The 61,709-nt window shown below is 35.2% G+C and overlaps 1 protein-coding gene across 5 annotated transcripts; it reads right to left on the minus strand.

Annotated features, from left to right (window-relative positions):
- Positions 1-32,116: 32,116 nt before the first annotated feature.
- LOC142335441 (uncharacterized) lies at positions 32,117-49,491 on the minus strand. 5 transcript variants are annotated; one of them, XM_075383930.1, is made up of 8 exons: positions 49,350-49,491; positions 48,716-49,068; positions 44,982-45,508; positions 39,899-40,024; positions 38,322-38,501; positions 34,915-35,126; positions 33,276-33,646; positions 32,117-32,404 (listed from the first exon to the last, which is right to left on the minus strand). In XM_075383930.1, exons 2-8 carry the CDS (start codon positions 49,052-49,054, stop codon positions 32,249-32,251), a joined length of 1,911 nt encoding a protein of 636 aa, XP_075240045.1. In that variant the 5' UTR covers positions 49,055-49,068; positions 49,350-49,491; the 3' UTR covers positions 32,117-32,248. The 5 variants fall into 5 exon arrangements, with proteins under 5 accessions (XP_075240045.1, XP_075240047.1, XP_075240046.1 ...); XM_075383932.1 differs by having other exon boundaries at positions 48,716-49,071; positions 49,350-49,489; XM_075383931.1 differs by having other exon boundaries at positions 48,716-49,080; positions 49,350-49,489.
- Positions 49,492-61,709: the final 12,218 nt, after the last annotated feature.

The following is a 61,709-nucleotide window of genomic DNA, read 5'->3' on the forward strand; positions in this document are numbered from 1 at the left end:
AACCAAACATCACATGCGCAATATAAATACAAAAAAGTCCACATAGTTTTGAGTTTTGATTTTGAACTGGCTTAAGTTTGAGTACTTGAGTTACTTCATTGTAAAACTGTATCAGACGGAAATACAATATTTGGTAGTTTTGTATCGGGATTCCAAGCGGGTCAGCCATATAAACTTTGTTTTCGTGAAACAAACCATCCAATGACTTCCTTCATATTGCGCTGGTGAAGCATTAACAATAATAAAACCTTCTCTTGTTAGCTTTGGGAAATTGTCCGCTGCAAAAACTCCGTAAAAACAATATTTCAAATGAACACATTTTCCCAACAAATAGCGTATTTCATCACTATCCATCGGCGGGGTAGGTGATAATTGAGTTTTTTGTCACCTTTAGTTCCGAATTAACATAAAACGTTGAGCTTCTTTCACCCAGAAAAAAAATTTCTACGTTGGCCGCCAATGCTCCGTCAAATGTAAGTTGAACCGAAATTGAGCAATTTGTAATTTCTGGATGAATGAAATCATGAGAAGCCTCTTGCGTTGAAGTTAAATCAAAAACTAGAATAAAGTGATTGGGATAATTTTCCAGAGTTATGCCATGCCCATCTTTGTCAAGAAAATCCAGGGCTTCCAGAGTATTGAAGTAAATGCGGTGGTTAGAAGTTGTTTAGACTGGAGTTCCAACAATAGGTTGACCATTTTACAAACAACAATTTGGCTCAAATTGAATTTCTGTAAGTGAAAAAGATTAGTGCGATTAGTTCCAAGGTATGCTTGATTTGTTGCCATCGCAATTATCATACGTCGTACAGGTTGTTTCGAGAAAATATCCTCATGGCTTCAACTTCTTTTTCCAGTTGTAGCTAAAAATGTTCGTGGTAATACTTCTGTATAGCGATACACGGCAGGGGTTTTTAGTAGAGTTTTCTCAATTGCCGTCAAAACATGATCCGCTATTGTCATTTTTCTAACATACAGATTAGCTTCAATTATTCTAACTTTGTAATGTTTGTTTGACTTTGAAATTACAGCAAAATCATTTGTAGATCTTCTAAATGAAATTCGCAGAGTAACACCACTAAATAAGTGTTTATCACAAATATCACTCGCCCGCTTTCCAATGAAATAGTTTTCCTGGGAATTAGCAACAAGGGCTTTTCTGGCCGCCACGTCGTCCGCGCGGCCGTCAGTGCCATCAATTTTAGCTGGCTCATCCTCGTAATAATATCCCTGACAAACTAGCCATGTGTTTTTTGCAGTTTTTCCTGAAGAAAGTTCCGTTTCAATGAATGCTTTGTGCGCATAGTTTCCGTTTGTGTTGGATATTTTAACACCGTTAGCAGATACAGTGCTTTCTGAAAATAAAGAATGTAATGCGTTGTTGCTAAAGTATGGCGCGTCTGTATTTGTAGCATCAGTTCCTGTCCTTAAATCACCGTCATTGTTTCGGGAGATTTTGCATTTGATTTCAAGGAGAAGTTTTTGTAAATCTATGAAATTGTTTCTATCGCCCAAAACTTCAAACTCAAGCATTGGACCGTCCGGGGAATATGATGGTCCGACTTTTTGAGTAAAAGCTTTGTCAAAAGTAATAAGTAGAGGCTGTTTTTCAAACAAATCAAGTGTGGTGTGTGTTGCCTCTGCGGGCAGTAAATTAGTAATCATTTTGAACTTTAGAAAAGAAATTTGACCGACTTCTCGTCAGAAGTTTCTTCTTACAAATGCCTTGTTTTGAGTTTTCACCGCTAGTTTTTAATTTACGCGTTCTTCCTGTTTTTTATCCGCCCACTTGTTTTCTTAGTTTTTTGCACAATCGATTTTATTGCTTGTTTTGGACACTTTTTCTTTGTAACAACCTCTGCCAGCTCGGGAGCAGCCTGAACAATTAATTCACGTCCAATCTTTTTGGGTACAGGCCAAAGAAACTTTCTTGCAATCGGCAAGGCAGCTCTGCCAATACCTGCTGCTAAAGTCCCAAAACCACTTCCTCGTTGGCGATAGTGTCCAGAAAAGTATGGTGATACCGATTACTGTTGATCGGCTTCCATTTAGTCGAATTTTTTAAAATTTAATGTCAAAATAACTTTTCTTGTTCCAGCGAATGGAACTAATTGTCCGGTTTCTGACCGCAATTGAATTTCAATTGACTGAAAATTTTTTGATAGTATTTTTTTGTATTCCAAGTTGCTGAAAACAATTCTGTGTGTTGGCTCAATTTCGCATGGGCTACCGTTCTTCAGGCGTTGTTCTGAATCAATTACTCGAATAAGCGGAGCTTTAGTATCACCTACGTATTGATACTCAATTATGTTAATATAAACAAAAATCAATTTCTTCCCTGCAGACAAATCAAAAGGATAATCACCAACAAAAGTTTTTTCCTCATCATCTGCCATGGCCAGATTTTCAACAGTTTTCAACATCTTGTATCCAATATGATAACCAGACCCATCATGAATACCGTTGAAACCTAGGATACTTGGAATTTCGTTATCCGGAAAAGTAATTCCTTCGTTTTTACCGAAAAAGTATCGATCGTATATCTCTTTCCCCAAATGCTGATTTTTTCTCGCTGAAAGTTTTATAAACTTCAATTTCATTTTTCTGACAAAGAGTGCTGAAGGAGCCCTTAAATTCTGTACCAGCATCTACCCACACTTTTTTTGGTCGCTTGCTCTTTATCATTTTCTCAAACGCATCTGCTGTTGTTGTGGCGTATTTTGATTTTAAGGGCTTGACTCGTAGATAACGTGAGAGACAGTCCACCGCAACCAATAAATATTTTACATCTTTGTTCTCTTTTGCTAATTTATCCACATAAGCCAAGTCTAGCGACCAAATCTCATTTATGTCGTAAGCAATAACTTTCAGTGTTGGAAATCTTTTTCTATATTTCTTATGCTTTGTGTGGGCATTTTTACCCTCTAGAAACAACTTCACTTTACTTGGTTTCAATTTTGTGCTTTTTTGTAGATTTTTTATGCTTCCGTATGCTGCGGGACCTTTCGTATATCTTAACTCAAGCAATTTTTTTCTCATTCGTCGAAAGACTCCCAGTCATTCTCTTGTTGAGTTCTGTCTTCCTTTGAGGTTTCGAAACCACTTCCGGCGTCTGAGGATTCCTCTGTATGTAATTGGCTGGTTTCTTTGAGCTTGATTCTTTTTGGCGCAAAAGTTTTCTTTTTGTTTTTTTGTTTGGTAACACTTTGAGTTCTTTTCCGGATCGCAATTTTAGCATTACTGGTGATCACCAAGTCTTCTTTTATGTTTAAAGCCTCTAGAATCTTTAAATAATCTGGATTATTTGTTTTTTAGTTGGTTGCTGCAAATCATAGAGAAAAATGGGAACATTTATTCCTGTCGCTGTTCCGTCAACAATGAAATTCTCCTTTTTGTCTATAACAACGTTTTTTGACTCTTTAATTAGATTAACTATTTTTTCCGTCCTGGTAAATTTCGGTGGCGCTAGCATGTTGAGAGTTTGAAGAATTTTGTCTTCATGTTTTTCTGACAACTCAGTAGGATCAGTCGTTTCCCTTGTATCCAAAATTTCTTGGTTCTCTTTGTCGTTACTTTCATATGGTCGCATACGGTTCAAAAACGAAAATTGAGCACCTCTATGCTGAACTCTGGGATCATTTAGAATTTGTGAGGAATATGGTTGCTCCTTCATAAACTGATTTTTGGGAATCAAAATAAACTCTTCTACAGTTTTCATTGCTTAACTCAATTGGATGAAACAAAATTTAATAATGAGTTGAATCAGTTTGAAACCGGTTTTTGTTAGTAAATGTGCTCGCCGTTTATCCATTGATGACTTTTTCATGAGAACGCCTTCAAATATGTGTCTGTAATTTTCTAAGTCTCTTACTTTCACTCTAACATGACCCAGTAAAACATTGTGAAGACATTCACACAAAACAAGTATAGCATCTCTATCACAACTACGCAAATATTTCCTTAACTGTTTTGGCTGCAAATGCACCATTTGCTTCATTATAGATAATTTTTTCTCTTTCATTGTTTAGAGGAGTTGTTTCTGCTTTATCAGATGGAAGATAGAAAACTGAAGGACCTGGCTCAGTAATATTTGAACAGTATTGTAAACAATCAGAAGTCTTTGGATCAAGATCGATAAGCAAATGCCCAAACGGTTCTTTCGTTGCCAATTGATAGCAATGTTTTAAAAATTTAACAAGGTTCAACTGTTTACCTAAAAACTAAAAATTCGACTTGTTGAATATCACGGGCTGATTTGAACAAAATGATGTGTGTCGTGTTCAGGTCTATTTTACGAGACCACTTGCTCTGTTGATAAAGGTTGTGCTTTATATAAATAATATTAATGTTTTTGTGACACCCTGCAGTGGCCAATTTAACACATTCTTTGTCATTGTAAATTTCTTCGAACGAGTCGTCTATTATCAGAAGACAGTTTGCAAGGCTATTCAAAAATTCTAAATTGGCATACTTTTTAAACGTAATACCAAGTGTTTTCTCCATTTTGATGTATATTTGTTGCATTTCTCTGTATAAAAAAATGATGTTGTTAACTTTTGGGTAAAATGTGTTTGCAATCAACTTTTTAAAAATTAAATCTGTTTTGCCACAACCTGAAGGCCCTACAACGGCCATAAAGACTCTATCTTGCGTAGATATAATCTTATTCATAGTCTTGGATTTGGTAAAATGTATCCCACTAAACTTGACAGTATTGATATCCAAACTGAAATTTCTTCACAATTTGGTTTTAAAAAGGTTAATTTAACAATACAAAGTGATATCAGCAGTAAAATAACAAACATTTGAACGAAAAATACAACTTCTGACCGTGGCAACGTTGTTTGATTACAAAATTTCCATGAAGATTTGCTGCTACTTTCTTTTCCAAAAAAACTTTCTTCTACAACAGCGTCAACTTGATCAACTGTTACTCCCTCCATCTCGAGACAAAATAAATTTTCTTAAAAAAATGTATTGAGAAAAAAGTCACTCTATATAAAACAATTCATAGCAATTGAACTCAGTTAGAAAGTCTTTCAAATGAACCATAAAGCACTCCAGAAGTCGCTCAGTTTTGTCAAAATGAACAATTTTGTGTACTCTTTCCTCCTTCACCAAGTGCTGAACCTCCTTTGGCAGTGAAGGATCGTTCTTGTCAATTTCACCAACCGGGTGTTTCGACATCAGTAAGACTCTCGGAGGGAAGACTCTGTGTTGAGTTTTTGACATTCTGCTTTCTCCACTGAAGAAAAGGTTCAATATAATATACTAAATGAGTAATGGAGCGAAATTCGTCCTCAGTCAGCAAAAATTTAACTTTTCTCTGTAAAAATTGGTTTCCGGTTTTTATTGTTTCGTCTTTGGAAATTGAAAGACTCAGATTCCCGTCCCCCGTAATCAAGGCGCAAATTGTTGAACTCTGTGACAAGGGTGCTTCCACCTTCGTCAATTCCTAGCTCATTTGTTAACCAGTTGAAATAGAATATGGCTTTTTCTTCTTTTGCACAATGTTTGTTGAAATTGTTTTTGCCCTTTGAATGATTTTGACAGTTTTGTGTAAAATAGAAGAAAAGTTCTGTCCACTGAAGAAAAGGTTCAATATAATATACTAAATGAGTAATGGAGCGAAATTCGTCCTCAGTCAGCAAAAATTTAACTTTTCTCTGTAAAAATTGGTTTCCGGTTTTTATTGTTTCGTCTTTGGAAATTGAAAGACTCAGATTCCCGTCCCCCGTAATCAAGGCGCAAATTGTTGAACTCTGTGACAAGGGTGCTTCCACCTTCGTCAATTCCTAGCTCATTTGTTAACCAGTTGAAATAGAATATGGCTTTTTCTTCTTTTGCACAATGTTTGTTGAAATTGTTTTTGCCCTTTGAATGATTTTGACAGTTTTGTGTAAAATAGTTCACAGACATCGAAGGACACGCTAGTGAATTCAAATCAATGATAGAGCACTCAAGCAAATATGACAAAAATTTTACTTTTTCCTCTCCCTTAGCGTAGAATATTGCACCCGGATTCCTCAAGTGAACGCTTTGAATTATTTGTGTAAGATAAATATAAGGAGAGTTTCCTGTGTCCCACTCAATACCGAGCAAATTTCTAGTCAACCAACCGAAAGATTGCTTTTGTTGAGTTGTTAACTCACTATAACTTGTTGGAGGTAAAAATGACACGCAGTCAAGATATTCGTCGGTGCAAACACCAAGTTCTTTAACAATAAATTTTTCTTTTCTGTGACGAAACCCTTCAACGTCTAACACAACTGTTTTGCTAATCAGCATTCCAATAACTGAAGAATTGACGGATGAAAAACTTTTAAATATAAGCAAAAAAATATTCCCGACAAATGTCCGCTAAAACAGTTGCTGCTTTTCCACGGAAGCATGTAAGAGTAACCAGGTCTTTGTTTGTATCTTTCGTATATGAAACCACCTGCGTCGTGTAAAATAGCGTGCAAACGTAAAACTTTTGAGATTTTCAAGTATTTATCTACTGAAGAATTATCTATGCCGATAATACCACCGTAGGGCCTCAATTTTAGCGCTATATCAAAATCAAATCCTTCAATTTCACTAAAATATGCACTTGTAGCCAGAAAATAATTTAACCTTACACTGTTGTTTGGGTAGAGTGATGAAACCAATAAACAATTTTCGTGGATCTTGTTCAAACAGTTTCTGCGTACAATTGGTTTTTCAAGACGCATACCTTCTTTTCGCTAGCCTGGCTGCGCAACAAAATGATTGGGAATATAAGAAAATGGATTATTGACCATTGAGTAGCGAAAACAATTTATTAACAACAGACAAAATGGGATTTGATTTATTAAGCACATACTTTACCTTGATCATATGAAAGCAAATTCCTTTGAAACTGTTTCAAGATAAGAAAGCAGTAAAATAATTTTCCTAGCATATGCTGGTCTTAGTGTGTATGTATCCTCATAAATAATTTACACAAGACGCTAGTAACCACACAAACACACACACACAAAATGCATACAAAAGTGTTAACGTTATACTTTTGATGACCATTGATCAGAAAGTATTAAATACGTTCGAGTGCTATGCAGACACGAAAGGTAGCGTAAAAGCGTTCCAAAACTTAATAAACCCGCGAGTGTAACAAAACACTATTGCGAGAACACATGTTAAGTCCCAGTCATAAACAAACCTTAAAGCCTTTTATATCTTTTGATCTACATGGCATTCCTCAGATCAACGCTGTTTGGTATTTGAACAACATACTGCTTTAATTAATTGCTCTAGATAAAAAAGTATTGAAATTGGGTGTGTGCAGCTAGCACGAAAAGATTGGAAACGATAAAAAGAATAGTATACTAAGGTTCACTTAAAATACAAGGATTTGAGTGTAATGAACTTATGTGTAATAGCTACTTGAGTGACCTTTTACAACAAAAACGGAAGGAACTGATTGAACACGCCTTAGTTTAGAATTATAGCTGAACTCTTCATTTCCTAATTTTCGCTTCAACTTTCATTTGCTTAATTCCAAATTTTATTTAGCAGAATTGTTCCTGGATTTTGACAACAGATTCCTATTGTTCTATTTGATTACCAAAATTCTGCTATAATCAAAGAAATAATTCTAATGTCTCCTCTAGCCATCATTCTAAAGGCGGAATCGACGCCTGACAGCCGAACATTTGCTTATGAGACTTACAGAAAACAGACTCTTATCATTGTACAGCAGGACTATCAGTTAGATGAGTGAGTTACAGTAAATCACATGGCTGTGCCTATTGTGATTTTTGATTTTATTCAGTCATTTGGATTTGCGAAAGGCCTTATGAAAAGAGCTCAATACTTGCTGGATTTTGTAACTTCTTATTTCAGAGAGTTTGTATTCGACCCAGACATATTAGACGAGGGAGTACGAAAAATTTTTTACAATTATGACGTGAAAGAAATCCCGCTGCATGAAAATCAAGAGGGCTACTGGAGAGATCTTGAACTAGTTGAAATCATTTGGAAAACGAAACCAGATATTGAGAGCCCAGAAAATTTTAGCGAACCACCAACACCTGCCATGGTTCATGATACAATTGTCTGTACACCTGAAAACAAAACTGAAAACAAACCAGATGATGTTTCGAGCAGTGGAAGCTTTGCGACTCCACCTGTTTTGCACCAAAGAAACGAAGAATCGATCTCAATTATGATAACTAAATCAAACTTATTCCTTTGTTGATATTGTTTGTTGGTTGAGTGACATTCTTTTGTGAAGCTGACTTTATGAATTTTGGCTATATTTTAATTGAATTCTCAGATCATTCAGCTTATTTCAAGTATCAAATTTTAGCAAAAAAAGCACTTCATATTATTCGTGGAAAAAGTCAATATTATCGTGAAAGGAAAATTTTCAGTCATAACTTTGTTTCTGTTGTGGACAAGAAATACACTCCTAATGGTATTAACACGCTGTTAGAGGAATTTAAATAATGCGGCTTGCTTTGACTTGAATCGCAAAGAAAATGCTATACTAATAAAACTATTTAAGACCAATTTCCTCAGTTTGGCTTTACATGGCCGATTGCACAGATAAGCTAAAAATAGAACTCAAACTCAAACTCAGCCTAGTTGCCACACCCAATTTTTGTCTAACATGTAGCGAAGTCATACATGAACACTTCAAAGAAGTCTTCATAGATACATAACTGTGATAATCTCCGGCAAAATTGTCCAAATCATGCCTTTTTGTTCTTAATCTGTCACAATTTTTTATCCACAATTTCAACACAAATATTTGAAATGACCTTGTACACTGAATACTGTACAATTGGACGTCAGCTATTTTAGCCTACTGTTCTTTTAGAACATTTGGTTCGCAAAATAGTGATTGTTTTTAATAAAAACATAAAAAATAACAAAAAGAAACAAATAATCAGCACCCAGTTAATCACTAGTATTTGTTTCGCCAAGTTGTTAAAATGACAAAATTCCATTGCAAATTGCATTTCAGCTAAGAAACATTACTTTATTATACATTCTACGGCAAAGAAACATCAATTCTTTCACTTTTTTGTCAAAAAATGCCGAAAAACAACAGCATTTTAATAAAAAGTAACATGCAAACAACACCCAATAACTCATTATTAAATGTTCGAGCAAACTTTCACATTATAAAACTTTGTTGCCCACTCCCTTTTAACTAGCATAGAACATTTTATTCTACATTCTTACCTCAAAATTTAAAAATTTGTGCTCATTTTTGGCCTTCTTTCATAAAAAAACAAAAAATGTAGTCACAAGTTATCACTAAATAATATTTAATATAAACCCGATTCCTTGACAGTATTTCTCGTACCATTTTTTAACATTTTTTTAATTGTATAAAAATGCTTATTGGCGGCGAAAAACAATTTTTTTTAACTTTTACTACCAGAACACAGCAATTTTTGCACTTTTTTTTCAAAGTTTTGTCTGTTTTTGACGCAAAATGGCTTTAAAAATACACCTTAAGCGCTCCATTCAAACTATTGTCAACCAGTAATTTCAAGAAACATCAATTGACCCCCATATCAAGCATTTCCCGACACAGTAAAAAAGCGATAAAATCACTTTTTAAACCAATTTTCAGACAAATTTTAAACCCCAATTTCTTCAATTTTTCAGTCAATTTTCACGATGTTTTGTCCCCCATTCATTCTCATGCGCTATTTTCAGTTCGAAACTGTACTTGAAACTTCTCTCCAGGCATGAAATTCAACAAACTTCCAATTTCAATACTTCGCACTTGCTTGTTAATTCAAACATATGGGCAATAAAACCCATAAAATTAATACCACTTGTGCGGTCTCAGACTCGCAAAACTATTACATTGGAACAGAAATTTATCAATTTTAAATTATCTTTTTTCTTCCCTCACCTCACTCATTCACCCCACCAAATTTTTTTTTCTAAAAATTTTACAAGTTCCACCACTCTCACAACACCAAACTCTCAAAAAAATTTCAAGTCTTTGCCAACCTCGAGAAACAAAAATTTCGAGAAATTTTACAAGTTTTCGAAAAGGATACCTAAAAAAGGCCATGCCTGTTTTGTAACGGGGGGGGGACAGGTCCCCCCCCCGTTACAAACCAGGCATTTTCACTACTACTAATACCTATGCAAGCTTTTAGGCTAGAAAATGAAAATGATTATAAATAAAACGAATTTAACCCCTTCACAAAACGATATGCACCCTCCCCCGTTACAGAGCACGTGACATTATGCCTAATTACTCAATTGCTCATAATGTAAAACTTCAGCATGCACTGTTGGCTGAAAAACTCGATGAAAACGTTGCCTCGATTTGTTCAACCAGGCTTATGGAAAAAAAACGTTGATATTGATGTGGGTGGGCTGTGAGTGGGGTTTTGGGGGTGTTGGCGGGTAACAAGTTTTCAAATTTACATATAAAATGTTTGTCTGCTTAGTTCTAGCTAAAATTTGTTCTGAACCGCTTATAAAGACTCACTTGACTTTTGAGAATTTGATGCCCTGCTGAGATTTTGAACAAAGCGGCTGTAGATTAAATACAGTATTGATGAATGGTGGGAGGTAATTGTGTTGAGGTTGCTCCGTGTGGTATAAAAGTGTCGCAAGGGTGAAACGGAGAAAACACTATATGGCAGAGAGCAAAGAGCATAATTGTAGTCAGTAACAAAGACTCAAATCCTTCAGATGAAAAGGCAGATGTTCCAAATCTGAAACAGATCCGACTGTTCTTAGATTAAAGGGAACAAAAGGAGTGCGAGAGAGGGAGAAATGGGGATAAAACAATCAATTTGTCCTTGCTTTTTGGTCACAATGCTTCACCTGACTTAAACCTATCGACGGACAGCTCAGCTTAAAAATACGTAAACCACGTTTCAAGACCTCATCAAGAGTACTAACCACCGTTTGGTTGATAAATATTAGCTTGAAAACTACTTTGTATGCAGGGATTACTATTTCAAAGAAGACAAAGATGAGTGGAAACGAAACTCGTCACTGGAAGCAAGGCGGCACAAATTCTTTTTGTTTTTTTTTTCAAATCAACTATCAACACAAGTAGATTGGAGTTCTCTTTTGAGCAATCACTTTCTCAGCAACTACCGATAATTAAGGAAGAAGTCAGCCCGGATGAGAGAAGAGCAGGGAAACGCCAACAGAAAATACTGCCAGTATTTTCTGTTGGCGTTTCCCTCCTCTTGGAATTTCTAAAAATTTCTTTTTTTAAAAAAATCAACTTGAGATCAACTTCCGCCAGCCCCTCAACTATTTAATAATTGAAATGATTTAAATTTTATTTCAGATTTAATTGTTTTCGGATAACCTATCTGGCCAATAACCAAATTTCGGTCTGTGCGGTCAGGCAAATACCCACATTTTGAACAGTTCTTCTGCTTAATACTCTCAATCTTACCAAAAATGCCACACTGAAATGTCTCTTAGTTATACGAAAAGAACGGAAAGTGGGTATCGGTCAGTCAGAGTACTGACCAGACCCAACAAACTAAAGGAATGGTATTGGCGACAACAAACAGACCAAATTTTGGGTATTGGCCAGACCTAACAGACCAAAATGTGGGTATTAGCAAGAACGAACAGACCAAATTATGGTTATTGGCCGGACTGAAGAGACCAAAATGTGGGTTTTGACTTGACCAAGCAGACCCAATTGTGACTATTAGCAGGCAGGACGGAACAAACCAAAAATTAGGTATTGGCAAGACTGAACAGACCGAACATGTGGGTGTTGGATAGACCGAACTGACCAAAAAATGAGCTTTGGCCCGACCGAACAGACCAAAAAATGGGTATTTGCCTCACCGAAAAGACTGAAATAAGAGAGTTGGCCAGACCAAACAAACCAGAAAATGCTGTTGGCCAGACGCAAGGCGTGACCAAAATAATTTCCAGGCCATTGACATAGGTCAAACTGCAGCCACTGTCTGCAACCAAAGTCTGTCAGATCAATACCTGCATTGGATTGCAGACCTCATCCTGGGTTTTCCAATCGCTAAATAGCAATTACCATTTTTTCGACTAACCGTAGCATGGCACACAAGAGGAATTATGTCTCTCAATTGGTTCTCAAGAAATTGTTACATGAATTTGAGTTTGAATTTGACTTTAACTTTGAATTAATTCCTTGTGATTTATTAACAAATCAACATGATATTTTACATCCGATAAGCGTAAAGAAAATCACAAGAGGACTTCAGTTGAGATGTTCAAGCTCTCATGATGAAGCCCTAAGATTACACAACCTAACCAGATGGAATTGGAGCTCTTAATATGTACATTTCTCAAAGAAATTTATCATAAACAACCCTGTTATCTTTTAAGTAAACTTCAGTAAACCTTTTGAAAAACAAAATTAAAAAAAACGGCAATCAGTTTATTTTTCGAAATGAAGTTGTAAGCTTTCATTAATTTAAACGTGATTGAGCTTTGTCTTGCTAATGTCCTGCAAAAAATAAATTTAGTGAGCATGCATCTTGATCTTGTCTTTTGATAGCGATTGTTATGAAGATTCAAATCCATTGGTGACCTTTTCCTGATTTGTTGAAAAACGTCTTGGAAGAGTTTGTTCAGTAAAAAGTTTGTACCAGGAGGATATCATTTTTTGACGTCAGGAATCTTATCACATTTTTCTCGAAAACAAATTGTGTGAAATATTTGTTTTCCATCGTTCCAGTTCTTTTCAGATAAATTTTTTTCGTTTTTACCAAATCTAAGCAAAAAAATATTCTGTCACCGGTCTAGCATACACTTTGTAATTGCTAATTAAATGTTTTTTTTTGAGAAACAATGTTTTGCTTGCTACATGATACCATTGAACTGCACAAGAATTTGTTGAAAATGATCAATGTGTGGACGAATTGTTTGCTTATTGTCTTTTCTAATCAGGAGATTTTTCACGAAAATCAAACTGTTTAGTACAGTGCCAGATAAAGATATTGCGTCCGTTGTAGATGCCCTACCGAAAGGAAATGTTTCAAGCTTTTTAAGGTTGAGATTGATTCTATTTGTTCTACTCCAATCATTGTCTTCTGGCAAGTCATCCTCTAACGCTTTTTTACTCTGAGCAGAGCTATCTTTGCCTTAAATTGCTGTATTATCCGCATATGAGATGATTTTATGATCAATTTTTTTGAAAATAATGTCATTGATGAAAACTAAAAAAAGCAATGGTCCCATAACAGATTTTTCAGGAACTCCTGTTTCAGTTTTCCCTTTCATTGATGACGCGCCATAGTGAGTGAAGTACTTACATCTGTCAGTTTGATAAGATTCTGTATATTTATTCATTATCCCCTGAATTCATAGCATTCCAATTTGTTCAGAGGGATCCTATGGTCTACTGAATCGAACGCTTTCTGAAACGCAAGAAAGCACAAAAATCCATAACTTTTTCGGTCCATGGCGTTAGCAATAAATTGATTCTTCTTGAAACCGATTTGATGGTGTGAGATTAAGTTATTTTTATAAAGGGACTTGATGATACGTTTTGCCATTAGTTTTTCAAAAACTTTGCTGAGAGTGGGAAGGATTCTGATGGTTCTATAAATGCTTGGATTGTTCAAATTACCCTTTTTATGCTCAGGAATAACTTTAGGTATTTTAAGGCATTTCTGAAATTCAGATTTTAAATTACTATAATTAAGGCAATGTGCTACATATTTGCTGACATCTGGTGCAATGTATTTTTATATTTTCATACAAACACGATCAAGACCAACTGAAATTTTATTTTTCATTCAGGATATCATATGTTGAACTTCTACAGCTTATCGGTGGGATGCACAACAAGAGAAATGACAGATTTGCTAGACTGTTTAATAAACTCTTCATCCTTCCATTTAGATTTCATTTAGTCGCAAAAAATCTATAAAATTATCGACGTCAATATCTGGATTTTTCTTCCGTATGCGTCCACAATTACTATTGAACACGTTAAAAAATGTTGTTGTATCAATGATCCTTGATATTTTTTTGTCAAAAAATCTTTGCCTCGCTGCTTGAATTTTCTTTGTTACTATGTATCTTAATTTCCTAAATTTTTCACCTTTTTCTGTCGATGCGTTTTCTTTGTATTCGTGTGATGTTTCATCACCTCTTTTAATATATTTCTTGATGCGGTTGGTAAACCAGCTATTTGGTTTGTGATATTTATCCTGATCAATAGTCTGTACTGGGGTTATGTGATCGAAGCACTCAAGAATTGCTGAGTTGAGTCTCCTATTGAAAATGAATCATTAGCTTTTAAATTTTGATAAAGAATGAACAAAAGATTCAGAATAGATTGCGCGTTGTTGATTTTTTCCTGAATTGAATAATGTAGGTCTCATCTGCCGATATCGGACCAGTGGTTCTGAGCAAATCTCAAAGTATGGCGTAGTATTCACTGAAGGCGCATTGAATTTTGCCAACACTTGAGTCAAAACCAATTCCCTTAACAGGTTCCATAAACAAAATTTATGCTAATTGAAGAGTTTGGTGAAGAAATTGATGCTCAAAATTGTTAAATTAACCCGTTAATGAGTAAAGGAATCAAAACGTTTTTGCCACTGTTGTACCCAGATGACGTATCTATTTATTATGTCAAAAACAGTGTAGAAATTATTATAATTAAATTACTATAATTAAAGCAATGTGCTACATATTTGCTGACATCTGGTGCAATGTATTTTTATATTTTCATACAAACACGATCGAGACCAACTGAAATTTTATTTTTGATTCAGGATATCATATGTTGAACTTCTACAGCTTATCGGTGGGATGCACAACAAGAGAAATGACAGATTTGCTAGACTGTTTAATAAATTCTTCGTCTTTCCATTTAGATTTCATTTAGTCGCAAAAAATCTATTAAAACTATCGACGTCAATATTCGGATTTTTCTTCTATATGCGTCCACAATTACTATTGAACATGTCAAAAGATGTTGTTGTATCAATACTCCTTGATATTTTTCTGTCAAAAAATCTTCGCCTCGCTGCTTGAATTTTCTTTGTTACTATGTATCTTAATTTCCTAACTTTTGCACCTTTTTCTGTCGATGGGTTTTCTTTGTATTCGCGTGATGTTTCATCACCTCTTTTGATATATTTTTTGATGCGGTTGGTAAACCAGCTATTTGGTTTGTGATATTTATTCTGATCAATAGTCTGTACTGGTGTTATGTGATCGAAGCACTCAAGAATTGCTGAGTTGAGTCTCCTATTGAAAATGAATCATTAGGTTTTAAATTTTGATATAGAATGAACAAAAGATTCAGAATAGATTGTGCGTTGTTGATTTTTTCCTGAATTGAATAATGTAGGTCTCATCTGCCGATATCGCACCAGTGGTTCTGAGCAAATCTCAAAGTATGGAGTAGTAATCACTGAAGGCGCATTGAATTGTGCCAACACTTGAGTCAAAAACAATTCCATTAACAAGTTCCATAAACAAAATTTATGCTAATTGAAGAGTTTGGTGAAGAAATTGATGCTCAAAATTGTTAAATTAACCCGTTAATGAGTAAAGGAATCAAAACGTTTTTGCCACTGTTGTACCCAGATGACGTATCTATTTATTATGTCAAAAACAGTGTATAAAAATGAGAGTGTCTGACGGGTTTTGTCATTCTCTTCCACCAAAGGCCTAAAAAACCTCCAAATTACAAAATAAGTTTTTTGAAACGCAGTGTCTATTCTTGTAATTTGGGTCAAAGAAAGCACATACATTTTAGCCAAGAACACCAATTGCTCAAACCACTAATTCGATATTCTGATCATATATATTCGAAAATATTTATTGCTTCGTAAAAATGAAAGAAAGAAAACATTTTGACGAAACATTAGAAGTCTGTTTTGACTGTAAAATTTTATCTAGTTTTTCTATCTAGCTAGTTTGCAAAGAGATTTGCAATGTTATAGAAACAGAGGTTTGCTTTCATTTAAAACAAAAGGGGTTAAGTAGTTATACAGTTATAGTCTGGGAATGCTGGTAAATTCAATTTTTTGGCATTGGGTGTTTGATAGCGGGCAACAGTGACATAGAATAATAGTAACTGACTAGGTCTTTTTCAATATTCTATGTGAAAAACCCCTAAACGTTATAAAAACAAACTGGATTATTCGCACTGTTACGATTGATCAAATGGTCGCTAAGTCTAAGCAAAATTAGTTTCATTTACAAGGTGATTGAAACACAGCCACAAGAAAGATCTATTAACTCTGAAATGTTTGATGTTTGTTTTTTTTTCATGCCAATACTATCAAAAACACTTCAGGCAATGTAACCAATAATCAATTTTTTTTGCCAGTGGCTGGCATCAAACACAGTTTTCTTTTTCCAGCTTATGTTTTATTTAGTTTTTGAGAAAAAGATAGAAAAGTTTCATATTTTTAAAAAATTTGGCCAACATCAAAGACGTTGCGGCTAAAAATGACACACATATGACACTTTAAATTTGGACTGGTGACGCAAACTTTTGTGTATGTAATCAGAGGGCAATAAAATTTAATAAATTGCATGTCTACTGCTATCTCTTCAGGTGCAAAAAAATAACTTTGATTTGTGTGCCTGTTCAAAAAATATTTTTTCCTCTTAAATAAAAGAACGTTTATAGGTATACACTGGTTTCCGAGATTACAATAACCTATTACAGAGAGACATATTCTTTTTCGAACGGACCACAAACTGATTCAAGGGACTCAGATTATTGTTGTCGTTTTGCCTAAATTAAAAAAATTGAATTTGGAAGAAAAAATATGATTTTTACAAATCTTATAAAGTTTAAACATGACGGCTAGGCAAAAGCTTCATATATGTAATCTTTGGTTTCTTAGCAGGGTAATACTAAGAAGTAAAGCATGGATAGCATGAAACACAAAATCAAATATAATTTTGCATGAAAACAAAAAAACTTCAACCCGGTTCTACATTGAACTACAGAAACACTTGGGGTCACAGTTGCAGCTCAACAAATCAAATTGTTACCTAATTTAAAAATTAAGGTGCATCTTGATACTATTTTTTATCTAATTATGCTCCCTTTTTCAATACAGTAGTAACAAACTATGCGTTGCCTGGAATAATATTGAAATTGTCCTGGAACTGAAATGAGTACAAAACGCAGGGAGTCCTGTTTTTAAGTCTAATTGCTTCCAGTTTTTTGGTTTTGACGTTAAAGCTCGTAGATATCCTACTATATTATCGTTCATTATTTTCAGAAATTGGAGCTTTGATGAAACGAAAGCTTCATTGATCTGCTAACAAGCTGCCGACTCATAATTTCTAAATAAATTTCTTTTCCCATCAATTTTGTTAAGAGCCAATGCTTTGAACGTATCTTCAACAAACATGTTGAAACTACTATTGAAATATTCTTGAATCATAGTGACAGATTAATAGATTTTCTTTTGCCCTTTTTCGGTTAGAAAAAGTTGAAGAGTAAAAGACTCAACCATGTTATCAATACAGTCCTCACTTCAGTTACTTTTGCGACCCGTAAACTCTTGGCACAAAAAATCTTAACACAAATTGAGCTCCTGCAGTACTCAGAACTATCTAACAAAACTAAGCGCCTTTTTTTTTATAAATCAGCAATAAAAAAGAATGTCATTTTTAACATAGAACAATTTGTATTCGAATGAGAGCATATAGCGATTTTTTGCAATAAACCACTAAAGCACAATTTAAAAAACAGAAGGTTTCAGATTTAGCTTAATTGCTGCATGTGTTTGAAAACTACATTTGATTTAAAGCAAAAAAAATAGTTGCTGAGGTCTATTGAAAATAGTACGTTATGTCTCAAAAAAGCGCTATTGTTTTCATCCAAAGCTGTTTGTTATACTTAAACCAAAGAAACTGAAAAAAAAAATAAATGAAAAGCAAATTCTAATCCTGAATTTGCAATTCTCCTTTTTTTATAGCTCCCTGACGATGCACACGATCAACAAACTTGAAACATTAAGACGCCAAAAGTGCTCCTCTACCAAACTCGAAAAACTTGAAAACGATGTGAAAATCTTCATTGAGTTGGATAAAATGAATTTTATTGAATCCACAAGTAATCTACGACAATTGATGCTTTTAAAATGTCAAAATTTTTGGGTGGCCGAAATTCACTACCAAATAAAATGACTTACCTTGAAAGTTCTGCTATGTCAGATTTAGAGAAAGCTAATCTTTTTAATATCTTTTTTCATTCTGTTTACCAAAAATGTTCTACACCTACTTCTGCTCCAAATGAAATCAAGAGCCCAGATACTCAGCTGTCTGATTTACTCGTGACACCTGCACAGGTCGGCTTTTTACTTCAAAACGTCCCTCCAAGCACTATCGCTGTTGCAGACGGTATTCCCCCATTCGTTCTCAAGAACTGCGCTGTTACATTAGCTCCTCTAGTTCATTTAGTGTTCAGTAACATCCTATTTCACCGCAAGTGGCCAACAATGTGGAAGTGTTCCGTCATAACCCCAATCCACAAGAAGGAGTAAAAAACAGAGTTGAGAATTATAAACCCATTTCCATATTACCTCGATTATCTTTAATATTGGAGAAAATTCTATTTGACTTCCTTTGCTCTAAATTCCACTATAAATTGAGCAGTAGGCAGCACGGTTTCAGAAAAGGACACTCAACAATTACTCAATTGCTTGTTTTTCTTGACGAAATTTACACAAACTATGACAAGAACGTCGAACAGGTTATCATTTACTTGGACTTTGCGAAAGCTTTTGACAATGTAGACCATGCAATCTTGCTTAAAAAGATATCGTTGTACGGTCTTGACAATGATTTTTTGCAGCTTGTGTTCTCTTACTTAACCGGAAGAAAACAGCGTGTTAACATCAATGGAATATTGTCAGATGAAGTTACGATTACCAGTGGCGTTCCTCAAGGTCGTGTTCTTGGACCTCTGGTATTTTTTATTTACATCGATGATATGTCATCACTACCGAAAGTTCCAGCTGTTTTTGTTTTGCAGATGATACGAAGTTGTCATGTGCCACCTCTGACTTTTTATTACTGACTGTCAGAGAGATCTCAATAAACTTGTAGACTGGTCTTCAGAAAATTCTTTGAATCTTAACGCAGAGAAATGTGTTTATATTCATATCTCAGAAGCACACAAATGCGATTTGAAGATACACCAGATTTCTTTACAGAAAGTGCACAATACAAGCGATTTAGGTGTTGAAACATGTAGCAATTTAAAGTGGAGTAGGCATATACGTAATAAGCTAACGAAAGCTCAAAGAAGTTTCAATTGTCTCAGACACAATGTGCCATTTAGCCTACCAAACAAAGTCAAGCAAATTTTGTACACATCCTGTGTCTCATCTATTTTCCTATACGCCTCTGTAGCGTGGTTTCCCGATATTGGTCACTTGAGATTATTAGAAAAATTCTACTGGAAAGGATTGTGCTGGTGTTATGGAAAACGCAATTACATTTCAGCCCTACAGTATTCAGACAACATACCCATCTGCTATCAGCTTATTGAGCGAGATCTTCGATTTTTTATTTCCATTATATTAGGGAAAACTTGTATTAAGTTTGAGGATTTTTTCACGCTCAAGATCAATTCTAGGATTTTAAGAAGCGAACACTCTAATCAACTTGTCATCAACCCAACAATAAAGCAACTAACATCGAAGTCCTATTTCAAAAGGGTACAGGTTTATGTAAATGATTTTAACAAGACGGTACCTTTGAATATTTTAAAACTACCAGCGGACCACAAACCTCTCCTGAGAGAGCTCTTCGTAAACCTTCGTGACTCTCAGTTTGATTTAAACTACACATGCACTTGGTCCATTAGATGCCGATGTATTTTCTGCCGATCTTAATTTTGTAAAATATATTTTTTTGTATCAATACCACATTCATAGAATTTCTTCAAACGATTTGTTGAAACCCCTTATATTGGTAAATTGAAGTCTTTTACTACTACTACTACTACTACTACTACTACTACTACTACTACTACTACTACTACTACTACTACTACTACTACTACTACTACTACTACTACTACTACTACTACTACTACTACTACTACTACTACTACTACTACTACTACTACTACTACTACTACTACTACTACTACTACTACTACTACTACTACTACTACTACTACTACTACTACTACTACTACTACTACTACTACTACTACTACTACTACTACTACTACTACTACTACTACTACTACTACTACTACTACTACTACTACTACTACTACTACTACTACTACTACTACTACTACTACTACTACTACTACTACTACTACTACTACTACTACTACTACTACTACTACTAATAATACTACTACTACTACTACTACTACTACTACTACTACTACTACTACTACTACTACTACTACAACTACTACTACTACTACTACTACTACTACTACTACTACTACTACTACTACTACTACTACTACTACTACTACTACTACTACTACTACTACTACTACTACTACTACTACTACTACTACTACTACTACTACTACTACTACTACTACTACTACTACTACTACTACTACTACTACTACTACTACTACTACTACTACTACTACTACTACTACTACTACTACTACTACTACTACTACTACTACTACTACTACTACTACTACTACTACTACTACTACTACTACTACTACTACTACTACTACTACTACTACTACTACTACTACTAACTACTACTACTACTACTACTACTACTACTACTACTACTACTACTACTACTACTACTACTACTACTACTACTACTACTACTACTACTACTACTACTACTACTACTACTACTACTACTGATACTACTACTACTCTACTACTACTACTACTACTGATACTACTACTACTACTACTACTACTACTACTACTACTACTACTGATACTACTACTACTACTACTACTACTACTACTACTACTACTACTACTACTACTACTACTACTACTACTACTGATACTACTACTACTACTACTACTACTACTACTACTACTACTACTACTACTACTACTACTACTACTACTACTACTACTACTACTACTACTACTACTACTACTACTACTACTACTACTACTACTACTACTACTACTACTACTACTACTACTACTACTACTACTACTACTACTACTACTACTACTACTACTACTACTACTACTACTACTACTACTACTACTACTACTACTACTACTACTACTACTACTACTACTACTACTACTACTACTACTACTACTACTACTACTACTACTACTACTACTACTACTACTACTACTACTACTACTACTACTACTACTACTGTTTCAACACTTTAATTCCAAATATGAAATAAAGGCACGGTTGGCAACAAATACAAATACAAATACAAATACAAACAAAACAAGAAGAGTTATTTGTTTGGTTATTCTGTGAAGTGCTGTACGACGAAATTGTTGAAGGCATTCTTTGACCCGGTTGCTGCTTTCTCCTGCAATCTGGTGAACGATACTTTGTTTCGTACACAGTCTCCTTCGATTTGACTCATCCACGTTTTCCGTTGCCCCCCAGGAGCGCGTCTGGCATGGGCGTATTGATCGGGCGGGTCCCAATCGAAGGCACTGCGGGCTAATCTTCCTGGTTCCATTCTCTGGATGTGACCGTACCATTTTATCCGTTTGAGCATGATCATCGTGGATAGTTGGGGCATTCGCGATCTTGACATAATTTCATCGTTCGTTGCTTTCTCCAGATATGACACACGTAGAATTCTCCGAAGACAACCACAGTGGAAACTCTCAAGTTTTCTCTCCATTAATTTCGAAAGAGTCCAAGTCTCTGAGCTGTACAGCACGGCTGATAAAACGAGTGCTTTGTACAAATTGCACTTGAGGTGCACGCTGAGCTGCTTGCTCTTCCAGAGATTTTGGAAGTTAGCAAACCGTTGTCTACCTTCTGCAAGTTTGCAATTGACTTCCTGGAGGTCTCCATGCTTGAGGCTGACATATGATCCGAGATACTTGAACGCTTCTATGTTTTCAAACTCGTTTCCGATAACATCTTGTACTTTGCAGGAAAACACGCGTGTGGCAGCTGCTTTAGGTTTGCCACAGTATCTCGATTGGTGAACTTTTCGGCCATTGACTGTTTTGAACTTCCTTTCACACTTGTCACAGGTGAGGCTCGCCTCTAGTTGCTCGAACTTTGACTTGCCGACGACATTCTTTGACGAACCGGCTTTGCAGAATCTTGTTTGGTGCACTTTGCGTCCGGTAACTGTACTGAATTGCCGCTGACAGTTCTGACATCTTAAAGACTCTTGATCAGCCACCGCTGACCCACTCTCATTTTCTAGCGACTCTAAATCCGCTACTGCAGATTGTTGTTGTGAAGCTACCAACGCTGGCTTAGCCTCCGCTAAGCTTTTCAATCTGAGCTTCCGGCCATCTTGTGTTTCGAACCAGCCCGCTTTCTTTTTCGTTCCCAGCAGCACCTCCGTGCCGATGGTTAGTCGTGACTGGCTAGATGTCTCTGCCAGGAGTCCTAGTTTGCCTTTATGTGTTCCAGTGAGTATCTCCACGTTCTGTTGGATACTAGGCACTGCAACAACATTTGGGTTGTCGCATTTTACGCCCATATTCTTTGTTTTGGCCACATTAATCTTCAGACCAGCGGCTTCCGCTAGGGCCTCGATTCGATGTAGGTTTTCTTGCACCTCACTGTCTGAGACCCCCACGAGAGCAACATCATCAGCAAAATCTAAGTCAGCCACCAATCTCCCAATGTCTAATCCTCCATGCACCGAGTTAGCTAAAATGTAGTTGATGACAAGGCCGAATAGGATTGGGGACCACACATCACCCTGCCTAACGCCTGTTCTGACATCAAATAAGCGTCCCTTCTCACCTTCGGCTTTGACTCGACATTTGAATCCATCATTTTCTTCACCCATTCCAAACGGGCCTCTGCAGCTCATGGTGTCATTCAACTGGTGTCCAGGCTCTGCATTGAGGTCACCGATGACACAAATACGCTCCCTATGTTTGAAACTGGAAACTACTACTACTACTACTACTACTACTACTACTACTACTACTACTACTACTACTACTACTACTACTACTACTACTACTACTACTACTACTACTACTACTACTACTACTACTACTACTACTACTACTACTACTACTACTACTACTACTACTACTACTACTACTACTACTACTACTACTACTACTACTACTACTACTACTACTACTACTACTACTACTACTACTACTACTACTACTACTACTACTACTACTACTACTACTACTACTACTACTACTACTACTACTACTACTACTACTACTACTACTACTACTACTACTACTACTACTACTACTACTACTACTACTACTACTACTACTACTACTACTACTACTACTACTACTACTACTACTACTACTACTACTACTACTACTACTACTACTACTACTACTACTACTACTACTACTACTACTACTACTACTACTACTACTACTACTACTACTACTACTACTACTACTACTACTACTACTACTACTACTACTACTACTACTACTACTACTACTACTACTACTACTACTACTACTACTACTACTACTACTACTACTACTACTACTACTACTACTACTACTACTACTACTACTACTACTACTACTACTACTACTACTACTACTACTACTACTACTACTACTACTACTACTACTACTACTACTACTACTACTACTACTACTACTACTACTACTACTACTACTACTACTACTACTACTACTACTACTACTACTACTACTACTACTACTACTACTACTACTACTACTACTACTACTACTACTACTACTACTACTACTACTACTACTACTACTACTACTACTACTACTACTACTACTACTACTACTACTACTACTACTACTACTACTACTACTACTACTACTACTACTACTACTACTACTACTACTACTACTACTACTACTACTACTACTACTACTACTACTACTACTACTACTACTACTACTACTACTACTAATTGGTTTGTTTTTTAAACAAAAGATATTTGGTGACCTCAAAGTTGAGCTCATTAACTGAAATCGTAGCTGTTCGGGTTATAGACAAATTTTTCTGACTGTTAGATGTTATTGAAACATATGTTTAAATTTGGACAAGCTTCTATACTTCTAAAACTCAAAATTTTTTGGTTGTTTCGGTGCGCTGACTTTTTTATTGGGATTTGTTATTATATTTTCCTTATTTTGGTTACGCCTGAGCAAAAAGAGGATTAAAAAGCAGTTTTGTTTAGCAGCGAGATATGTTTTCACTTTAATTTTATATTAGAGCGGGAAAACGGTGTTTGAACTAAAATTCGCTTTCTTGCTAATGGTTTTTGTTCACATGCAGTAATTTGACTTCAAGTCTTAATTGTCTCACGGTCTTTTCATCGGATTTTTTTCCTTAATGTTTTTTCCATTCCATTCGTAGTATATTATAGGTCTTGTCGTTTTTTAGTCAAAAACTTGTCAAGCTATGTTTTATTGGATCTTTCCCGTTTGCGCTACCCAGTTTAGTGGATGCATATTATTTGCATCCCCAGACGCAAGCGCCATATTTTAACATAGTGGTTTAATATGTAATGACACGTGCTCAGTAAAAAAGGGTGTGCAAAACGTACTGGGAGGCACAAACCGAAAAGATTAGTTTTTTTAAAATAAACCTCCTCTTGACTAAGGGATCTTGGATGCGGAATAAAATAATTGTGTCTGGAGTAAAAATAATTGACTGCGAAAATAACTGATTGACTTATCATCTTTATAGGCCAGTTTGGGGCTAACTAAATCAGAATGAATTGGGTCCAATTTTATTGATTTGTTAATATTTGTTGCAGTGATAGCTCTCCATCACTTGATTTAGATTTTACACATAATACACCTAAACCAATCTTTACTTTCATTTTTCTGTTGAATAAATTCAGAAAATCAGTTGCCTTACGCTCTGTTTATTGATTCTGTTGGCGAGATAAACACTAAACCCTGGAACACTGATTGTGTTGTTTCTAAATTTCAAACTCACAGATAAAACTGGCAAGCTTCACTGTTCTATTTTAATTAAAACACATTTTGTTTAAATGAAGAATGTTTTGATATTATCAGATACGATGCTCATAATGCCACAGAAGAACAAAGACACAAGAAAATGCAAACTTTAACATTTTTTTTTTGCTCACAGTTGTCTTAATTCACTGTTAATTTTGCTCACATTTTTTTTTAATATTTATTTTTCCATTTGTTCAATTGACGCGTCAGCAATCATTTGGCGATACGATGAAAAGCAGCAAAATCGTTTTAGTTACCAATTGTTGTGTTCTCCGGCAGTTCAACCTTGAGCGAGCTGTCGGTTTTTGCAGCATTTTGAACTTCTAAAGAAAATTTGCAAGTTCTGCTACAGTACAAAAAATTTGTCTGAGTATTTTTTTTGCGCTGGAATCAAACGATTTGGCGAATACACCCTGCCAGATATTTACAAATGCGAGTTGAGCTCGATTAATGGGACTCCAATAACCCTGATGATTGTTTAATATGGGAGGTAAAAAGTATCTTATCCTGGGGACAGTATTTTTTTGTTCCGACCCTCTTGAGGGGGGAGGAACTATATACTCAAATGGGTTTTTTTTTGTTCCGTGAATTTTCGCCGCTCGATATACTCATCGTACAGAGTTGAGACTGGTATCATTAGAAAGCTCGTCCAGCGTAGAATATGGAATTAAAAAGATTTTTTTAATTTTCGTTTTCTACAGGGAGTTATCGAGGTTTAAACTTCTGAGAAAAGAAGAGTGAATTCACGTTGTTTTCATTTACATTTTCCGGAATTTTTGCCTTAATTTTTGTCAATTTTGCCAAAATTTGTAAAAAAAAATTTAAGAATAGTGTCCTTGATTTTTTACAGACAAACAATCACTGTTGGTTACTCAATTTTGCTAAAATTTGTTATAATTTTTGAGAATAGTGTCGTTGAATTTATTTTTGAAGACGAACAAGCATTGTTGATTGTTTTGATTTAATTTTTTTGGTCGAAAAATCTGGATAAACATTTCGAAATTTAGTCTTTTTCATCAAAAACAGCACGAAATAAGCTATTTTAGTCCACTTTGATTAAATTTGCCGATAGTACACCCCCAAACAACACTCCTTCAATCTTTGTAGACTCAGAGGGGGGCCACTTATACTTCGGAGTCCGCTGAGAGTGCACTGTAGTTAAAACTTTGCCGTTTTTTGCTAACTTTACTAGTTGATTATCAAAAATGCAGAATTTATTTTGGGTTTTCAACTAACAAATTATCTATATCTACAACATTCAAAAAATCAATTGTTCCTAACGGACAATAGCTATTAGCAGGGCTAGTTTTGGGCCATTCTTGGACTGTTACAATCCAAAAAAAATCGGGTTGTAATCAGTCGGACTTTTTCTTTTAATAATAAAGAACAGAACATATCAAATCAAAGCTCAGAAGTGATAGGTCCAACCAATTCGCTTGCTAAGCAGCTTCAAGCTAATGCATTTAGTTTTTTAATTGAAACTTTATGGTCGTTTCTTTTTATAAAAATAATTGACTTTTCAATAAATAATGGCTTAATTAACTTTTCCTCTATCTTTTCCTTATTTGTTCAACTTCCATCTTACTGTCAGCAAAGAAAAACTGCTTCTTCTTTCTACTCATTTAACATTTATTCTCGGTTGCAGTTTTAAGCCTGAAGTTCTTGTTTTCTGGCTTTGATACTACAAGATTTCAGATTTTTGTTTGTTTTGATTTTTGCCAGTTTTTCACGTTATCTAATTTTGTCATATTATCACATTATTGACAGTTCTCATGTCACCTTATTAGCATTCAAAATAACGCTCAATTGATTATATTAAAATCCTGAAAGATATACATCATCGTTTTAACGGCCTCGACGCCTCTTTCTTGAAGAAATCAATTGAATTTTTTAATTTTGTCTCTAACTGTCATTTATACTTTGTCGTTTTTGTCGTATGAAATTTCCTGTATAGTGATAGCTTTCATTGAATTTTCATGGAAGAATAGAAAAACCGATATTCTGATAGTAGTAGATAGCTGATGACTTTCATGACTTTGAAAACAATCGTTTTCCAAAATTAAAAAAAAAAAACTTTTAACTTCGCAATTTTGTGCTTTTTATGTTTCTTTTTGTTACCTAATCTCGTTAGTTAATTACAGTTCAAATATGACATTATGGGTGTCAAGGGAATAAAAGGCATTGGTGTCCCAAAATCTTTTTTTTAAAGAATTTGTTATGACCTTACTGGCTTCGACACCGGTTTTTCACAAAAAAAAGTAAATTAATTTGATTTTTGTCAGATTTGACGTTCTTTTTGTAGATGCAAGAAATATTCTGGATAATTACAGTTCTCGAGGGCTTCCTTTTCATGAATAAACGACCCTATTTAAATAGCTTTTTTTGTAATTAATGCCTTTCATGACATTGAATGTAATTTTGTTTCGAAAAAAAAAAAATAAAAGTATTACATACTTTAGCACTTCGCTTTTTTGTCTACTTGTTACCTAGTCTTACTAATGAATGGCCACGTACTACATTATAGCTGTTTGAAGAAGGCGCAATCAAATATAATTTGAGTGCCAAAATTTGGCTTAACGGTTTTGACAGCGTTTTCTGGCAAGTTTCAATTGAAATTTTGTTTGTTCTTTGTTGTTCTTTTTAGCCGCTTTAAAAAATGAATAAGGACAGGTCCTAATGCCCCTCTATAGAAGCAGTGGTAATCATAAATTTGTGGTAATATTAATTGATTCCGAATGGTATTTATTACTTTGAAATTCATTGTTTCAAAAAAATAAGTTAATTTTTTTACGACACTGTTTTTGTTCTTTTTTGTATAATTGTTACCAAACCTTTTTATGGACTGGTCGCATATGTTTTCTGGTGATTTATAAGTTATTTTTGGGTTTAGTTTTAGGTTTATCTGACGGTATGTTGACTTTGTTATTAAATGTAGTTTTTAATTGTTTTGATGTAATTAATGTTTGTTGTTGTTGTTGTTTGATTTTGCTGTTCGTCTTGACTCGCTTTCTTAATATTGACATATTACAGCAATCTAACGCATCAATTTTTACTCCACTGAGTTATTTGCTTTGGAGGCTACCTTATCGTTCATACAGACTTTTTTGAAAAAGACTTGGGCTTTTTTGGGATTCGCAAAAAATAATTTTTGGGTTTTTCTATCTGTTCCTCATTTGGTAGACAATTATGCCAAAATTGTGGATGGGCGGGGTCGGAACCTTATGTGCCATCGCACATTACCGAGCCGCCTCGTTTAATTTAAATACATCACAATTCGTTCTCTATAAGCCTAATTTTTCATCAATAAAAAGGGAGGAAACTTAGATGTTCTAAATGAGATTTAATTTTTTTGTGCCGCTAACCGAAGAAAGACGGTTCAACTGCTTTGTGTTTTTTACTGTCGGTGAAGCTGTTACAATTCAAAATGTCTGATGTTGAAAGACAAAATACGAGAACAAGTCAACTTAAAATCGAGATCTAGTACAAACCATTCATGCATAATTTTTGAAAAAGACAACAAACTCAAATCGTCCCCAGGGTTGAATTGTTAATGATTATCTAAGAATTGGAACAAGATTTCATGACAAAAACACAAAATTGCAAATCGGAAAGCGGAGGTTCCAAAAACATATGGTTTTGAAGCCGGGAGTCCAAAAACATATTTTTTGGGAATATTTAGAGAAATAAGTCGGGAATTTGGTACAAAGATGTCATTGGTACGTTGTATGAAAAAGTACACACCGTATACTTGGTATTAAAAATCCCAAACCGTACTGACTCGTTGCTAGAAAACTAGTTTGAACTCAAAATGTTTTATGATGTTGTAGGCGCTTTTTTGAAAATCTTCAGTTGAACGTTTTGGTATCATGGTGTAATTCCTAGGACTTAATTTTTCAATACAAAAGGTTTTATAAATCTGAGAAAGATATTAACAAATAAAAGAAATATATCAAAAAAATAGAGAGATTTTTAAGGATCTCATATGGTAATTTGAAACCGACATTTCTGCTCATGTTGCCTAATCTGCTCTAAAAATCCATCAAATGTGATGAAATTGCCAGTATCACTGCTCATTTCAAAATAAGTGAACCAAAAATATCAATGGAAATGGCTCTTTCCAGCTAAAAGTAGTGTTGACCAATATTTTGAGAAAATTAAGCTGAAAAAGAAAGCATATAAAGAAAACGCAAAAAAATCAAAACAAATTTTTATACGTACAAAAACCCATGAATACAAGATGAGTGGTTTGAATTCAATGATTTGACTTTACAATAAAACAATTTTAGGTTAAATGAAAAGATAAAGGAAAAGCAACTTGTCTGTTTTGTGTCAATAAGTTATCTTAAAGATCTTAGTTTGCATGTCTCGTTTACATAGTTTTGGAAACCGCAAAATTTTTGCTAATTTCTAACTTTGTTTTACTGTTTAAAGCCTGACCTTCAAAGCTCAAGAGTTTTATTAACAGGTGTTGTCTCAAAAAAGTAAACAATTGCAGCAGTTGTCATCTGTATTAGTTTCCTTTTTCTTCAATTGCTTTGTTTGAACATAATATCGAGAACTAGATAAAGTCTTCCACGGAACAAACTTGTTACGTGAACAAAAAAATTGATAGCTGCAAAAATAGATACCAATCAAAATAAAAATAACGACTGTGTGCACAAATTTGGAAACGATCAAGTGTTGACACGAGTATCTCTCTAATTATTTTCTTTCAGTCGACGAATAACAAATTACAACACTTTCTTTGGCTGTGGTTTTCATTTTATGCAAAAAAATTTGAGTTATTTTAAGGTCCTTCTGTAAAAATAACAACTAAATGTTGCAAATTAAATGTTACCAAAGTTTAATAGCATTAATAAATTGAAAACCAGCGCTAGAATTTCTTATTTAAAAACGACTTATTACAAAAAAATTATTCAAGTTTTTTGTGGATTTTTACTATTACCGTACTTAATGTAAATTCCAGTCTGAGTTTTATTAGATTGAGCTTCTAGGCCGTATTCTTCCAAAAAACGCAACAAGTGTCAATTGGCTATTTAAAAAATGAAAAAAATTTTAAAAAACATCTCAATTGGCTGCAATTATGCCATTTTTCAAGAACTACTATTGCGTATGCTTCCCTTTAACGTTAAATTTTTTTCGCAAATTTTCTTTCGCTTGTTTTTAGCATCTAAATTTTCGGTGCGTAAACACAATTAAGATTTTTTGTGAAATCATTTGTGTTCCCATACGGTTTATGTTAAAAAATGATCAATGTGTGCAAGTTTCTTGTTTCATTTATTGCCTCAGATGGCGCAATTTTCTGGTTTGAGGCAAAAATTGTCTTCAAAAAATGTCCGGCAACGGTTTTATTGCAACGATTTTGCAACATTGATACAGAGTTTTGCTCCAACAAAAGAAAACAAACATTGCGTTTTATATTAGATTAATTTAATATTAAAGCGGTTTCCTAGCCAAACTTTGAATTAATTAACAATTAATTGATATACAAGTTTACTTTAAGAAAAAAAAACAATCACTAAACATCGAGCTAATAACACTTAACTACTGGCGATTGGTTAGTTTCGTTAGTAGCTCTCTGCGGCTTATGGAAGTTTGCTTAAGCTTAATTGAGGCAAGATGCGCGTGGTTGAGTTGCAGGGGGACAAGTGTGCGAAATCACTGGTGGAATCAGATGGTGGGGAGGGTTGACGAGGAAGGAGTAAAGGGGTGGCCATTAACCGCATGAACTGATGTCTCCCTATCCATTTTTAGACCTCAATTTTGCTGATAGAGAAAATCAACATTAAAGTTAGACTCGATCACTAATTTTGAAAGTTGATCAAGCATGAAGTCATTATTTCATACTTTTTCAAGCGTCCCACTTTTTTTCAAGATTTCACGTTTCATATCACACTAGAATTTGAATTTAATCATTTTTCTCTCACTTCTCACACCTGTCTCGACGATTTCAACCTTCCAAAATGGTATAAAATGAGCAATCAACTGAGCAAACCTCTCGGGAAAATTTCTTGGAAAAATTCTTGAAAAATTCTTGGAAGCCATGATTCCTGGAAAATTATATTGGAAGCCTACTTTTTTTCTCATGAGACAAAGCATACACTTTCAAAGATAATTAAAAAGGAATAATTGAAAACAGGAAACAGTCACAAAATATAACAACTTCGGCAAAAAAGACTTTTTTTAGGGTCTATAATTGAGTCAACATAAAGAAATTTTATTAAAAATTGCTCATTTTTCAAACAAAAACATAACGAGAGACAATGAGAGTGACACAACAGCCGTCTGACGACCTCTGCGATTCATTTGCTCCTACAATAATATCAAGGAATTTAGAAAAAAATTATTTGGCTGAACGATTATTCAATTGTTGGATTGATTCGCTGCACGAGAATTGCAATGTTACTATAAATTTTACTTTAGTTCTCTTTTTGAGTTTTGAACAGCAAAATTGGGGTCTAAATAAGTTAGCGCATAGTTCTGTAAAACCTTCGGCACTTCAAGCTCAGCCTCGGCGCAAGCGCCCTCAGCTTTGAGCTCTAATTGCCTTAGGCTTCCCAGAACTATACTCTAACATATGGTTTTTGCTTACTGTGAGTTATATGCAAAACATAAAGACTATTATGTCGTAAGTCTCTAAGACAACTTCACAGCTATTTATTGCCCTCTGCGTTCAATATACTTATCCCATATTTGAAGACAAAAAGCAAAATGGTCTGTTGAAAAAAGCTACCAGAGAAAATGTCGGTAGTTCAAAAAGTGCATATAAAAGGCCAGCAGTACTATTACAATTGCTACAAACTGCGTTTGAGAGTAATTAATAAACTTCTGGGGATAGAAATAAAATAAACTGTTTTTGTAGCAATGGCGCTCTCACTCCGTTCGCGTTCAATCAATACTAAAGTATTTATTATAGCGCCTGCGTAATTACAGAAAAGATACTCATTGTAACAGCAGAAATTCATAAAACGCAGATATTTTTCTTAGCTGCTTTTCATTGAAGTTATTTTTTCACAGTCAATATTATATTAATTTTATTGAAACAAAAATATTTCTTTTTTATGCGTAACAAGCGTGCAATGTGGAAATGTTCATATGTTTGCCAATTTTTGTGCAACAATATTAAGAATAGGGCTGATATGAGAATTGGAGTTTTTTGCCTAAAATATTAGGCACTGATTGCTGAGGTGGTCAATCACGGTTAGCATTCCGTCCGCTGTCAATGCAATGGCTGTCACTTCGTCTCCCTCCTCCCCCATGGGGTGAACAGAAGTGATCAACATCATGTCCCGCGTGAACAACTGCACGCGGCCGTTCTGTAATGAAACTATTCGATGGCAAAAATGACAATAGATTTGTAGGCGTAATTTTTTCAAAATAAAAGCAATAAACTAAATTGATTTTTTTTCTATTTATTTCAACCGATCCGTGCACTTGAGCCTATTTTTGCGTTCAATTTCTGCCACGGACAGGATGCCTTTAACTTCCGCTACAAAAGCCAGAATATTCAGAAAAATAGTTGGTTAGACGGACTCTGGTTTAAAATTTTTCTAAATGAAATATTTATCGAGAAAATAACGAAAATGGTCGCGATTATGAATAATATGTATTAATTGATTCTAAATATTTCATATTACAATTCGCACTAATTTCGAAAAATAAAAATGTTGCCTTGCTCCAAAAACTTTTCCTTTTAATTCAAAGAAGTTGCGGGGTTGCGTGAACGAGGTTGCCTGATTTCCACACACAAATTACATAGCATCGTCAGTCGTTTTCGAAAGAAGCGGATAAAGGGATCTCAAGTTAAAAATCGAAACTATTAAAACAGAAGAAATTCTTGAAGGCCGCCATGTCAGACAGTGACCAGTTGATCGGAAACTCACGAGAGGGCATACTTCTATTATAATTTTTAATTTTAATTAAAATTATATCGAAAACGATGGTGGAATAAAGATGTGGGGATCTAGGGTTCAGATGAACTAACACATGCCGACCATTGAGAAGAACCACAGTCGTATCAATCCATGTTGGTTATTATCGTGAAACCTGGGCTAATAAGCCTACTCTTGAAAACTATTCATCTTAAAGTTAGATTGTTAAAGTTAGATTGTACGTACTTCAAAACTGATCTATTTCATTAGCCGCAAATTTCAGTCTTTAAAATTGTGCCTATCCTTTTTGTCTTACTTTGGCGTCGGCTATTGCAATGTTTCCGTCTCCGTCAGAACATATTGCTACAGGTCCGTTGAATTTGTTCAACCCCCTTCCACTGCCCCCAAATCTGCCCAGTCTCTTGCCTCTCTTGTCCACGATGTAGACAAAGTCATACCTAATATCCCCTATTAGCAATGTCTCATCCATAGTCCAGTGTATGGCCCAGGGACAGCCGTTATCTTCGGAATCGAGGGTAGTTGATGACGATGTGGCTGTCAGTGCAACTGATGTCTGAGAACTGCCCAAGTTGGTGGAGTTTTGTCTATCTGAGTAATTGGGACCCACTTTGAATTTGAAGAGGAAGTCTCCGTTTGACCGATCAAATGCTTTCACTGTTTCGTCTCCTGAAAATGAAAACCAATTCATAGGGCCGAAAAAAATTGATGAAAAAATTGAGAACAACTGCAAAATTTTAACTTTGTTATTCTTAAATCAATTCTTAAAAACCGAAGAAAAAGCTGGAGTTTACTGAATTATACTCTTCAATTAGCCGATTACAGTTCCCTGCTGATCTCTAAACTGTTTTGCAAAAATTGCTAAACATCACCTGAGAGATCATTGAAAAAGATTTTAAGATTTTAAGCGCCGTTTCGATGGGTCGTTCCTAGAATAGTAGCATGACGCTAATATTTTTTCCACGAGCTTTCGTTATAGCACTTTAAGCTAATCCGGATCTCTCGTGTCGTTGCCTCCAGTATGTTATGCACTGCAGATACTAAATACACGGCATTCATAATAAAAATTATGTTAAACGTCAGCACGCGTGCTTCAGGATAGCAAATAATGATATGCACCTAATGAGCTGCAAGGTGGGAAACTGAAATGATTACAAGATATCATCAGTTGGATGTTTTGAGAAATACTATTTCTCAGTTTTCAAATCCCCAAACAATTGTGAAAAACAGTTATTTTGTGAATAGAAAGCAAAAGTTTTGTTTTGAAAAACATGGGATTTTTTTTGTTGTAGCCCCACTCTTTTGAATTATGGAAAAGGTGCCGTGGAAGCATCATGGAACACGCGGAACACATCAATCATGGAACTGTTGTCATTACATAGTAAATCATTTTGATATACTGCAACAAGCTCGCTGGGCGGCGGAAAAAATATGCACCCACTAAGCTGGCGGCTCAAAATTATTTCAATAAATGATTCGCATTCGGAAGGTTTTAGGCTTACCAGGCCTTTGTAAATCATTTTGATATACTGCAACAAGCTCGCTGGGCGGCGGAAAAAATATGCACCCACTAAGCTGGCGGCTCAAAATTATTTCAATAAATGATTCGCATTCGGAAGGTTTTAGGCTTACCAGGCCTTTGTAAATCATTTTGATATACTGCAACAAGCTCGCTGGGCGGCGGAAAAAATATGCACCCACTAAGCTGGCGGCTCAAAATTATTTCAATAAATGATTCGCATTCGGAAGGTTTTAGGCTTACCAGGCCTTTGTCACATCGATTTGCGTTTGGTACATCGATTTAGAATTGCTAAATCTTGCCCAAGACCTGAACAAGACTGACAGGTTAAAGCGTGACACGATCATAGGTCGGAAACAGAGCTGATATTCAGACTTGCGATAATATTGCCTTGGCATTATATCAGCGATTACTTCACCTGCATCTGAGACATACACCCTATCTGGGCTGATGGCAACTTTGCCCGGCCGCATCAGTTTATGTCCCCTTTCTAAAGTGTGGTTGGTCCAGAGCTGTAGAGTCTGACCAGAGAGGAGGTCAACTTCCCTCACAGTCTGGTTGAAACTGTCCACTATCCACAGATGGGAGTCCCCATTGGATAATTGGATATCTGTGACGTAAGGAGCACATCTGTGTTAACACAAAACATCTTTCGGTACAAATTAAGGAACTGAAATTAGAGAGCAAGGTGTTGTTGCACAGCTAATAGCTCACAAAGTGGGCCGGTTGCGGAAAAAAACCCACGGAAAAAACCCACTTCATTTTATACAGGAAATAAACCCCCAGGGAAATAAACTCCCACATAAATAAAACGCCACGGAAATAAATCCCCACTTTACTATTAAACAGCTGCGCATTTAGCGCGTTTGGCCATGCCTCGCGGGCTATGGCCATACCTCAGCGGCCCGTGGGACTTGATATGAAACTATCACAACCGAGCAAATTGTCACGACCAAAATTCAATTTTAAAGTGGGGGTTTATTTCCGTGGGGGTTTATTACCTATCTAAAGTTAAGTGGGCAACTAATTTCAGGCAAGTTAACTACCAGTTTAAATTTTATTTGACAACACTTTTCACACAAAATTGAGGGCTTTTCGACTCTTCATAAGGCAAAAATCTTTGCCAAAAACATTGGCGGTATGAAGCGTAAAAAGCTCCTCATAAATTACAAATTGGTTACTATTTTAGGTACTACTCATTTAATCAGTAATTTTGAGTTTGTCTGGTTAAGTTTTATCAAAAACATATGCATATCAACATGACGTGAGATTTACTGTTAATTTAAAAAAATATATGAACTTAAAAGAATCAACAACAATTTTGACTTATCTTCATATCAAATGAAGCTTTATTTCAAAGGCAAAATACTACGAAGGAATTTTTTTTCAGATTGTAAAACATTGTCAAGATAGGGCGAAAATATTGAACGCTGTTTGGACTCAAAATCTCAAAAACTGTAAATACGAAATTAAAAGTAAGACATCAAAAAACAAATAGAAAAATTCTGAAGATATACAACTATTTCAAAAATACAAAACAGAAAACCACAAACATTTCAACGAGTCACCAAAGATTGCTCTCTCAAATAAAATTGTTGAAAAGGTCACTTAGAATTTGCGAAATCAGAATCATCTTTTCTGCTCGCGAACAAATTGTCCAAACAAATTGAAAAAATTGCCTTCTCATCCTAAATAAATTAAGTATGAAAAAATTACATAGGTAAATTCTTCTTGCTTTGGCGTGACAAAAACATCTGAAAGAAAGTATTTTCAGCGAATATTACTTCCTAAACGTCTGAAAACATCTAATGAATTTCAAAAATGAATTATAATAGAATATTTAAATTAAGTTGGAAATTAAGCTCAAGTAGAGTTCCACTACTACAATAATTGTTACAAAATGTCACGTTAGAAACAGCAAAGTCTGAAACAACTGCAGACAAAAAAAAATCTGCCAAAATTCTGAGAACTGAATTGTGATTCTAAAATTTAGCAAAAATATAAGGAGTGAGAAAAACAAATTCTCTTTTTGCAGCATTTATTTAAAGCAAATGATACGCAAAAATGAAAGTTATTGAAAAAATTTTTGTTGCCAAACACAGAAAGATATTATTTTGCTATTAATCCCGTTTGGAATCTTTTATATTAACTTGCTTAGAATGGCACCTTTAAGCGACAAAAATGGATTTTTTCGCAATAACAACTGGAAAAAAATTTAGTGTTCAAAAACTGTTTGCAAAACAATTTTTCCAGATGAATTATAATCATAACACACTTTACGTACTCATTTGTCTAAAATATGGAATAGGGCATCTGATCAGAAGCTAAAAATTGGTACATTTCAAAGCAGATAAAAAGCAATTATTCGTGCTTCAAAAAGTGATCAAGTGATTTTAAATCAATTTAGTATTTACAAAATTTTTTAATCTAAAAAGTTTACGGAAATTGGAATCAGAGAATCTCCGGAAATAACTCAGACTCTTGCAAAAAAAAACAAAAGAACACTGTCTTTTTAAAATATTGATCGAACAATTCTACGAGAAGAAATAAAAACTGTACAGAATAAGCGTTCCCAATTTAATTAAAGATTGAGTATAGTCAAACTGATGTATGGATAGGGGCCAAACCGAAAGAAAACAAAATTGATCAGACTGAACGGCCCAACTCAACTATGGGCCAGAAGAAGCCGCGTGACGGAAATTTTGTCTAGGCTATGAGCTCGGCCGGAGAGGACACACTTGTGGCGACCCAAGTCGAGGGCCACATGTTGGGTAGCGCAACTTTAAAAAAAATGTCATCTGCTGTATACAATAACGCGCATCTTTTTGTGAACACTCTTGGTAGATATTCTAAAATCGTTTATGCTTTCATATAAGATATATCTTAGTTTGGTCTTGTAATATTAGTACAAAACCGCATGAGTTTTTGGATCAATATGACCTATGACCGATCTTTGATTGATTGCTAAGGATTTTTGACCCCCTAACCATTCCTTTCTGTAGCTTAATTTCAGAATCAGTGCTTCCCACGCATCACCAATGGAAGACTTAGTGGCTCTCCCACAGAGGAATCTTCTTCAGATTTAGCATGCTAGAAAAGTGTCATCATTCGAAGCGAGTAAATTTCCATATGAACATTTTGGCAAATTCTGAGACGGGTATCGATTAAAAAAAGAACTAAAGAACAGAAGCGGACGTATTTAAGTGCTCAAAAGATCTAATATTGACAGCATCGCAACAAAATTCCTTGATATTTTTTAAGAATCTTGTTTGATCTGTTGTGGCATGCTAGGTTACAAGTAGAACACTTTTATATATGAATTATAAAGACAACTAAGACAACAGATTATTTTGTTTCAGAGGCTAAATAAGGGGTTTGGACAATTTTCATGGTCCGCTATTTTATTCATAATCATTCTATGTTAACTACATAAGTATGTTAAAAGGATTCCATAAAACAGTTTATGACTCAGGATGATTACTATGAATCATATATGAACTTGAGAATAAAAGTTGAATTAATACAAATCTTTCCAATACAAGTTGAATTAATTCGGAATCAAAAGTTTTTGCTCATTAAAAGTTCAAATAAGGGAGTGTTTGTTTTGTAGAAGAATTCTTCATTTTTCTCAATCGCTCTCTATAACATCAGTCCTGTTCTTAAATTTCAGAATTCTTCTCTCTTCAATCTTCATTGAGCTCTTGAAAATTATTTATGTTCTCCCCGCTCGTTGGGTGAGACAATATGTTGCTCATTCCTATGGACATAACTGCCCATGGCATCGCTATTGCTTCTTGGCTACTAATTAACAAATTATTTACTCACAGAGAGTTGTGATTGTTGTGATTCTCGTCCACTAGAGGCAGACTCCTCTGGTATCTCTGGTTGCAGTCGAAGAACTTGAGTCGGCTGATGTCACTGTGGTTGTCAGCTACAATGACCTCACCATTGCTCAAAGCAGCCACACAATCTGGCAACTCTGTCACCCTCAGTCGGTAGTGGAACCTGTTGCAATTGCCCAATACTTTAGCCTGAACTCCGGTTAAATTCAGATTTTCATCTTGAGAAATTAATAACAAAACGAGAAACCTCCTCATGACAATAAAAATAGTCGAAGGCTACATTCAATTGATTTGGCTATCTATTTTGTTCGCCTTCACCCACAGTCCTAGAAAACCAGTCTTTTACAAGAACTAATTGGTCATTAGAGATCATTTATATTAAAGATGCTAATTTGCTGGTATTAGCGGAAGAATAAACGGAATTTTGCTTTCGATTCTCGAAGATTCGGTAAAATCCATTGAATGAAAAAAGTTTGAATGAATCCATTTAAATGAGAAAAGGTTAAAGCACGCATAATTCATTGTGTGCTTACATATTAATAAGCAAAGTTTCAAAATATGGGGGCTCAATTAACAAGATGACAAATCGAATGGACAGATTTTGTTTCAACTGGACAAAAATTGGATGCACCTTCATTGTAAATAATTGCTTAAACATTTCTACTTCTTTAATACGTACCTCAGCCAGGAGCTGAGCTTTAAAAGTTACGGACAAGCATTCTTTTTGACGAATTGAATTGCTCCTTTTGAAAGAGGATTGGGATGTGTTTGGGGTGGAAAGTTTTTTTTTCACATCATTACACAAGAGAAGAAATACGATTGGATCTTTCCAAATTCATCCCCTTTCCCAACCAATAATTCCAAGTTCTAGACACTCGAGGAATTGGTCTGCAGACGCCCATTACATTATCTCTTAGGTACCCTGTATTCAAAGCAGCATCCAACTAAAGCATTAACTTTTTCGTCACTCATTCAATTGGATAGAAATGGACAGTTTATAGAAGAGCCGCACGATTACTTGAACTGGAAAAATTATTTTCTGTGGCCAAATGCATCTTACGAATAAGCAACAGAGGAGGTAAAACGCATAAGAGAAACAACGACCAGAAAAAATTAGATAGAATAGATTGTTTAAATTGCGGAGATTTTGATGGTTTATGACTAGAGGCCTCATCCATGAAACAAGCTAAGCATTCAAGACAAACTGAGCTGGATGAAACTGTTAGGAGGGCCAATAATTTGTTTTCAAGTTCAGAAGTTCTTGGTGACGTACTCCAGCGTCAAGTTTTTGTTAGTTTTGCACATGATATTACTGAGCCTGATTGAGATCAAATACAGAGGACAGTCTGATCAGAGGCTATTGTTGTCTGAGACTTTTTTAATTTGACGTCACCTGGTGAGACGTTGATTACGAGTCACCTTACGGTCTCAGACGCTCTGATCTGGGGTTATTTTGGTCTGATCTGAGTGAGAGTGTTCCATCTGGTTTACTCCTATTTTAAACCATCGCTATCAATGATTTCACACTGCGATCTACCTGTTGTTCTAATACACACGTACCTACTGAGTACTCCTAGACTGTTGATAGCAAGGTAGTGGCTTGTGAGGATGCTTCTCTGCTCGGAGTGTCCAGAAAGCTTGCCATTGATGAAGACACCCACTGTTGTGTGACTGGTCGAACTTCTTCTGAACAGACATTAAACACCCCCCACTGACATAACAGTAATGCTATGGTTAAATAGGAAGATCATTAGTTAGAAGTCATTTAAAATGAGCACCCCTAAGAAATAAAAATTGGCCCGTTATGCGTTTGAGATTGCTTTTTTTATGCAACCCAAGCCCACACTTGGGTCACCAGATTTCACAAAATGACCTTTTCCCGTACCAAACCCCCACAGCCTATCAGGCCTGAATCAGAGATTTTAGAGAGGCCAATTCTTGGCAGAGAGATGTCAAGATTTTGGTAGGGGAACCAAGACTTGAGACCCCTCTGGGCAGAGAGACCCAAGACTTGGGATTTCTCTGTCAATAGAAACCTCAGAGATCGACTCTGGAGTGTTCTTTTAGCAGCCTTGTATTTGACCTGATCAGACTCTGAATCAGGCCTGAGACCTTCCCTGATTTTTTTCTGAATCAGTCGTGATTGTCTCTGTAAGTATGGTACGGGTTGGCATTTTTAATTAGTGAAAACTGGCGACAATGCTTGTGCCTTCCATTCCACGATATAAATAGCTTGGTTCCACACAGATGGAAGCAAGCTCGTTAGTCAAACAAATACTAAGCAAAGCAGTATCAGGATTCCTATTATGACCGGTTGACTCAGCGCTCAGCTCAACCACTTTTCTATTACCATCTATCGAGATTTGATACGTGCTCTGGTTCGAAATCTAAGAGCAGTTAACTGAATCATGAAGTGTTGGAAATAATTAAATGGGTTCCACATACCTAAAACTCATTTAAGTTCACCGAAATTATCGCCCCGGACAGCAACTTGAATACGATACGCGTTACAAGCGGTAAAGATAAAATCTATATTCCAAGACCTCAAAATTATGTTGATATCCAATAACAGACTATCAATATAAACAACAATCAAGAAAACAGGCGGTAAGCTTTTCAGGATAAAAAATAGTTTTCGCTAAATCTTTTTTCTAATCAAAAGATTTGTGTAAATATACGTTAATTGTGCTGGTATCTATTGCCATGAAAGTAAGAAAAGAAAAAAGAATGACGAAAAGAAAAAGAGCATGAATAATTAAATTTAGCCCAACAAAAAGAGAAAAAGAATAGAGAAGTCGGCCAAGCAGCGAGACCTTAAACTGTTCATAATTGAGGACGTCAGTCCACAGCTTCAGAGAAAGATGGCAACTATGTTGTTATTGCAGCAGCTCTGATGCAGTACACTTGTACACGAAGTTTGTGTGTGTGTGTGTGTGTGTGTGTGTGTGTGCGTGTGTGTGTGTGTGTGTGTGTGTGTGTGTGTGTGTGTGTGTGTGTGTAGAAAGTAAAAAAAACCGCAAAAACGAATTTGGATCTAGCAAATTCGGCAACTGCAGATAAATTAGTTCAACACTAACATTTGAAATTTGTTTTATTTCAGTGTTGCTGGTATATAAATTGATAAAAGTAATTTTGCAAAGATGGCTATCTTTCAAAGGAGCTCAAAAACAAAATTACTAAAATTATGAAGGAGGCAGTCGACAATTCAAGAATTGGATTCCAACAAACAAATATTAGTTTTAATTGGTTTTGGACCTCTTTGGTTAGAATTTATTATGCCATAAATTTGCTAAAATATTATTTCTTCAAGAATTGTACTTGGACCTCTATTGTTTTTCATCTATATCAACAATATGACTTCTGTGCTGAACAACACAACAATTAATTTCTTTGCTGACAACGCAGCATGTTTAAATACATGTTCGTCAGCCGACGATAGAACCAAAATTTATCTCAGATCTAAAATTGGAAAAGAATTTTTCACTTCCCATAAAGTTGAGGTGAATGGTGGGAAAACACAAACAAAGTCAAATCACATTAGTCATTTTGCGATCTCAAAGACAAAAGAACAAGTCTAACCAGAACTCAACTTGAAAACGGGTTTTCACTACAAAGGAAGACAATAATATATTTTTTTAATTCTTGAAAGACTGTGTTTACACGGTGGATTTTATACTATCCAATAAAATTCCATTAAAAACTTTGGACTGTATTTGCATAATTTTTGCGATAACTACATTAAAAAAATATACAACAAACTATAATGTTTTATACTATAAAACAAGGAGGCTCGTTAATGTGCGTTAGCACATGATGTTCCGACCCGAGCTCATCTACATTTTTGACCTAATTGTCAACCAAATGAAGAGATAATCAAAAACATATGTTTGAGTTAAAAAAATCTTTTTAAACCCAAACTACTAATTGAATTACATAATGTCATGCTTCATGAAGGCACTCACAAGATCTGCCATTAAGAAGAATACGAGAAAAAAAACAACAAAATCAGCAACAACAAAAAGAAACTCAATATCTAAACTTAAAAGCAACGTGTAATAACGTCAAAATGCAATCGGATAAAACCTTAGCTACACAAATTTACTCTTTTTTAACTACACAGCAGATGGGATTTTTCCTTGATGGTACTAGGTAACAAGTCGACACAAAGAAATAAAGAGGCAAACTTCAAAAATCGATCAACATTTTAAAAAACAATTCATAACCTCATACGTCTAAAAAACCCTAAGCCTTTAATGAATTCATTCTTGATAAAGTTACAAAAAAGTCTTTAAGAAACCGATACGACCTGTATTTGTGTAGAATAAGCCATAGAAATTGTAGAAAATCAAATTGCAAAAACAAATTACAGAAGCCATCAAAATCATAAGATTTATCTGAAAATTGTTTCTCTTATTTCAATTATTATCTATACTATATCCACTGAAATTTTACTGAACGATAAAATAAATTCACTTGGTCTATATTTGAAAATCATATGGATCTGTTATTACGCGAAAAAAGATAATTCTAGAAAAGAACAACAAAAACAGAAAAAATTAAAGAACTTTGAAAACGAAAAATATCCTAAACTTTCACGGTTTTCGCTGTACACTGACTGCATTGAGTGAAATCATTAATTCGATCCTCAACAGGCTGCTTATTAGACCTCTCAGCGTTTTAGAGCTACAAAAAGAATAAAGAACAGTCAAAAACAGCAAAGTAAAAAAAGAGAGAGAAAAGTGTCGAAGCCATTAAAAAGTGAACTTTTCAGTAAAGGCTTTCCCGCTTTATTTCTTTTATAACAGCAACAAGATGCTTCCTCGTTCCAAAAGCTGACTTCGAAAAATCAACAAAAGCGAACAAGCATATCAAAACCACGAAATTTTTACGAAAAACACGTAAAATCAACGCCAATGAAATCAATAACTTTCAAAGGAAATCAATAAACACGCTAAGTTATGCGTCGATGGGAAGACTATGATGTTTGTCATTAATAATTCATCAATAGGACATCAGAATAAGTCCTATGGTTATGAAAACAACAACAACAAATACAGGCAAAAACCAAAAATTCTTTAGAAAAGTGCGAGAAATTGCGAAAACTCATGGCATCGAACTCATAAAACCAATAGTTGGACGTCAAAAGGGGTAATCAGATAAATTAAGGTTGCAGTAGAAAAGAAAGAGGTCTTGTCATTAGCGAAAATGATATAGAATTCAAAAAATAGGTTTAAGATTGGTTAATGTTCAAAAAACAATTCGAAAAATTATTTTCAATATCTTAACAACCATTAGCTGTCCACTCAAAGCATTAGATAGGTTCACTTAATGCTCTTTAGGGTCCTATTACAAATTTAGTCAACGCGTCTAAGTTATACGATTATAAAAATGTAGGAAAAATCTCAAAAAGAGAATCAAAGGTTCAGTAAACATTACGAAAAAGTCATAGAAGCCAGAAGAAAACAAAAGCGATCCCTCGAAAACGATTTTTTTTTCATTGGGCTTCATTTGTCTGTAAGTGAAGTTCGTCATTAACGGAATCTTGATATGGAAAATGACTAGGCTATAAGTAACTTTAAGAAACAAAAAAATGCAAAAAAATTTCTAAAAAACAGCTCTCAAAGAGATTTCGAATTTTTTTTGTAAAATTACCCATGAGACCAAAACTATCACTTTGTCGTCTTTCGTTTATTAGGAATGGCAAAATGTTTCATTTAGTAGCGCGAAAAGTGGTCTTGATTTGATATTTTAATAGAAACAATCTTAATTTGAACGAAAATTAAGCTACAAGTGAACAAAATCATGCCAAATGTCCTGTGTTCACACAAAAGTTTAAACATCGATAACTCCTCGGAAAAAAGAAGTTCAAAAAAACTTTTTAATTCCTAACCTTACGTTGCACGAGCTTTTTAATGATACCACTCACATTTCTCTACGATGAATATATCGATCGGCCAAAATTCTCTAAACAAAAAAAAATCCATTTGAGTATATAGTTCCTCCCCCCACAAGTGGGGTCGGAGCAAAAATGACAGCAAACCTTGCACTGCCTTCCTTGACGTGTTTCTTGCAAAACCTCCCATAAATAATTTTTAAAGTTCTACGGCTCTCCTTTGAAAAGCATTGCGTTTTTTAAGAGTCTGTTCCGAAAGAAAAGAAACTTTGTAAAAAATTCTTTATTTAAATTCAATTTTTATTATTATCGAGACTCAGCATTTTCAAAGCCATTCTTTATTACATCGAATATCTAGAAAAATGTGTATAAAACTAGCGTTTACTATGCAAAACCATTTGATTAGTTACAAAATCCAGGTCGAAAGAATTAACAAAATGTTTCCAAAATCTCCAAAATCTTAAAGCAGGACAAGTATTATTGCTAATGACAATGCTACAACGAGAAATAAGATTTGGTTAAAACCATCAATTCAAAACTCAGAAGTTCGATTCTTTTTTTTGCACAGAAATGAAGTCAAAATGTGCTTTTGCAACAAAAAGTAATAAATTAATAGTCCTTATCTAGAATAATGTTTTAATACATATCCACATTCTTTCAACGAAACTTTAAAACGCAGACAACGACCCATATTTAAGATTACAAATTTATTTTTCATAAATGGAATAAATAGTTCACTCGGACACTTACCTATCGTCCAACTTGTCAACTATTGTGGGGGTTGAAATTAGAGGACTTTTTGCCGGAGATTTGCTGGTACTGTGACGTCTTTGCAACAGATTGGCAATGTTGGGTGAGCGATTCCTAAGATCAGCTGGAATGTCCGGCAGATTGGGAACGTCAGACAATGAATGTTCTTCATCCTCTTCCGCGTCATCCTTTTCATCGCCAATTGTGACGTCATTGTCGATAACTGATGAATCCTCGGAGTGATTGCGAGGACTGTTAGACACTCTTGAATCCGGATCGTCAGTTGCGGACCAGTGATCCTGGGCTAGTTCTGAGTGATAGACACCGGCATCTTCGCTTTGCGTTGTCTGGTACTGCTCATTCGCGTCAACATCGTCAGTAGTGAATTGATAGTTGATGTTTTCTGTCCCATTCAGTCCGGCTGGTTCTTGATAGCTGTCTCTGTCTGATGTCACAATGGACTCAATGTCAAGTTGACTAACCCTCGATGGACTTGGAGCAGATACTTCAAGCGAGTTTTGGCTACGCTAAACAGTGAAACTCTTTCGTTTTCAGATTTATCATTCAATCAGCACTGCAATCTGCGTTTCCAATTAAAATGAATTATTTTTATTTGTTTTCGAAAACTGCGCTAGCCATTTAAATCGATCACATTTGTGAGTCAGAAATAATTTTTTTTCACTGCGTACAAAATATACGGAGTTGTATTTAATGTTCCAACATTTTTCAAAATCGGGGAATATATATATGCAAGGCCGGCATTTTTCATCGCATGCAGAGATAGAGAAGCGATAGGGAAGCTTGAAAAGAAAAACAGGAAAAGGAAGAGAATGGGTGTGGGGGTAATAAATTATATATATAATTTTATTGTGATAAATTGTTAATACGTTATAATAATGCATAGGTTGTAATAAAAATCAAATGTTCCGATGACGTCTTAAATTTTTAAAAAATAATTGGAATTTTCTATTATTTTAGATGTTCTTCAGCTATTTACGAGCTATTTAGCAATTTGACAGAGTATTTTTCTACAAAAAGTAATCAGAAGCTTGCACATCAAACGTCAATAAAATGAAAACTAGCCAAGAGTTACATAATATCAGTTTCATTTCACGGATCAAAATTTTTGGATCAAGCAAATGAAAAAACTTCAGAGAAAAAGGTTTTAATTCACACGTTCAAGCAGTCATTTTACTGATTAAGAATACAATGATTATCTCAGATCGGCAAATATACTCCCAATCTCATAACATATCTTCATGGATCTTGTGATGTTAAACAAATTTGTGGCAGGTAAACTTCCACTTCCGGCAGTGCAATTTTGGGAAATGAAAAATGGACATCTCAAAACACAATCTAACGAGAAGAAATTTTAATACTTTTCCAATCAAAGTCCATATTCAAGTCCTTTCAAATTCAAAAGAGAAGTCAGAGAATACCTATTTGATTTAGATAAGCAAAATTTTAAGTGTAAATCATACCCATACGGATACACAGTGTGTGAAATAAATCAAATTAAAAACCCGTTAGCCACTCATTAATCTTGGTGAAAACAAGTACAGGGAATTTTATTATTATTATTGTTATTATTATTATTATTATCCTTAATGTTTTTGTTTTTATTATTAGCCATTTCGTTGTTTTTTTTTGCATTCATTGGGATTTGAGAGGACGCTTTTTCTCAAAACACTTCTGGTTTTTAGAATATTGCCGTTTTTGTATTGTAAAACAGTGTTTTTTTATTGGAGAGAAAAGACTAAAAATCACAATTTTCTATTTTTCGCCTGTTTCAGGAATTTTTCAAAATTTTCTTCATTAAAGGAAAATTCGAGGAGCGTTGAATGGTTGAAGGACTTTTGATGCTTTAAATTGCACAGAAGAGAAAACAATTTTCTTAAGATGTTCTAGTATCTTAAAAAATCAAAGGAATTTTTGATTTTTTAAATTAGTCGTGTTTATAAAAAAAATAATTTTTCTTTTTGTTGGGTGAATTTTAAAAATTTTGTAAATCAGTTTATTAAGTACTAGTTTATCGAAAAACTGTGTTTTTGTCATAGAGCACTCTTCGGGTAAGTTCCCGAATTCATCCAACTATGTTTTTTTCATTGAACCATTCAATGACGTTTTTTGTTTTCACGTCCAATTTCCGACTCAGCCAACTTCTTTTTTCTACTGAGAAAAAATTTAGAATATTTGCACATTGCTGTACGAAAAGTAATGTACACAAGCCTATCCAAAGCAACGAAATCAAAAATAAAAAATTAAACTGATAAAGCTTGCTCATTAGGTCACAGCGCATTAAATGATCAAAGATCATTTGAGCAAATTGTAGAGTCAATTATAAAAGCTAAAAAAAATCCATAAGTCAAAAATTGATTATTCAAATGTCTTTTTGAAACATGGCATCAAAAATCATGTCTTTAAAAAACAAAAGCAAAAAAATTAACACATTTTTAATAATTTTTTTGACGGGCTCCTTCGAAACAAGTACGCTGAAAATGAAGAAATCGAAAAAGAAAGTAAAGTTTAAATTCTTCGTTTTTATTAATTGGATTCTAAAAATATTGTTTGAAAAAAATGTTTTTTAAAACTATTGTTTCTCCGTTAATTTTGTGCCTGAATCTGGATCCAGTTGAACAACTGCGATACTCCTGATGTACAACAAAAATATTTTAAAAAAACTAATTTTTCAAAGAATTAATAGACGTCTAAACAAAATTGAAATACTGCATTCATATTTTTGCTAAATTCTTTGGCTTGCTGACCACGATATTTTTGTACAAATTCTGTGCTGTATTTTGTAGATTTCTCGAATCAACCAAGGCAGTACTCCAAAATTAATAAAAATTTTCCGTTAAATGGATTTATCAAACAAAACCAGTTTCTGCGAATATTTATGCTAAGCACACAGCCAACAGGTCCTTTGAAAAGTGATATATTTAAAATTTTACGAAGTTTTTAAATTTTACATTTTTTTTTAATTTGGGATACTTGTGAGCGGAACAACAGAAAATCTATCTTTCTGAGAAGAGAGGAGAACAGTTTTTTTTCTAGTTTCTGTTGATTGCTCTTTATGTTTCAAAAGAATTCCTAAATTAAGCTCCCAACTGTGTTACAATTGAGAAAAAACTTCACTTAATTAAAAATACCAGAGTCACATGTATGTTTTTGATTTCTTGTATATTTTTGCTTTTAAAAGGAAAACAATTTTGCTTTTAAAAAAGAATTTTTTTTTGCTTTTTTTGCTTTGAAAGGTTCCATTTTCAGCACAATTTTTAATTCAAAAAGTCTTGCAGGATTCTAACTAAAAAGCATAGGTTTTATTTAAATACATAGGCTATAACAAAACGGATGGAAATTTTTCAGAAAAGCTTAACAAAGCTTCAAAATTGATGCTCAAAAGAAAAAAAAATGTAAGAAAAGTGATGAAAGTGTAGCAGTTACGCAATAAATGGACTGAAAGTGAGATTCTCAGCTCAATTTTTACATAATTTTCACCAAAAAGTTCGTCCTGTGATCGTGACGCAGACAATAATCTTTTGTCACAATTATACCCGTACTTAACAATGAATTCGATTACAATTTTGATTCGAAGGCAATGTCAAGTGATTCATAGGAACTGTGAGGTGCCCGTCAAGTTTTACACCATTAGTTTTATACAAGACTACACCACATTTGAATATATAGAGAAAAATATAATTAAATTCTTTGTTTTTTTTTGAAAAAAAAAATACCGGTTGTGACTGTAACTGAGCACTGGTTGCGACATTTTGTTCTCTGTATTTCGAATCACCATTCACGTCAACTGTAAACTGATTTTGATCTGGTGTCCTCGTAACAATTCCGTCTGAATGTGTTTCTACCTGGGGTGCTAATACGTCACGACTTGAACCCGAGGCATTCTCCCAATCATGTTGCAGTCGCTCGTCACTGCCTCGAATCCTCTCCCCCGATTCCCACATTTTGTTCACTTCACTCTTACATGATTGGCTGACATCCTCTGTTTGATTTGGAACTTGTTCTCGTTCTGTCATGCCTTCATATTGTTGTTCAGAAAACATATCGCTCAGCATTTAATTTGTAGTCACTGCTTTCATTGCTTACGTCATTGTTTACGGCAGAGGCATTTATTTATTATTTGTTTGTTTTCTTCCAAATTAAAAAATTAGTAAATATCTAATTTTATATTTGAGTGGTTCGTTTACATTATAATCAATTTATTCTGGGGAGAGGGCAGCTATATTGGGAACAGACCAAAATTTTATGCAATTGATATTAAGATACAGGACTGACTACATTTAAATTTTGAAAAAATAAATATTTTGAAAAACTCAGAATTCATTGCATAAAACAATGACGTCTTCATACTTCTTTGCAGCTGTATAATTAAAACATAATAATATGGTTGTATTTGATTCAAAGTAAAGAGAGCAGTACACATGGTTAAGAATCAATACAAGATTTTAAGTTTTGTAATAACGTGGCGAACGTAAGTTCTCAAGAAAGCGACTTCAATTACTGTTTGTGCACCACCAATTAATTTGTCGGTCCAGCTGGTAACAATGGCACTTTCAGAAAAAAAACTTAAATAAAGAATTTAAGAACTTGCCACAAAAAACTGCAATCAACAAATGCTGGTTTAGACCTCGAGTTATAAAAAGACGACGCCAGAGCCAAGATGCCTAAAAGACTATGCACGACCCAAAATATTTATGAAAAGATCTTTGTTCGATTCAGAAAAGACTTTGGAGGGCAAGACTTGAAAAGTCGAGCCCTAAACCTGGAAAACTTTCATCGCAAAGTCTCGCCCGGCGCAACGACTTGCAGAGGTCAAAAGTTAGTTCACAGAATTTCTCAAAAACTCTGATAGGAGTCTCTTCTGAACTGACGAAAAACACATCGGAGCACATTTTGGTCTGAAAAGGTTTGATTAAACCAAGCTGAAAAACAGGACCAAAATGACCTCTCGTTTTTTGCACACACAATCCCTTCGATACAGGCTCCAATCTTAAACCCACTTCAGATCAGAACTCCGTGCGCTCATACCCAACTGATCAGATTATTCGATAGAAAACGCCTCCATGCTGACTACAGTTAGCTCGAAAGTTTCATTGATCAGACCTTTAAACACTATTGAACAGACGTTTCTGTACTCGAAACTCCAGTTTAATGCACTTCAATCGAAGATTTTACGAGATTTCGTATTTCATTTAAATCCGCTCCTGATCGAAGTGAGGTGCGCACAAATTGCTCTCCAAGTTATCTTCATTAAAAAAACTATTCCCTAAAATACTTCTGAACAAACTATTGCGCGCCTTTTGATCAATTCTTAGCGCTGTTGAACCCTTTTGTGTGTTCCCAATGATATTGGGAATTCAAGACAGGAAATAATGGTGATGATTAAGCAACCCGCCAAAACTATAAAATTCACTCTTTCTCAAAACAGTTGCCGAGAATTCGCAACTACACAACTATAGCTACCAAAAGAGGAAATCAAACAGACTAGAATATATGTTTATAACATAAATTTGGAGACCTACCTCCGTGATTAAAAAACATTGTCTACCTTCTGAAACGGAACTTTTTTAAACAAAGAGTTTGACATCACACCACAGACAAAAAGGGTACGCAAAAAATGTTCTGTAAATCGGTAAATTCAAAAAATCGTTTTTTGAATTATCGGAAAAAAATTCAGACAGATACAAATCCAACTACTGAATTGAGGTCCCCCACTTGTAGCCAATAGAGTGTAACGTTATTGCTGTCCATATGTTACAATTGGTTTTCAAATTGCAAAAAACGCAGACAAACCGTTTTTTAGATCGTTAAAATCGAAAAGTGTTTTTTAAATTTCAAGATAAAAAATTCAGGCAATTACGAGTAAACCTTTTGAATTAAGTTTTGCCACTTGAAATAAATAAAGTGCAAAACTTTTGCTACTCTTGTGTTATAAATGGTTCTCGAAGCGCAAAATAACGCAAAAAGATGATTTTAGATAGTTAAGTTCGAAATGCGTTTTCTGAAATTTTAGACATAAAGTTCAGGCATCTACAGAAACAAATAATGATTTGAGTCTACTCACTTATACAAAATTTAGAGCAAAACTATTGATAGCCTTATATTACAATTGGTTCCGAATTGCAAAAATAACGCAGACAACGTATTTTTTTAAATTAGAAAATTAAGAAAAAATTTTCTGATCTTCAACACAGAAAGCTTAGGCACTTACAAGTTCAACTATTGAATTCAATTTTGGAAGCTGCAAAAAAAAGAACTCGAAATTTTTGCTTCTTTAAAAAACAGATTTTCAAAAACTGCATTAAAGATCAGAAAATACGAAAATCACTTTCTGACATTTAAGACAAAGATCTCAACACTCAATGAAACAAAACTACTTAATTCAACATCTGTACATGGTTCTAAACATCCCTATAATTCTATAAAAAAAATTGCAATTGGTTTTTTGAAATGTAGAAATTTGCAAAAAAAAAACGTTTTTTTATCAGAGAGTTCAAACAAAGTTTTTCTGAATTTAACAAAAAAGTTAGTTAAATACTGAACAAATCCAAATGTTGAATTAAAGATCTCCACTTTAAAGTAAATCTTTATATGCGTTTCACAACGAACAAAATGCTGTAAGTTTCATCGAATCAAAAGAAAAATCTTGAAAAGACCGCTTTTTCTTTGAAAAAAAATAAAATGTTGCATACTACTACCCTCTAGCCTAGTCAATTGGGTAGTATGTGTACTTTGGAGTGAAGTTAAGTTGAATCTGAACATATCATCAGATTCTTCACATTTCTTTAGCCGCTCGTTTAGTAAATGGGGTTGTATGAACTGAACAAAAGCACAAACAAAAAGCAAAACTTTTGAGTTTTACGTAAGCAAACAGAAGGCAAAAATTTCACAATTTTTCCTTCAGATTTTGTAACCTTTGAGCGCTCCTGTAAGACTAACACCCCTAATTTTCTTCAATTAAGTTCCTGGTCTCAGAAGCTGCCAAAAGAAGTCACTTTCCTCCCCCTGATCTCAGTAGTGGTCAATCGAAGAGAAGAGTAATTTTTTGGTCTCATTAGTCAGCAATTGAAGAGAAAAGTTATTTTGTGGTCTCTATAGTCACAGAAAAGATGAGCAATTAACACATGTCAGAGGTTAACAAAAAGCAAACGGAAGCAGTTCGATGGTAGCAATCGTCCCTAATTGGAAAGATTTACAAATAAACAGAATTCTTTGGAGAAAAGTTCCGGAATACTGTCATTTAAACAACCACTCATCACTTCATGTCAGCAGCTCACGATACCTTGTCTAATTGCAGTGCCTTGGAAAAATGTTAAATTATGAGCTATTTCTACGTTACAGTTAATTTGTTTGGGTCATCAGGTTTGAGTATATCAAAAGTCTTGAGGAAAAAACGGAGCCTACTTTAGTTTAATTGTCCCGGCACATTGATTGCGACACAAGCTAAATCATTCACACGAACATTGAAGAGGCGAATTGGTAAACCCGGAAAATTAAAACCAAAGCCATTTTTGGGTCTTGTTCAATATGTCAGCCATACACACGCGCAAACTATTAACTTTTTAAATTTTTAGCTAGACAACTTAGCTAGGCTTTGCACAAAAATCGTGGCTGAATAGACACACATAGCTGGCGTCATTTTTTTCAAGTTTTCTAAAAACCTTAATTGCTCCGCTCTTTATCTTTTGCCTTTTAATCCGTTCTTGACCTTTTAGTTCGAAGAATACTTTTGGACAAAACACTTTCTTCAGTTGCGGAACGATTTTCTAACCTTCTGTCGAGCTTCAAACACGAAGTTGGCAGTATGGATGACGATGTACTGCACAGCCAATCCTCAACGAGAATACGCGATGACTTGATTGTCACACAAAAACTTCAGCTCTCAAGAATTTTAGCTTTTCAATACAACAGACAATTAAGAATCAGATGCGTACGCCAACAAAAACACATCAGTGGCAGCAATCAACAAAACGCTGCCAAACAAGAAATGGTTACCACCACATAAGGCTTCAAAATCTCAGTAAAAGCATCAAACGTCCAACAGCTGCAGTTGCTACCAGCAACCCGGCTCGTTTAAATAACATTCGTCCAGAAAACCACTCAGTCAAACAGCAATCTTAACGAGGAAATACCAACAACACAGGCATCTCATCGAAATCACAAAAGAGTCCCTACGGACAGTCCTTTACAGCAAGAAGAGGGAATCAATTTCGACACACACATTTGAACAATATTTCTAGTTAAAATTTTAGTGTGAATTACTTACATTCTACACCCAAAGAATGGCTTGAACAACTTCAGCTAATTCCAGTCTCCTTATTAAACGGAAATGAAAAGCATTCAATACGTACACCTTGATTGACTCAGGAAGCCAATTGAGTTTCATTCCTGAAAATATTACAGAGTTTCTTACTCTTCCCTGTGAAGCTCGAGAACCTACATCTCATTATCTTAACATCGAACACGAGATGCAAACTTCAACAATTGCACAACCATTGACTGAGATATCATTTGAAAATTTGGACAAAAAGTTTCAAATAAGAACCAAGTACAGCACGCGCTTTCTAAACGCAACACCCACCATTAGATTTTTACTCCACCAGATATGCGATGCATTCAAAAAATTTCGTCGTATTAACTTCCCAGAAATCGCGGAATGCAAAATTGGTGCGCTTTTGGGAATCAACAATTTTTTCTTCACGCACCCATTTCAAATCAACCCTGCAACAAAAAACCAGCAATTTGCTGTAAAGACGAAGCTTGGATGGACACTCCCTGGAATATGTGAACAAGTCCTGAACTGCAATGAAATTAAACAACGATCACAATTACAGAAGCCTTACGTATTCCATTTGCCAGGGCAACGCTTACACAAGTTACTGGAACAGTTTTGGAAAATCGCATCCAAATTTACCCAGCCCCAAAACAAAATTCTGGATGCTAACAACAGAGAAACTCTTGACACATTGGAGAAGACAAAGAGCCACATTGGCGAAAGGTACGAAATTTGATTACAATGGAAAAACGCAGGGAGATCCAAAAGCAACTTTCTTGTATCTTTTGTGCGATACCTGTGTAATACTTGTTAAATGTTATCTTAATTTACCGCAGTAAACCTCATACGATGCTATAACTTAGTTCCTAAAGTTCTTAATTATTAGCCATTCACACTTCAGTTTTAATCAGACAATATTTCATGTTTCCCGCTTGCAACTTACTACTTGTTCAGGGTTATTTCATTTCCCGCTACGTCATTAGACATGTCTGTTCACTCCATTTTATTTTGTTGATAACCACTTCAGTTCATAATCTTGTCTTGTTCAATTTCAGTTGTCACAATATCTTTCAATTTCACTCCGCAAATCATGCTCAGAATTAGGTAAGAATTTCCCCTGGCGAGATCCATCATTAATTCAAAAGCCTGTATTCGCGTAGTGAATTCGACAGTAAACTAATAAAGTACGACATGGCGCACTCAGCAAACGAACGAACTCAATTGGGAATTGTTGCCGTTTGGCAACCTCTTTGATGAAGAAAGTGGAGGGTACAATACAAATTAAACTCACTCGCCGAGGAGAACATCATATTGGCTACACTTCTTGGCCCTAAACCAGAAATGATAGAATTGCCCCTGGAGTTAATATACGAAGAAGTGGTCATCCGTTCTTCGGCGCAATCGGAACGTGAACGTAATGCCTGAAACGCACAACAAGAGATAAATCAGCAAAAAAAATGATAAAGACACGTCGAAGCTGGAATAGTATGTGGAAATGAAAGATGGCCACTCGCTGATCAAAAAACGTCTCTTTACCCCATCTTAGTATTGATATGGAGCGGCGTCGGATTCTCAACAGCAGAAACGCAAACATAATGACAGACACTCTCTCTACAGCAGAATTTTGGAAGATTGTGGAGGACGCATTCATCAGACCCCGGAACATAAAATTTGACAGGTACCTTTTCCTTATCAAAAAACAACTCCGGGTTGAAACAATTGAGCATTTTATGAAAAACTTAAAGAACTAACAGAAAACTTACTTTGGAAACGAAGAAGAAACACTAATCAGAGACGTTTCAATCACCAACCTACTCAATCCTGAAATACAAAAAGAGCTTTTGAAACAAACAGTGGAACCGATGGAAGCTCTTGAACCGGCTATCAACAAAGAACACTGGATGCGAAATCAGCAACAAGTAAAAACTCACAATAAAACCCTCATTCCGGCCAGCGTCAATGCATTTCAATACCCGCCCAGCAGTCGCTTTTCAAACTGGTCCCTCAAAAACAATTTCCACAGACAAGTAACTCGACCACCATTTCTACACTGCTCTAATTTTGACGCACCATGGCTTCCTGGACATCGAGACAAGTGAATTGCTAAAGGTAAAACTTGTAACAACTGTGGCTTATAAAACATTATGCCAAAGTATGCAGAAAACAAAAAAGAAAGAAAGCACTGAATCCAAAGAAAGAATCGGACAGAAGGTGATTGAAGAACAAGTAGTTAAGAACTAAACTATAGCATCGTATAAGATTTACTGAACTAAATCATGAAAACAATTAACGACTATTTCACAGGTATCACAACTTTGTCAACTGAAAATCCTTCACAGGCGTCTCAGGAACAACAACCGCTTGAAAGAGATGTATGAAGAAACACATGAATCAAATCTTTAGAACTGCTACGTCATATAAGTTGAAATGCTACCGTCTCAACCCAAGAAAACTTCGTAACTGCCTCATTATCCAGTAGTTAATACAAAAAAACCAGGAAACTACGCAGAATAGCAAATGCTAATTTCGAGGCCAGTCCCTGAACTCAAATTATTTACCGAAACAGATTCACTTAGCAATTTAGACGGAATGCTTCAGAGATTTTGTGAAAACCCAATTGCCACACTTTGTGATATCAAGGACATGTTCATGCATTTAGCAAAAAAGCATGAGGACCAACCTGCGCTACGGTTTCTTTGGCCCAAAGAAAACTTGTTCAGCCATTATCAATTCCCCAATCTAACATTTGGAGCAGCTTGCTCTCGTTTTTAAGAATTTTTAAACTGGAACCGTCGCGAAGACAATAAATTTTAATCACATAAAGCAGTCTACGCAATAAAGAAGAACATTTTTTTAATGGAAAACTATATTCAGTTCTTTCTATCTATAGAAGAAGCAATCGAAACTGTTCAACAGACAAAAACAGCCTTGAGGAAGTTGGGTTTCACCTGACTCAATTGTGTCAAATGAAATTGAAGTTCTAACATTTAACCAAAAGAGCAAAAAAGACTAATCGAAAGAGATATTGAGAGTTCCAGCTCTGAAATAGAATATCAAAAATGGCCGTTTTCTAATTAAGACTTTATTGACGCCTATACGCAAGGGCCTATACGCAAAGAGAATTATAAACAATTTTTGACCAACTACAAAAACTGTCTCCACTCGCAATCTGAACATAAATGGTTTAACAGCAAATATTTATAGAAAGCAAGCTGAAAAATGAGATAAACCTCATCTTTGTAATCTACACTTCACTTTGCAAAAAGTACCAGTTACTTTGCAATGCCAGATATCGAAAACCCCAGATGGTTAAACACCTCAGCGAATAGGAACGTAACAACGAGCTTTTTGTCGTTATTTCAACTGTTGCATTTTCAGCGGTTGCCTACATTCGCATTGAGGAACAAGAGCATGATTTACAGCGTCGCATCTTCTTGTGAAAAGCAAAGCTGAAACAACTAGGCAAATTAGTGGGCCGAAATTAGATCTTGAAGCTGTCGCGTTATGTTATTGCCTCCGTATATTAGTACAAAACGAAAAGAAACTGGATTTTGGAAAAGCTTCCTTCTGTACGGAAAGCCTTATTGTCTTTGATTGGAAAAGCTTGACTAAAATAATAAAATGTTTTTGTTTCAAATAGACTACAAGAAGAAAAGACAAGTAAAAATGAAGAATGGAACAGCATCCGAACTAATAATAACTCAGCAGACAATAGAACGCGTAGCTTTGAGTCATGAAAAACTCAACAGAGATGGCTAACGTCACCAAAAATTTTACAGGACAGAGTGAATTCTTGAAAAGATATACGAAAATTTTCAACCGTTGGCGTCATAACTAGAAAACAAAACAAAACATTTCAACCTGTTATTGACCCCCAATCTTTTTATCTAGAAATAGACCACTTTTAATCCTCGCAACAGTCTTTATTTTGATGTTCAGAGCCAAAAAGCATCGTTTAGACAAAAATAAATGCACTAGAGATGATGTTTGTTCGTCATGAAAATATGAGTTCAAACTATTACAGAATAAGGCTTGCTCTCCAATAATCAGTGTCTTCAAACGGAAAAAAAACTGAAGCAAAAAACAAATTCACAGATTGAGCCCAATCCTTTACCAGGATAGACTTTTTAAATCAAGTGGCGACCCTATTTTTGCTCCAACAGAATTGCAGATCAAAAAGTTTCCAATAATTCTAGATGCAAATGTCAAAGTCACAAGACTATATGTTGAACAAACAAACAACATTTAGGCTTCTCAAGCAAAGCAACCCGTCAAGGCTTTTGTGCAACCGTTAATTCCTCATCGGACTAGTAGAGACGCTGCTTACAAAGAAGCACTGTTTTCTGTGCCACTTTTTTTCAACACTCGGAACCTACAAGCAATTATGGCCCTACTTCTGCAATTTACTTTCCAACAGAACAGACTAAACTCCCATTCGCTAACACGGGACTGGATGTTTTCGAACCGTTTTATATTGAAATCAAACAGAGTCAAATCGAGAGACACTATGGACTCATTTTCACATGCCTCGTTACGCGGAAACATGTCCAGGCTTGAGTACTGAAACCGTTTTTCAATACTTTTCGGAGATTCACTTGCCGCAGTTGTTAGCAGAACTTCCTTCACAGCGATTACGGAAAAATGTTTGATGGCGCATCGGAAGAGTTACAGAAGTGAATAAAGACTTTAGGCAAAAACAAAGTTATCAAAAAAATTGGTTGCAGTCAAACAGCATAGAATTTCAACCCGCCTAACGGTCCTAATTTTGGTAGGCTGTGGGAGCGTTTGGTTCGCAGCGCCAAAAAGACGCTGTTGATCATTGATCATTATAGGATCTAAACGGCTCTCCCTCGACATCTTCCAGAAAACAATGGCTGAGGTTGAAGCAATCCTCAATTCAAGGCCATTGAAGAACAATGAAGATCAGCCCCACAACGAAGAGCTACTAACTCCGAACCAGTTCCTCATTCAACGACCGTTTAGTTCACTGGCACCTGAAAGCTTTGGAGATCAACGACAAAGCTATTTTCAAGAACTGCAAGCACGTTCAGCAGTTGATGAATCACTTTTGGCGAGGCTTGCTAAAGGATTACCAGCCGACTCTAATCAGGAGACGGAAAAAAACAGACAGCAATCAGCTTCCCTTGAAAATTGGAGATATCGTCTGGGTGCTGCGGGATCTGACTTCGAGAGGTATTTGGCCAACTGGAAGAGTCGTGGACACAACCCCTGGAAAATATGGCAAAGTACGAGTTGTCAAGGTGAAAATGGCTTAGGGCTCGTTCGTGCATCAGGTCTCCGACCTCGCACGGGTTTTGTTCGTAGCGTTTGAATGCATTTTTGCTCCGGCTTCAGGCAACATACGCTACCTCCATTTTCAATTGATGTTACCAGACCAACAAAATTTCGATTTTTGAAAACTTTTCAAGTCTGATGACAATCAGGATCACATCCAACTTTTAAGGCCGTGCCCTTTTTCTAAGGGCATGTTCCCAATGACATTGTGAATTCAAGACATGAAATTGTGATGATGATGATGGTCATTGAGCAGCCCACCAAAACTATAAAATTCACACTTGCGCAAAACAATTGCCAAAAAGTCGCAACTACACATCTATAGCAACCAAAAGAGGAAACCAAACAGACTAGATTAAATGTAGAACATTGTGATAAAGCACAAATGGCGGAAAAAAGATCTTGGCACCAGACCCATAGAAAAGATGATAAAATTTTTAACTGAACAGATTATTGTAATTGAACACATATGGAGAATTATTATAGTTTTCACAATCAGTTATCAGAATTATTGTACAGCAATCACGCCCATTTAGGTGCGGCCAGAGTGAATGAAATTGTGCTGCCTGCTCGCCCGGAAGAACCATTTTGATTATATGCCAAATAGATTCAATTTTCGTAGATCTATAAATTTACATGCCGTCTGATAATGTTCTTAGCAATATTTCATTGCGGCCGAAGAACTTAAAACCAATAAATACCTTCGATTAGAAAAAGTTGAAACGTAAACTTAAAATTTTCTCATCTGCTTTACCTGCATTTTTGCTCCGTAAATTTGCTTTTGAGATCACTTCTGATCACAACAAATTGCACTCAAAACTGCAGCCAAACTACTCAGCCAAACACATCACCACTGACTGAAGTCCCCCCATCTTTATTTAAAAAACGTCTGGTGGAACAAATTAATACCCCAAGTGATGAGGTTAACTTACGAAGAACCGTTTTGTAGGTTTCATTCAAACTACATTCAAAAAGAAATTTATCCCAAAAAAACGCATACGCATCAAAAGAAAAAATGGCGCAAAAGACGGTATTTTCTGAAGATATTACCAAACTGCACAAAGACCAAGTTGAACCGACAAAAGGAACAAAACAATGTTATGCAGGGCGAGAAATAATTCTCAACCGCTACAAACAAGTGTAAAGTAAAATTTTTTACTAATGTTTACTTGCTTTTTAGGGGCCTCTGATGTTCGCAAAATTGAGCCGTCAGATGCATACAACCATATTGAACCAGATAAAGATAAAAACGAAATCTTTACAATCAAAACATCCATGTGCAGGCTACCATTTTTACTTTTTCAATTTTCAAAGGAATCAAGGGTGGTCTTCTTCGAAAACAATCTTCTATATATGGAAAAAGAAACGAGCAAAAACAGAAAAGAATGCCTGTGGTCAGAAACCAACTCCGTCAAAAGTTTTTTTTAACTCAAAGGGAAAGACATTCATCTCAGACGTTAGATTTAATGATTTATCTGATTCTAAAAAACGAATATACCGCCCAATTCTTTCTATACATGATGAAAAAATTCAAAGAAGAAGAAGAACCACTGTTAAATTGATCCTTCTAGATTCTGTTGTCGGATCAATAAAAACAATTAGGAAAAGGTGCAAAAATCTTTTGATAAAATTAAAAACGAGTTAAGACAAAACTCACTAGTGCAGCCTAATGGCACGACAAGCAGACCTGACAACAAACGCATCAAAAAATCAATAAGAAGGCTTCTCCTACATTCAGCGTCTCCTACGGAGACATTCTGTGATTACGGTTCTAGAAAGACGTTAAAAAATGATCCAATAAAGAGGGAGAGGCACACGTGGTTCCAATTGTGAAATTAGGTCTAGACTGCATACTGACCACAAACCTCAAAATCATCTGCTTGCAAGAAGACGTAGTAAGCTCTGATGGAATTTGACTTCCAATTCATAAAAATCTATCAAGAGGTAAAATCCCGGCTTGTGATTCAATCAAAACTGAGCTGGAAATGAATCGAAAATTCAAAGATATAAATAAAAATAACAGGTGGGGACAGTAATCATAAAAAGAACATAAAAAGAATTGTGCTCTGCCACCTCTCAGCGAAATCAACTTTCATTGCGTTGTAGCTTCACAGCCTGAGGTGCCAGACCGAAAGTCGATATGTCCAGACTGTCCCAGACGGATAGTGCCTATGTCCAGACTAATCCAGACGGAAAGTGTCTATGTCCAGACCGTCCCAGACGGAAAGTTCCTATGTCCAGACTATCGTGCGTTCATAACTTTTAGTTCTTCGGTCTGGACATATCGGCATTCGGTCTGGCATCTCAGCCTGGGTTTAATTTCATTCAGACAACCAACTGTCTAAATGGAAGAAATTCGGGAGACCATCCTGGGGAACTGTAAAGAAACATTGTTGCAAATGGTAACCCGACATCAGTCAACATCTGTTAATAACTGTAGGGAATGTCAAGAACACAGACCTCGCTTCGGCAAAATAGTTTTAACGACAAAAGAAAGTTTAGGAAAGGCTCCATGTCGACTAAGTTCAATTCAAGGATAGAGGTCAATTTTTTGTGATCGTCGCGGCGGAGTCAGAAGGGATAGAAGTGAAAAAATGTGAAAAATGGAACCTCACAGGAAAACTTTGAGAGAATTGGGATATCGAAAATGCAATGCGGAGCTCTTCTACTGCGAGTTTTCATGACACATCGAAAGACTTCAGACTTCCAAAACAATGAACAGAGATCTTTTCCAACTAAAGTTGCGCCGCAACGGCCACTGATCTTTATTTAAAAGCAATAGCCATGCTCAAAACGACAACCAGTTCAACACTTCCAGGCAGCGTCTCTATCTGCAAAGTAATTAATAGTTCGTTCATCTTTTTGGATAATTCAAACAGTACAGAGTTGTAAGTGAGAAATATATTGCACGGCTGTTAATTGATGACATCAAAACGGAGTCAACCGAACTAACAGCTGGGACCAGTAGGGCCATTATAGAAGTAGCATCGCCTAACACCATTGAAGCACCTTCATCAACTTAATTCAATTTTTTCAGGGGCACGCGACTCTCAACCAAATATGAGAAATATTTTCAAAGATTTGGCAAAGCTATCCTTACAAAGTTTTAAAAAGAGGGAGGTATATATATATATATATAT

The sequence above is a fragment of the Convolutriloba macropyga genome, chromosome 2 (assembly GCF_964194025.1).
Source record: "Convolutriloba macropyga chromosome 2, txConMacr16.3, whole genome shotgun sequence".
Lineage (NCBI taxonomy): Eukaryota > Metazoa > Xenacoelomorpha > Acoela > Convolutidae > Convolutriloba > Convolutriloba macropyga.

What these genes read in the sequence shown, in the direction of transcription:
- LOC142335441 (XM_075383930.1), bottom strand. Translation starts at nt 49,054, where the DNA reads ATGCTGAGCGATATGTTTTCTGAACAACAATATGAAGGCATGACAGAA. An exon ending in CTCAGTTACAGTCACAACCG is followed by an intron (nt 45,509 to 48,715) that starts GTATTTTTTTTT and finishes TTCACTGTTTAG; the next exon opens with CGTAGCCAAAACTCGCTTGA. An exon ending in CACAACAATCACAACTCTCT is followed by an intron (nt 35,127 to 38,321) that starts GTGAGTAAATAA and finishes GTGTTAACACAG; the next exon opens with ATGTGCTCCTTACGTCACAG.